The sequence below is a fragment of the Herpailurus yagouaroundi genome, unplaced genomic scaffold (assembly GCF_014898765.1).
Source record: "Herpailurus yagouaroundi ecotype Mexico unplaced genomic scaffold, PumYag 196, whole genome shotgun sequence".
Lineage (NCBI taxonomy): Eukaryota > Metazoa > Chordata > Mammalia > Carnivora > Felidae > Herpailurus > Herpailurus yagouaroundi.
Window position 1 is genome coordinate 16,531,080 of NW_024412427.1, and position 68,436 is coordinate 16,599,515.

Below are 68,436 nucleotides of genomic sequence, written 5' to 3' on the forward strand. Positions count from 1 at the left end.
CCTGCACAAGCTTGAATAAGCTGCCCGTACCCTGGCTCCAGTCTGCTCCCTCCAGGCCGAGAGAGCACACGTGACACACACACACACACACACACAGACTCACACGTGACACACACGCGTGAGGCAGGGGGCAGACACCCAGGCTCTGTCCGGTGGCTTCTTACCTTTATGTAGTTGATGAACTCTGTCAGGAAGCTGTGGGACTAGAGGGGCAGAGAAATCAGGGTGAATGTCCCCCCTGCAGGGGCCACAGGGGTCTACTCCCACCCACCAGCCTGTGTGAGCAGAGCCTCCCAGAGCGAGGGGTGGGAGGCACCACCTCTCCTGAGGACGAGGCCTCTGGCCGCTAGAGGCTGCTCGGCCTGATGCCCACCCACTTCTCACTGCCTGACAAGGGCGGCAGGCGAGGAGCAATGGGGCATCTGGGATGGGGTGGTGGGCTTGGTGGGCATGGGGAGGGGCTTCCCAGGGGCAGTGTGGACCCACCTGTTCCTCAGTCATGGTCTCACCCACACCTTCCTCCTCCACCACGAAGGCCTCCTTCAGTTTCAGGTACTCCTCATGTTCCCGCTGGGCCTGCTCCTCCCGGGCCTTCCTCTCTTCCTCCTCCTGTGGACAAGAGTCAGGTACTGTGGGGCAGATGCCCACCCCATCCCTATTCTGGGCTCTGCTGCCCCCACAGTGCACCAGGGCACACAGTCCAGCCCTCTCTCAGTTCCTTCAAGACTCTGCTCTCTCAACCTCAAGCTGAGCTGCAGGCAGAGGCCCCTCTTCTCACCAATTTCATTACCTCCCAGACACATGCTGCTCAGCCCCCTCTCCTTGAAAATCCTTCCGTGACCCCACCCCACAGTACCTTGCAATCACCCCCCCTCCTTCTCTTCCTGTCATGTCTGAACTTTGTGGACAAACGCCCAGGCTCCATTTCCTCATCACCCTTTCACCCCTCCTGCCTACTCCAGTCTGACTTCTCCACCGAAACAAGTGCTACAGTCCCACCCCTGCCCTCCATCCCACCAAATCCAAGGGACAACCATCAGCCTCACAGCCTCTTAGTGGTGCCGGGAAGCAAGCTTCCCTTGCTTGGCTTGCAGACCCCACCCTCTCCAGGACTTCCTCCTGCTCCTTGCTCAGCCCTGTCTCCCCCCCCACCCCCCCCACTTCCTCGGGTCACCTTGCCATGCCCACAGCATCAACAACCATCTCCTCGCCAGTGACTGCCACAGTTGTACCCCTGCCCAGATCTTTCCTCCCACATGACACATCCACTGGGCCATCTCACAGGCACTTCAAATTGCATATGTCCCAGAAAGACCCTGTGATCTACTCCCCACACGTCCGGTCCTCCTCCTGGGTCCCTGGCTCAGTGAGTCACACAGCCATCTGGCCACCTGGTCAGAAATAAAGTCCTATCTACCACTTCTGCCTTCAACTTCTGGAAAACTTCTCAGTCCATCCGTGTTGCTCAATCACCACCACCACCTAGTGCCATAGCCTCCCCCCAAGTCATCCAATTTTCCACAGCTCTCAAAAAGATCTTTTTAAAACACATAGCTAAAGCTGGGGCAAAGAACATATAAAATGAACCTGGTGCATCTTGTGGTGCCAGAAAGAAAGTACTCAGGAAACCAAACAATGAAGTTACGTCAAAGGTACATGGGAGCCAATTGCGAGAGCTCCCAATGGTCTATATAATAAGATAAGTAAGACAGTATTGGACTCTAACACAACTTACAAAATAAATATCCTCTAGTCTGTGTAGATATAAACAAACAATTATATAAATAAAAAAGAAAAAGTATAGCTCTGGAACAAAAAAATTCCCAATACTTTGTGTAGATACTCTCCTCTGAAAGAGGTGGAGAATAACTCTACCCACCCCTTAAGCGTGGGCTGTGCACAGTGACTTGTTTCCAAAGAAGTACAGCAAGGAAGGAGTTAACATTCCAGTGCAGAAATCTGGCAAATACAACCTGAGCCAAGCAATCAAGGTTAACATCAGTAAAGACAAGTTGACAACATGTATCTTTGATACAATGAGAATGGCACTTCACCTGTGACCTTCCTCCCAGAAATCCATAAGCCCAGTCCAATTATGAGAAAAAAACCCATCAGCTGAAAGCAAACTGAGGAATGTTCTATAACACTTGCCTGATATTTCTCAAAACTATCAATGTCATCAAAAGCAAGGAAAACCTGAGAAAATGTCACAACCCAGAGAAGCCTAAGGAGACATGGTAACTAAATGTAATGTGGTATCCTGGATGCAACCCTGGAAAAGGAAAAGGAAAAGGAAAAGGAAAAGGAAAAGGAAAAGGAAAAGGAAAAGGAAAAGGAAAAGGAAACTGGAGGAAAATTAATGAAATCAGAATATGTATGGGGTTTAGTTAAAACAACGTATACTGGGGCGCCTGGGTGGCTCAGCTGGTTAAGCATCCAACTTTGGCTCAGGTCATGATCTCATGGTTCATGAGTTGAAGTCCCAAATCAAGCTCTCTGCTGTCAGCGCAGAGCCCACTTCAGATCTTCTGTTCCCCTCTTTCCTTGCCTCTCCCCCACTCGCATGCGCTCTCTTGCTCTCCCTCAAAAATAAACATCAACAAACAATGTGTCAGTACTGACTGTGAGAAATATACCACATTAAGATAAGATGCTAATAACGGAAACTAGGTGCAGGAAAGGAGAATCCTTTCCTAAAGGTAGTTTAGGGTCCATTACACAACATCAATACTCAAAAAGGTAAAAAAACCCTTTCCACTAATGCCTCCTCTCTGCCGTGGTCTGGCCCATCTGCTATGGCACCCACAGCCAGGCTTTCTGCCACCCAGGGTCCCTGGACAATAGGACCAGTCAGAGGCCAAGGGCCAGCTTCCCCCAGCTGGGAAGCCCTAGCTCTCACTCTATATACACACCACAGCTTTGTGATGTTCCTTTTCTCAAGCACTTGTTCTCAGAAAGGGAGCCACTGGCAAACAAATGCTCATTAACCACCTTTACTGCAGAGGTCCCCATTCTCTGGGCATCGATCTTCTCCATGGCAGGCCCTAAACAGGACCTGGATCAGGCAGGATCCACCAACTCTTACAATGACCTCTAACAATTTCAAGGCCCTTAGGGTCCAGACCCCACCCCCTCTCTGACCCCTCTCCTTCTTGCTTACCTTGTTCCAGCCACTCTAGCCATCTCAATTTTCTTTAAATGCTCACTTTCCTTTAAATGGTATGCTCAATAAGCCAAATGAACAAAAATCCCCATCTCAGGGGCACCTGGGTGGCTCAGTCAGTTGAGCGTCCAACTTCGGTTCAGGTCATGATCTCGCTGTCCGTGAGTTTGAGCCCCGCATTGGGCTCTGTGCTGACAGCTCAGAGTCTGGAGCCTGTTTCAGATTCTGTGTCTCCCGTGCTCACTTTGGCAGCACATATACTAAGATTCTGTGTCTCCCTCTCTCTCTTCCCCTCCCCCACCCATGCTCTGTCTCTCTCTCTGTCAAAAATAAATAAACATTAAAAAAAAAATCCCCATCTCAGGCTCTGCTTTTCAGCAGCAGCTTTATATAGATTGTGTTTAGAGTCCAGGGCCAAATAAACCAGGGCCTGCTCCTGAACCCAGTCCATGGCCCATCTTCTAGGTCAGGTGTGGGGAGCTGCACAGGAAGCAAGGCTGCCTGGTCAGGGCTCAGAAGTTGGGGGGGGGGGGTCTGCCTCACCTTTTGTTCCTCCTCCAGGCGAAGGCGCTCCTCCTCTTTCTTCCATTCTGCCTCACGCTGGGACTCAAGGCGTTTCCGCTCCTCACGTTCAGCCTCCTCTGCCTGGAGAGAGGCCTTTGTAGGGGGCATATTCCCACTCCCAACTAGAGTTTGCCCACCTCACAAACAGGCCAGCGAAGGTAATGACTGGGCCGGACCCAGACCCAAGCTGCAGGAGACAGAGCCAGGCAAGCAGCATGCAAAGAGCCCAAGGTAAGGTTCTGACATGGGGGACAAGAAAGGCAGGACCCTTTCCCATTTCCCAGAGCTGCACCCCATCCCTCCTGCTTGCCTCACGCTGGGCTTTTCGCGCCTGTTTCTCCTCTAACTTCCGTAGTTTCTTGGCTCCAATTTTTCCTGACAGGTGACTTTCCACTGGCTTCTCGATACCTTCTTCCTCTTGGGCTGAGAACAGTCAAAGAAAGACATTTCAGCTCCTGGAGAGGACCAATGAGGATGAGTCCATCCTACTCCTTGTTCCTCTCCACATTGTGGGGGGAGGGGGGATGGGATCCCCTTCCTCCCACCTGTAAATGTCACTAGCCTAGTTCTGCCCTCCAAAGACATCTGTCATGAACATAGAAATTCACACTCTGAGTGCATGTATGCCAGAAAGTGTGTGTAGAGTGTGTGTTGAGGATAGCAGATAAGGTGGGGTAAGGGTGAGAGAATGATGGGGCAAAGGAACAGATGATAACTTTAGATGCTGCATAGCCACAAAAAGGGAGGCGCTGGGTTCCAATATCTGAGTGTCTGAAAATCCCAGTCAGGCATATCTGGGCTTGCAGAGTTCTCTGGTTTGTTTCTGAGCCAAACCTCCAGGGAAGGATGGCCCCATGGGGAAATGTATCCCCACCTCATATCTGAAATTGTCTTCACTGTGGTCAGGAACGGCTGAGGGTTCTGGGCTCAACGCCTGGCCAAAAAAGATAGCTCCAACCCCAAGACTACCTAAAGTTAAGGCCAGCTAAAGGTTAGCTGTTGATGCTGGGGCAGCAGGAACGTCTGATCCCAAGTCTGAGACAAGGGGGATGGTACCACAGAGTGAGTCTTTTTTGAGTCAAAAGGGGCTAATTCCCAGAAGTACAAGGGCAAAAGCCCCAGATGCCTCTTCCTCAGGCTCACACCAGATTTCAGCACTGGAGAAGAGATATTTTTTCCCACAATGCCAGGGGCTCTGTTGGTCTCCCAGGGATATGGACGCTTCTGTCAACAAATTTCTCCAACCTCAAACATAGGTGATCTCACTTCAGGAACTACAGAAGCTCTTGGCTAAGCACTCTGGCCCTAGAATGAGGCTCTCAGAAAATGAGTGTGCCGAAACTACTAAGGTGTTGGGATATGAGAAGTAGACTAAGGAACTTTCTGGGTCAATCTGAAGATCTCTGCCCTCTTGCTTAGACACTGAAAACCAAGATAAAGGAAGAGGGGGCTGGCCTAATAGAATAGGGGTCAGGGTCCAGAACTGCTGGTTTCTGGGACCAAAGGATGGGTCTCAAGTATTCCCTACTCCAACTTTATCTTGTGGCTCCCAGACATCATATCTCCTATACTCTAGCTTCACACTCCACTCTTCCATCCAGCTTTGGAGGTCCCCTTATGCCCTTAAACAGCCCCTTTCCCCTCCAGGCTGGGCCCCTCTCACCTGGGATGATGGCCTCCTCCTCATTCTCATCCACCTCTGCCCAGGCAATACGCTGAGCTCGACGCTGGGCCTGCAGGCGGCTGCCCAGGTCCCTCCGGCGCCGGGGCCTGCCCCCTGCTCTCTGCTCCTCGGGGTCCAGGGGCTGAGGCTGAGCCACTGAGCCTGCTACTACAGGCTGCTCCTCATTGTGCAACGACTCCTGGCCAGCTGTAGGGAAGAGAGGAACCACAACACTGTCTAGCAACCCAATCCACCTGAAAGCAGGGGAGAACCCCGGATGTCTCACCCTCCACTTAACGTTCTCCAGGCTCCTGCTGCCCAAAGCACAAAGCCCCAGTTTTCTCAGATATTAAGGCCTTTATAACCCAGACCCACACCTTGGTCCTATGCAGCAAGATCATCCATTCCCTCTTGCCTTTGTCAATACCTTTCCATCCGGTCTGTCAGGATACTGCCACCCTGCAAGACAGAGATGAAGCCCCACCTCCTCCAGGAAGCTCACCCTGACCTCTCCAGACTTCATGTGAATGCCCACTGCAGGACTGCATTTATTGCTTGCCTCAACACCACCTGCCATAGTTTTTTTTTTTTTTTTAATTTTTTTTTTTCAACGTTTATTTATTTTTGGGACAGAGAGAGACAGAGCATGAACGGGGGAGGGGCAGAGAGAGAGAGGGAGACACAGAATCGGAAACAGGCTCCAGGCTCTGAGCCATCAGCCCAGAGCCTGACGCGGGGCTCGAACTCACGGACCGCGAGATCGTGACCTGGCTGAAGTCGGACGCTTAACCGACTGCGCCACCCAGGCGCCCCGCCTGCCATAGTTTTATAAGGCATGCCAACCAGGAGCACACCTGCTCCCGGGGGCTGTGTGTTTCCTTCCAGGAAGACTTCTTGGCTATCTGCTTTACCTCAGCTTTCTCTCTCCTGCCCTTGGAGCATGTAGGTGCTCTGAAGTAACTTGTGGGCCCAGGGAGGGGAAGAGACTATATATACACAAATCCACATAACGACAGGAAATGGGAAATGACGAGAGGAAGAGAATGATAGGAGTATCTGAACTGTACCCTGGCAGATGACATGGCCTCATGGTCGGGGTACAGAACAGGGAAGGTGCTCTCTTTGAAGGGGAAGGACAGAGGCTCAGGTAGTTACAGCTCGTAGGTAAGCACAAAACACTCAAGTGCCCCCTTCTTGGCATCCACTCTGGAGCCGGCCTGGGTGGGACCGGAAACCCCTGCGGCCTCTCCGTTGGGTGCCCCAATGAGGGAAGGCAGTGTGTCCGCCAGGGCCTGGCCCCTCTGGGTCTGGAGTGTCGGAAGGCGAGGAGAGGAATTGAGAGAAGCTGCCTCTGAGGCTAGGAGAGAGGTGTAGAGCGCTGCCATCCACTCGGCGAATAGGGTTAGAGCACTACGTCTCCGCCCGCTCCCCGACGCGCAGGAATGCGCATGCGTGCAGCTGGCCTGAAGCGCGACGAGCGCCAGCCAGCGCGGAGCAACTCGTCGGTCCAGGCAAGCAAGGCCAGGGCATGCGCAGAAGCCGCGGTGCGATGGCCTACAAAGGCTCAGGCCAGAGAACGCGTCCCCACCTGTCCTGGAGCGGCGGTATCTCTTACCTGCTGTTGCCCGGCCCCTGCTGCGAGTCAGGAAAAAGATAAGGCCGACAAGCAGAGCCGCTGCCACGAGGTACACCACGGGGCCCACCATGACGAAAGCTTTCAGGCTGAACAAGCTCGTCCACCCTGAGGCCCGGATCCCCGGGCCCCGCCCAACGTCCACATGGCCCCTCCTATCCCCCTCTAGACCCCGCCCACCAGCCGGGTCTCCGCCCAGGCCGCACACTTCGTATGGAGGCCTCATTATTTTACCCTAAGGAATTTGGGAAGCATAAAAATACCCATTCCTTCAGGTGGAAATTATTGCAAACGGTTTTGTGCAGTGCGACATTTACATATGTTTTAAAAGCACTGAGCAATACCACACAGTGTTTATGAAAACATACATATGTGGAAAAAGTACAATAAGATGCTTAGCAATGATACACACCAACTTCAGGATAGAGGTTACCTTTGAGGGAAAGCCATGGATCGGATTAAGGGCAGAGATTTGCCTATTATCTGTGACATATAATTTCATTAAAAGGGAAGAGGGGAGGAGCAGAGACTAAATCTCCTATTTAGTGATATATTTTGGTACCCAGACCTGCAGTTTTATACCTATTTTAACATTAGCTTTATTATTTTAAATTAGCTTTATTAGACTAATATGAAAATTAGTGACCCAGTTTTCCATAGCGAGCACTCAAAATTTAAATACCCAGAGGAGATTTAAATTTCCATTTAATTCTTAAGAATTATTTAAAGGGCTGCCTGGGTGGTTCAGTTGGTTGAGCACCTGACTCTTGATTTTGGCTCAGATCATGCATGATCCCAGGGTTGTGGGATCAAGCCCCTTGTTGGGGTCTGCGCTGAGAGTGAAGCCTGTTTAAAATTCTCTCTCTCCCCTGCTTGTGCTCTCTCCCTCCCTCTCTAAAATAAAATTAAAAATTAAAAAAAAAAAGACTTAAGAACTAGGAAAAAATTATACTTCAATAAAGTTGTTTGAAAAAAAACGGGGGGACAGGATGTGAACTCAAGAATTTTTTTTTTAATTTTTTTTTCAACATTTATTTATTTTTGGGACAGAGAGAGACAGAGCATGAACGGGGGAGGGGCAGAGAGAGAGGGAGACACAGAATCGGAAACAGGCTCCAGGCTCTGAGCCATCAGCCCAGAGCCCGACGCGGGGCTCGAACTCACGGACCGAGAGATCGTGACCTGGCTGAAGTCGGACGCTCAACCGACTGCGCCACCCAGGCGCCCCTTAATGTTTATTTATTTATTTTGGGAGAGCGTGCAAGAGTGGGCAAAGGGGCAGAGAGAGGAGAGAGAGAATACCAAGCTGACCGTGCAGACCCCCACATGGGGCTTGATCCCACAAACTGTGAAGTCATGTCCTGACCCAAAACCAAGAGTCAGATGTTTAACCAATTGAGCCAACCAGGCACTCTTCAAGATTTTTTAACAAGCAAATAGCAACTGCTGGGAATTTGCTGTAACAGTAATATGAAGTTTTTGTGTGTGTAATAACACAAAGATCAAAGGACCAATGGTATGAAGTGTAAGATTTGAAAAAAGATGGTACCATGTTAAAGTTTTAACATCTGTTAAGTTGGAATATTGGGAACTTCAGCATCTATTTTATTATTTTCCGTAACTTTGGAAATTCATAATTCACATTTTTAAATTTTAAGCAAGCAAACAGGCCAGGATAGGTGAAATAAAAATAGCAAATGTTTAAAATTGTTAAAGTTGGGTAATGGGGCTTTTTTCCATATTTTGCTAAGTTTGCAATTTTTGCATAAGTTGAAATTTCCCATTTAAAAAGTTTTATTGAAAATTAAAAATTATGGCAGCGCCTGGATGGCTCAGCTGGTTGAACACCCAACTCTTGAGTTCAGCTCAGGTCTTGATCCCAGGGTCCGTGGAATGGAGCCCCACTTCAGGCTCCACACCAAGCAGGAAGCCTGCTTGAGATTCCTTCTGTCTTCCTTTGCCCCTCTCCTCCTTGCTCACTCGCTCTCTCAAAAACAAAACAAACTAACAACAACAACAAAACACTAAAAAATACACAGGGCATGTAGCTGGCTCAATTGATCTCAGGGTCATAGGTTTGAGCCCCACATTGGATGCAGCGATTAATAAAATACATAAACTTCCTCTAAAACCTAAAAATTAAAACTTCATACATTTTTGTGTGTAATTTGCACATGCACAGAAAGTTTCTGGAAGGGCAAAGCAACAGTCAATAGAGAGAACTCTTCCTCGCTGCCTCAAACAGATATAATTTTCACAGCTTTCATTTAGTTCTCAGGTTCTCAGAATCCTGGAGCCCAAGCATGTCATTAAGATTTGTGGAGGGGGTGGAAGACAGCAGGGAGAACGGGGAGACAGCTGCCGCCGCCGGGGTCTAGGTATGAACAAAATAGGGCCGGGTTCATGACAGTAGCAGTGGGGGTAGAGAGGAGGGGACTGACTGAAGAACTATTTCAGAGGTAGAATTGACAGGACCTCATGAGCTCCTTTGAGAGCAAGAATCATCCTTCTTTGCTTAACGGGATTTCCCTCACAACGGAAGGGTGTGTGATTCCAAAGAGATTTCCCGTTATATTCCTTACTAAATTTTAGGAGGTAAAAATTCACATAGTTGAACTCAAGCATAGTTCGTTTAATGAACTACTGCAATCCCCTTTCGCTCTCTTCTATGAACTTGACTGTCTCTTTATACCTTCGCTTATCAGTTAAATCAGTACATTTCTTTTTCGTTTTGTTGTTGACTAGGAGGATCTCTGTCATTGCAACCAAGAGTCCTGACTAGATTACATATACACAAACTTTTGCATGAATTACAGGTATTCATGTATCTCCTCTCTCCCCACAAGCTCTTATACTCCTAGGCCTTCAGCTTTAGAGTGAGGTGTAGCTAGAGCGAATACCCACTCACAATATTCCCTGCTTAATAACCCTTTATGGGCTCCAACGGTTTGCTGGGTGACTGTCCACACCTCTCCAACCTCAGTGATGATTCCCCTAGCACCCAGTGCTCCCAAGGTCCTTCCACTGACCATATTGCATGGTATTTGTTTGTGTGGTACAGGACACACGTCCCAGGCGGAGAGCTTCTTGCCTGAGGCTGTAGCTGAAGCTTTCCACAACCAGGAGCTCAGCTTTGCTCCCTGGGGAAAGCTCCCCTGGGGATTCCCGATGACGTCATGAAGAAGGAAGACAGATGACACAAAGGAAGGGCCACTCACTCCCTGAATCTAACCCACTATGTTCAGACGAACTCCAAGGACCCTCGTACATTGCCTAAACAGGAAACTTCAGACCCCCTTCCCCCCCACCACCACAGGGCACAGTAATGCCTTTTGGCCTCTGCAACATTCCTGCTATGGTAACGTCATTGAGCAAAGGTTTTTAGAGAACATGGGAATTTTTCGATATTCCCTGACAAATTTGAGGGTCTAAAAAAAAAAAAAAAAAAAAAGGGATTATCAGAGGACAAGAACATTAAGCAAAATAACTCATCCAGGCACTGACAGACCTCTGACTTCTGATGCTCTGTCAGGAGTTTCCTCACCAGTAAAGAACCACCCTGAATCTGCCCTTGCTGAGTCCCTGGAGGAAGGAGACAGGTGATTTGTTCACTGGGGATGTCGGCATTGGGCCAAGGCCTCTGGTACAGGTGGGTCTGCTGGGGGCACTCCCTACTCTTTGTACTGTCAGGGAGAAAGAACTTCCTCTGTCCTACAGTCCTCCTAGAAGGATTTAGAATCAAATTGACATGAGAGATTAAGAGGAGAAAACCACATTAAAAAAATTTTTTTTAGTGTTTTTGAGAGATAAAGAGAGACAGAGACAGAGCGTGAACAGGGGAGGAGCAGACAGGGAGACACAGAATCAGAAGCAGGCTCCAAGCACAGAGCCTGATGCGGGGCTTAAACTCACAAACCGCAAGATTGTGACCTGGGACGAAGTCGGACGTTCAACTGGCTGAGCCACCCAGGCGCCCTGAGAAAAATCACATTTAAAAGGCATGTGTATAGGGAATCCACATAGACAAGACATCCCAAGACAATGAAATTGCTGCCTCCAATAAGACAAAGGGGCAATGTGAGGCTCACTAGGAGGAGAAGGGGTAGGGGACTGAGGATACAAAGGGAAGAAAACTGATTAGCAAGGTGAAAAGAGATATTTGGAAAAAACAAGGTTGCTCTATTATGCAGATAAATGCCTTCATAAAGGGAGGGGGGTCTCTGTTAATTAATACTTCTCTTCCTGTTGCAGGCTCTCCTTTCCAATGTAAATTTAGGCAGTTGGGGGGGGGGGTGGGGAGATAGCGTTTCCTGCATCGATTGCATTTTCATTACTTTTAACTCGGAATAATCTTTGTGCCACATTGGCACATTTTGGGGCATCTCATCCTGTACCCCTTCACTGTTTTCAGGATGCAAAGAACTGGCTGAGGCAGTGGGCATGGAGAAGGCATGATGGATCTGAGAGGCTGTAGAGATGAGGGAATGAGGGAGTCAAAACACGGAGGTCTCAAGCCTGGGAGACAGGTGAAAAGACCAGGTTTGTTTTAGCCTATGCCAAATTTAAATTCAAAGGCAAGTAGCGGGATCTAAAAAAATGAAAACAGGGGCGCCTGGGTGGCTCAGTCAGTTGACCCTCAACTTCAGCTCAGGTCATGATCTCAGGGTAAGTTCAAGCCCCACATCCGACTCGCTGCTGTCAGTGCAAAGCCCACTTGGGATCCTCCGTCTCCCTCTCTTTCTCTGCCCTTCCCCCGCTGACGCTCTCTCAAAAATAAATATTTAAAACAAACAAACTCATAGTTAACGAGAACAGACTGGTAGTTGGGTGACTGGAGAATGGGTGAAGGGGGTTGACAGGTACAAACTTCCAGTTGTAAAATAAATAATCCTGGAGATGTACAGCATGGTAGCACGTTGACTACGTCCTGCATATTTCAAAGTTAGTGAGAGTCAATCCAAAAAGTTCTCATCACAAGAAAAAATACATAAGGTGATCGATGTTAACCAGACTTACGGAGGTGAACGCTTCCAAATGTATACAAAGATCAAGCCATTAGTTGTACACCTGAAACTGATACAGTATTATATGTTAATTATATCTTAATTTAAAACAAGTTTTGGTTTTGTTTTTGTTTTTAACCCACGGTCAGACTTGGCGGGAAAGGAGAGACGGGAGTGGGGCTGAAGATGAGGTCAGGATAAAGACCCAGGTTTGCAGCCCTTGCCCAGAAGGAAACAGCTCTCAGAGGCAGATTTGGAGGCGCCCGCGGAGAACGCGAACCGCCCAGAGCACAAGACTGCAGCTCATTACCGTGAAGGTTCTTAGCCTCCCTCGGTGCCCCCTTCCCAGAGTGGGGAGAAAGCAGGGTAGGGGGCAGTGGTTGCAATGGTCTCTCCTAGTCCTCGAAAAGAGCGCCCCTTGGCGGGAGGGCCTGGTCTCGACCGCCAGTCTCTGGAAGACCTAGCAATTCCGGCGCAGACGGGCCGCGCCATTTTCCCCCCTTGTAGCGCCCGGCGCCCCAGGCTGCTCAACCAGATAAGAGGCGCTCTGCTCCCGGAATCTGAGCAAGGAAGCCGAGCCCCCAGCGCGGACTTCTCGCCCCAAAGGCAGCTAGGCTGCCGCTCACAGAGGACGCGCTTCCCGGGAGCCTAAAGCTGCCTTGTCCGGGACGCTAAGCCGGAAGCCGTGCCGCCCGCTTCCGCGCGCCAGCCGGAAGTGCCTGCCACTCGAGGCAAAGGGGCTTCCTGTGGGTCATGCGTGCGGTTCGGCATGGCGGCCCCCTTAGCCGGGAAGAAGATCGTGTTTGTCACGGGGAACGCCAAGAAGCTGGAGGAGGTGCCGGGAGGGCGCGGGAGGCCGACCAGTAGGCGGCTGGGGGGTAGCGTGTGGCAGGGCCCGCTGAGGATAGGGCGGAGAGAAGCGGTCTCCAGGTGGAGGGGGCACGGAGAGGCGGACCCGGGCGTGTGGAACGGGCTGGGCCTCGTGGAGTGAAACAGCCTTGTGCGCGGAGTGGGGCGGCCGGTGGTTGGCCTTGATAGAATGATGGCGTTGACAGATCCGGGCTTGTGAGCTCGGGGTTGCGGGAGCCAAAGGAGTGCCGGGTCCATAGTACCTGTCCCAGTGGTCACCTATTAAGCTAGACCCCAAACCGTGCCTCTTGACACCCCTCTGGAGCTGATCCAGGCCGCCCTGCGGACCCAGGAGTGCCAGACAACGCGTGGGGCAGGCATCCAAACTGAGCCGTCCACGCCCCACCACGGTTCAGAAATGTGGTCCTCAGCGTTTCCAAGCCTGTTTCCTTCTCTGTGAAATGGGGATGATTTGAGAGGTCTGTTTCACAAACCAGTTGGGTGGAGGAGTGAGAGAGGCAATGGATCCAGAGTTCCTGCCTCTGGGAATTTGTGGCTAGCTGTGAGGATTCTGCGGGTGGACGGATAGCCTTTGGCAGCAAGTAATAGGGACACCAGAAGTTTATATAAACCACCAGGTGACTTTTCCTAGTAATACAATGTTACAATGTGATGTCTCACAAGACTTGAGCCTCTCAAGGGCCTATCTAGTCCTTGTAGTTCTCTCTGGATGCTCATCCCTTTCCTGCTGGTGTTTTTCTGCTTCCTTCCCTCCTGCTGGAGGGGGCAGTGAGGCTTCTGCCATACATTAGCTCTGATTAGCTTTGCTTTGGTCAAGGGTTTCCCCCTGCTCAGTCAGCCATGGCCAAGGAGGTGAGTCATGGTGCAAAATCGGTGACATCCGCTAGATATGTCTGAGGCAGACGAGTGGGATGCCGTCATTAGGGGCCCCTTCATTTGTCTGCAGTATAGAGAATGATAGCACTTCTGTACCAGTACAGGGTGTCCTACTCAGGAGCCAGAGCCCTGTGCTAATGAAAAGTTTGGGATCTTGAGGCCAGACCAAACAGACAAGTAGTGACACGCGGAACAGAGCACCATCACAAAGGAAATTCTGTTGTACAATTCTCAAAATATAAATATTTGTAGGGGCGCCTGGGTGGTGCAGTTGGTTAAGTGTCTACCTTTTGAGCTTGGCTCAGGTCATGATCTCACAGTTGGTGAGTTCGAGCCCTGCATCAGGCTGTGTGCTGATGGCATGGAACCTGCTTGGGATTCTGTCTCTCCCTCTCTCTGCCGCTCCCCAGCTTGTGCGCTCTCTCTCTCAAAACAAATAAATAAACTTAAAAAAAAAAAAAAGGAAAGAAAGTTCAAAATATAAATGTTTGTGATCTAGTTAACATATACTTTATTAACGCATTAAAGGATTCAATCTAGCAATGTGTAATTACCATACTTTTATTTTATTCATTTATTATTTTTTTAATGTTTATTTATTTTTGAGATAGAGAGTGACAGAGCACGAACGGGGTGGTGGGGGGGTAGAGAGAAGGAGACACAGAATCCAAAGCAGGGTCCAGGCTCTGAGCTGTCAGCACAGAGCCCAACTCGGGGCTCAAACTCACTTAATCGTGAGATCATGACCTGCACTGAAGTTGGAGGCTTAACCGATAGAGCCACCCAGGCGCCCCTGTTACCATAATTTTAAAAGAGTATTGTAAATATTGTGAGATTCTGCTATAGCTATAATGGAATATGACAACATGTGTGATTTTATTTTTTATTTTTAGAGAGAGAGTGAGCAGAAGAGAGGGCAGAGGGAGAGAATCCTAAGCAGGCTTCGCACTTACTATGGAGCCTGATGCAGGGCTCAATCCCACAACCCTGGGATCATGACCTGAGCTGAAACGGATGCTCAACCCCACATGTGTGATTTTAATAGATTTAAAGGTCACAGGAACTGCTGATGCTGTTTTGGTTTTCTATATTCACAATTGGAAAAGATGCTAAATTTCAACTAGGGAGTAGTGAAAATAAAAAGGTATTTTTTCCCATCCAGGTTTACAGGCTTCTTGAATTCTGGGTAACCCCTGATCGAGAACTGGAATAGGAGGCTAGGTAGAGTTGCAGGGAGCAGGGAGAAGGGGAGAGGGTATTCCGGGTAGCTGGTTAACATGAACAGAGAGACCTGAAGTAGGAGGGGTAGGAGGCTGAGCAGATGGGGAAGCTGACCTGCTGGAGTGGGGCCCTGAAGTCTAGAGTGAGGCTCATGGGCCTAATTTGGTAAGCCTGAGGGGACTGGCCCGAGAATTACCTGAAGAGAAAAGTAGACGACAGCTTGTGTAGTATGGGGAAATTGTTAACAAATGGTGATAAATGTTCTTTCATTTTGGAACAGGTCATTCAGATTCTGGGAGATAAGTTTCCATGCACTTTGGTGGCACAGAAAATTGACCGTATGTCTCTGTTTTGTTTTATTTTTGAAAACTCGTTCCATTTCTCTGTCTCCCTGTTACCTGACTCTCTGTGTGTCTGTTTCTCCAATAAGTGCCAGAGTACCAGGGAGAGCCTGATGAGATTTCCATACAGAAGTGTCAGGAGGCAGCTCGCCAGGTGCTTGTTCCTCGCGTGTCCCATACTTGTTCCTCTTGTCCTGGGGGCTCCTGGGGGCTGTGCCTGCTGGGCTCAGGCAGAGAATAATAGGGTGGGCACAGTTGGTCAAAACTTCAAGGACCTGCCCAGGCCAGCTAGAGTGGGGCCAATTAATGTTTCTTTCTTCTCAACATTGACTGCATAGTATCTCCCAGACCACCACACACACACACACACACACACACACACACACACTTCTCTCTCTGATTTTCAGATACATACACTCCAATCCCTACATTGTCCCCACACATATCTATCTACCGCTGCACTCACACATCTCTGTGGAATTGAGAAAGAGCACTTTATGAAGAGCCTGAGTGTGAATCTCAGCTTTCAGCTCTCCTGTTGCTGTGCCTGGAATAAGCTTTACAACCTGCCAGGTTTTTGGTGTTCCTATCTCTAAAGTGAAGATAAGAGATTACCCAAGGGCTGTTTCCTGTAGCTGTTTCCTGCTGCTACAGATCACAACTAGCTGTGTGTCTGGCCCCAGCCAGGGTGGCCTAGGAATTCAGGCTAGGGACAGGGCCCACTCCTGGTCACAGGTCTCAGGGCTCCATTTCCATGTGCTGCAGGTGCAGGGGCCCGTACTGGTGGAGGACACCTGTCTGTGCTTCAACGCCCTTGGGGGCCTCCCTGGCCCCTACATGTGAGTGCTCCCCTTGCAGGCGCCTGGCCACAAAACCACCTGAACTTTGAAATGATTGGTTACCTAATACTGTGGGTCATTCACTGTCTTGGTGTCAGCACCAATATTTCACATTGTCCTGAGAAGGGATTAGGGATGGGGGAGAGGCATGCCTTTCTTTCTTTTGTAAAGTGTGAGAATGTGATTGTGTAAGTGGAGATGGGCAAGAGGAACCCACCCGCTGGAGAGGTACATTCGTGGCAGATCAATTTCAGGAAAAAGGAAATAAAGAAGTTGAGATCTGAAAATGGATTTCCTTAAAACTATCCAGCGCTCTGGACACCCTCAGGTGGTCCTTGTGTATCTCTAGGATACAAATACCCCGATTTGAATACCCTTGGCCGGGGTTGGAGGACATATGCACAGAAGTGCTTTTGCTGGGTTTTGGATCTGTATATGTTGAGCTTTTGGATCGCCAGTATGTCTGCCAGGGCAGCTGTACCTTACGTGTATTGCACCATACCCTCACCAGCGCTTAGGGCTTCAGTGTTTTGCAGTGTGGGGGATGTGAAGTGTTAGCCACATTTGGTTTTAGTTTGCATTTTTCTAATTACCAGTGAGGTTGAGGTCTTCATAGGTTTATTGATCTGTGCATTGCCTGTATGCCTCCATCCTTTTTCCTATTACTCCTCTTCATTTTGAATGACGGCATTTTCTGTCCTGTCATATGGCCGTCCCAGGGCTCTACTCCCTGAGGAGTGCAGCCCAGAGAAGATGGTAGGAAGCTCCAGCTGCTCCTGTTGTCTGATTCACCTTCGTTTCTCTTGCAGAAAGTGGTTTCTGGAGAAGTTAAAGCCTGAAGGTATTAATCTCCTTTATTATCTCTTCTTTTATCTATTGGGAATTGAGAATCTGGAGGTGGTCCAGTGGAGGAATCCCAACTAGTAATCAGGAATCTCAGGTTCTAGCCCCCACCATGGAGCCTGTGTTCATCTGTTTCACTATCTATAAGAGCAGCTGCCACTCTCCCTACACACACCCAGCTCCAGGGAGCTCTGAGAAGATGGGAGTGGGAGTGGGAGTGGGGGTGCTGTGAGTTTTGGAGACAAAGGCGCTGCAGTTTATTCTGGCTGAGAGGGCTGGCCCTATTGACTGCTGGCCTGTCCTTGCCTTAGCGAGGGCCTGGGCTGGGGGCTGGGGGACTGGCCGCCCCTTGCATACCCTGTCACGTTGTGGGCCAAAATGTCCCCTCCTTAGGTGCTTTAAAAACACTTTATATTATGGAGCATTTCAAACATATACAGTAGTAGAATAGAATAATGAGCTCCATGTGCCCGTCACCCAATTTCCAGGGTTATAAGCACGGAACCTATCTGATGACATGTATAAGCTCCCCACATTTGGTGGCTCCCCCATCCAGGGATTCAGGGATGGGGAGTAAGGCTGGGAGCTGAGCTGCATAGCCATCACTGTATTCCCCCCACCCCCCCCACAGGTCTCCACCAGCTCCTGGCTGGGTTTGAGGACAAGTCAGCCTATGCGCTCTGCACGTTTGCACTCAGCACCGGGGACCCCAGCGAGCCAGTGCGCCTGTTCAGGGGCCGGACCTCGGTGCGTACGAATAATAGTTCCCCTATGTGCCACCAGAGGGTGCTGTGGCTTGAGCCAATGGCCCAGGGTCTAATGCAGGAGGGTGGTGGGAAGGGCCCTCCTGGCCAGTTAGTTCTCAGAGCTTTGCCCAGGCATGCCCCTGGGCATGACAACCAGAAGTGCTGTCAATCCCCAAATCTATTTGACCTCTGAGACTGTTGTTTCTGGGATACACACAGTGGCTCATGGCTGTTGAGGCCTGGTATACCTAGAGCTCTGCACTGTGTGCCCTTCTAGGAAGCAGATATGGAACTGAAGGTGTCAACTCCCAGAGCTACATGGACAACCCCAGTTGCTTCCAGCTCAAGTCTTTTTATCCAACTGCTGAGGCTATAGCTTCCCTTGAGCATCTCACAGCCTTTCCAACTTTTCATGTTCCTGTGCAATCTTCTTCCCCTAGCTCATTCCTTCCTTGACTGCCCTTGAACACACCCATGCCTGCCTAGCACACCCTTGGGTTCGGAAACACACCCCTGTGCTTCTCACAGGATCCAGACCACCTTCTGGGCTGGCCTGCTCCCCTGACAGTGCGGCTGTTCCATCCTTGTGTCGGGAGGATGCATTCTGGCACATCACTCCTCTGCCAGTCCCTTCTCATGATAAAATCCAGAGTCTCCTGTGGCCCGCAGAGCCATACCCCAGAGGCTCCTCTGGGGGTTGCCCACAGACATCTCATCATGCCCTGCTGGTTATATATATATACATATATATATATATATATATATATATATATATATATATGTATATATATATATTTTAATTTTAGAGAGAGTGTGTGCAGGGGAGAAGGGGCAGAGGGAGAGAGAGAATGTGTGCCCTGTTGTACAACAGATCTCTAGAACTTTTTCATCCTGCAAAATTGAAACTATACCCATTGAGCAAAAAGTCCCCTTTTCCCCTCCCCACTAAACCCTGGCAACTGGTATTCCACTTTTGTTTCTAAGAGTTTGGCAACTTCAGGCCCCTCCTATAAGTGGAATCCTACGTACATTATTTGTCTTTTTTGTGGCTGGCTTATTTCTTAGTATAATGTCCGTCATGGATCATTTGTGTTGTAGCATGTGACAGAATTCCTCCTTTTTATTGAGGCTGAATAATATCCATTGTATGTATATTCACATTTGTTTTGTCCATTTATCCATCGATGGGCGTTTCAATTGCCTCCACATTCGGCTATTGTGAATAATGCTGCTATGAACATGGGTGTGCAGATACCTCTTGATCTTGTGCTCAGTTCTTTTGGCTGAACAGAGCCAGGATTGCTGGATCATAATTGCTGGGAAAAATTAGTCGTAGTTCTCTGCTACTTTCACAGAAATGTTCTCTAGAAAATCAGAAATATGAATGACTGCAGGCCCTGCTGATGGGGCTTGCTCCCTGGGGTCCCCGTTCCCTATTTCCTCTTGTCTCCGCAGCTCTGGCTGCTTCACGCACTTTGTTGTCGGCCAGCCTCTGCTTTCGCTGAGGTGGCTTTGTTTCTTCTGGTTTTGTTCTCACTCGAGCTTTCTAAACCCAGTCACGTTGTCTTTTCTGCAACGCCCGTGCCAAGCCCTTCCCCATCTTGGGTCCTGACACCGGCTGTGACTACCACCTGGAGTGTTCTTGCCCAGCACTGTATGTGGCTAAAGTGTCTCCTCATGGAGTTCCTCATCTGGGTTACTCCATGCTGTTGTTCTTGAGCCCAGCTTCCTGTCTGTTCCCTCAAAGGCACTTTGCATTTGGTAATCGTTAATCTGTTGACTGGTGGAAAGCCTGTTTTGCGAAAGAGACCCATTCTATGAGGGTAAGGCTGGGCCTGCTATGACCCCAGTGCTGAGAACACTGCCTGCCCCACCGTTCGTGGTGTGGGTGAGGTTCAGAGTGGTCAGCTGTGGGCCTTGGTCACATAGCTCCCCGCTAGCGGTAGCAGAATTTGCCTTTGGTCTGAACAGTTTGGCAGTTATGGCTACTGGCTCATCCTCATCCTCTACTGCTTCCCTTGTATTTATTTATTTTTTTTTAAGTTTATTTACTTTGAGAGAGAGAGAGAAAGACCAAGAGAGCAAGTAGAGGAGGAGGAGAGGGAGAGGGAGAGGGAGAGGGAGGATCTGAAGCTGTAAGCACAGAGCCTTACGCAAGGCTCAAACTCCTGAACTGTGAAATCACAACTCCAGCAGAAACCTAGATGGATGCTTCACTGACTGAGCCACACAGGCACACTTCCCTTGTATTTTTAAGATTATTATTATTGTTACTATTTTTAAGTTTTTAAATTTATTTTGAGAGAGACAGAGCACGAGCAGGGAAGGGGCAGAAAGAGAGGGAGAGAATCTCCAACAGGCTTCACGCTTTCAGCGTAGAGCCCAGTGCGGGGCTCGAGCTCACAAACCGTGAGATTGTGATCTGAGCCGAGATCAAGAACCCGAAATCAAGAGCTTAACTGACTGAGCCACCCAGGAGCCCCTTATTATTTTTTAACTTTTATGGCAACATGACAGCTCATGATGCTGAGTTAAATTGTTCTTTGTTAACATTATTCTGTTGGAATTTGCCTATTACAGCCAGTATTTACTGAACTCATTTGTGTATTGGACACTGTGCTAAGTGATTTCTGTTTCTTCATTTAATTATTAGGGCCTCCTTTGTACTTTGAGAAATGCAGCAGTTTATTTCACTTAGCATAATAAAAATGAGCGCCTGGGTGGCTCAGTTGGTCAAGCATCCAATTCCTGATTTCAGCTCAGGTCATGATTTCACTATTGTGAGATCGAGCCCCACGTGAAGGGACAGTGCAGAACCTGCTTGGGATTCTCTCTCTCCCTCTCTCTACCTCTCCCCTGCTCGTGCTCGCTCTCTCTCTCTCTCTCTCTCTCTCTCACTAAAAATAAAACATTTGTTTAAAAAAATTGAGTAGCAGGCAGAGGGCTTCTTTGCATAGTTTGGCACCTTATAACTTCTATTAAGAGAAAATGTTTTCTGTCAGTTTTTTCCAAGTTGACTTTCTTCTTTATTGAGGTCACAGTTTGTGAAAGCTAGGGAGGGCAGGTGACCCCAGGGGTATCATTGTATCTGTGGGCTCAAGTTTGTCATTCTTCCGTGTGTCTCTGTGTGTGTGTGTGTGTGTGTGTGTGTGTGTGTGTGTGAGAGAGAGAGAGAGAGAGAAGGGAGAGCTGCCCCACTGCATATTATTTGTGTATTCAGCAAACATTTGCAGGTACCATGGACCCCTTGAAACCGTATCTTTTGAGTAAATGGGGCTTAACCAAACTGAACTCACACTGGCTACTACCCTTCTAGTGCATCTCCTCTATGGCCAGTGACATACCTGTCCCTCCCTTTCGTCTGGCAGGGCCGGATTGTGGTGCCCCGAGGCTGCCGGGACTTCGGCTGGGATCCTTGTTTTCAGCCTGATGGATACGAGCAGACGTAAGGAGCTCCATTTTCTCCCAGGGATGTGGGGTCAGGATAGCCACAGTCTGGGTTGGATCAGCGCCCCGCCTCAGTGCAGGCACGCAGGCACGGGCGGGGCCGGGCCACGGGCTGCCGTTCCAGCTGAAGGCAGCTCCGCTGGGGTGGACTCAAGGAATCCGAGTGGGCCAGTCTCCAGCGTAGGGGCAGCCGGGCGGAGCTGGGAGTCCTGGGCGCCCGGGCTCCAGCTCGCCATGGAGCAGCTGCCGGACTGCAGTGCTTTCCCCTTTCCGCCCTGACATTTCTGTGGGATGATTCGACTTCCCTATCTGGTTTGGAAAAGCGTTAATATTTATAGCCTCTGGTGGGCACCTCATGAAACCCCCACGGTGCCAAGCATTCTCAGTGTGTCACGGAAACCCCACCCCCTTTATTTACACTGGACATGTTGGCCATTATTGGAATCAAGTGTTCCAGGCTAGAGGGGCCCTTAGGGAGTGTGGCCTGGGGCCTCACAATAGCCAAACAGGGCTGAGGACAACATGAAGCCCCACTGTCCCAAGAATGCAAGGGACAGAAATGCTCTATGTCCGCTCTGTTCAATCCAACACGTGGTTAGGGTGGCTGAGGTACTGAAATTATTTTTACTCCATTGTGGTAGATTTCAATTCAAATGGCCGCTTGTGGCTAGTGGCCACATAGCGGACAGCACGGCTCTAAAGTACCCAAGTGGGGTGTGGGATTCTCTAGAGTCCTGATGTGGAGGAGTGGCCACTGGTCGGCTGTCCCGTGCCACCCCCGCAGTACATGAGAGGAGACTGTCGTATTTGCTCTGTCAGGCCCCACTGCTTCCTGTCAACAGATGACAAAGCTGATCAAATATGTAGCTTATCCCCCAGTCCCTGGCTTCCCTTAATGACTTTTGGACAGTAGAGCAAATCTAACATCTTTCCGCACTCATTAATATGGGTTTCCAGCTACAGGGGAATTTAAAATTCTCTCCAGTTTTTTAAAAAATTAACCCTGGCTGTCAGGAGCTGGTGGCCCCGCCACCCTTTCCTGGTGACTCCTTGAGCTTGGGGCTCCGAGGCAGGTGAGGGATGCACACCCCCTGAATCCGGGCTCCTCTGAACTGCTGCTGTTGCCCCTTAGGTACGCAGAGATGCCCAAAGCTGAGAAGAACACCATCTCCCATCGCTTCCGGGCCCTGCTTGAGCTGCAGAAATACTTTGGCAGCCTGAGTCCTCCGGTAGCCGGTGACAGTCGCTCTGGTGGGGGATCTGGGGAAACCTAGCCCGAAACCTCCCCCATCAGGCACCCCTCCAAGTACTTCCTTCAGGGTTCCCACTTGCTAGGGGTGTTGAGACCACCTCACCAGCCCTGCTTGGAGGAGCAGCTGGCTCTGCTTGGAGAAACTTTGGGCAGGGACACCATTTTCTTGCCCTCGGGGATTCAGTGGTCCCTCCTGCAGCCCCTGGCTTAGGATCCTAAAAGGACCTTGGATGTTATCCTGGCTACATCAGGATGGAGATTTCGGGAAGAACCACGCAAATAGCCCTAGATGTGTAAAAAATGCAACAAGTAAGAGTACTGGAAGACACTTGTCTCCAAAATAAACGATACGTCCATTTTGAAACCTGCCCTGGGCAGTTGTCTGTCTCCCGAGTCCCTTTTGGCAGGAGCAGGAAACCTCTCAGGTTGGGGTGATGGTGGGACAAGGGTGGCAGCTGAGGGTGCTGGAGTAGCGCATCTTTCCTTTCGTTCTTGAAGTCTCTGATCACAAGCTGATCTTTTCTTGGCCAGATCCACACCGCCCACCCACCCATTGTGGGATGCCACCACCCAGCTGGCCTCCATGGTGTTTGCTGGGTTGGGGGCAGGCAATGCAGAATGTTGAGTGCTGTCGCAGTATTTCACTATGGCATTAGAGCAGCCAAAGTGTTGGTTTATGATTATAATGCCAAGTTCATTTGTATGGCAGGGGAACAGGGTGGAATCTTGATCCCAGTGGGATGACATGACATGGTTCAGCCTGGGGCCTCCAAGCTTTTCGGGAAGCTTGTCTCAGCTGCCCCAGGCCCTCGCTGTGACCCAGTGAAGCCATTTTCTGGACGGGACTTTAAGGGGCTGGGGTGGCTCCCTTTCCTTCCCTGCAGGTTTCTCTGATAAGGAGGAGGTGCCCACCCTGAGGATATTCAGAAAAGCCTGTTGTGTGCAATGGGGGAGGGGAGAACATAATGCTGGGAGTCCCTCCCGGGCTTATTTCTGTGCTCACAGGCAGCTCTGGAGAATGTCACTTCCAGTCACTGTTCCTCAGTCCTGGCAGCATGGCCCAGGGCCTGAGTTTAACTGTTGTTTCCTCCCTGAAACTGCATCATTGTGTGTGGGTGAGGACAGAACAGCATTCCTTTGCTCCCCACTTGCCTGTGAGGCTCAGCTGGCTTATCTCCCCAGGAAGTGCCAGGGCCAGACCCAGCCTTCTCTAGTTGTCTCCTTGGTAGTGAGTGACGTCTGACTGGGCTCAGGCATGGGGTACTGGGGACCTGTCTGCTCCTGGCCTGGTGATTCTGGATAAGGCCCTACCTGCAGGGGACACCTAGGCCCCTGGGGAGGGGGCCCCAAAGGATCATGAGCCACATGCATGGAGTGGGGACCTGGGGCTTAGGGCAGGGCAGCCCTCTGTGCTTGCTACTCAACTCTTAAAGTGATGTCCTGGGTCCACAGGACACTGTCCCCCTTTGTTAACCTTGAGCTACCCATCCCCGCACACAGCGCCGTGAGTGTTCGGACCCACGCCACCTGCCCAGGAGCAGTCGCGCAGTTGGAAGACGGGTCTTGATTGTGCCTGGTCCCCATTCCTCCAGTCAGCGAGCCAGGGGATACACCTCTCCCGCTCTGCCGTCCATCCAGCCAGGGCAGGGTCATTGTTGCCAGTTATAAGTGGAAGATACCATCTCACCGTCGGGTTGCATTTCTCAGGTACCCAAGGGCATTCTCGCCGCCTGTTACCGTTTGGGTGCCCCCCACCGTAGGTTTTCCTCTTTTCTATTGGGGGTTGGGAGTCATGGTCTTTTTTTGTTGGTTTGCAGAAATTCTTAGCATATCTAGTTATTAGAGGTAGCAGATGTCTCCCTTGGTCTGTGGTGTATTTGTCAAGCCAAAGTCCTGTAAGGTGTGTGATGGGGTCCGTGAGCCAGGTGCTCTACCACTGCCGGTGCCCCCGATATGGCCAGAGTCTCAGATCTGTATTCCCTGCTCCCGCCACGGACTCTGGCCAACCACCAAATGACCAGACCAGAAACACGGCACCTTCTCCCCTCCGGCAAACCAATCCCTGCATCCTGCCATTTGGATTCTTCCCACTTCAGTTCATCCCCACTCTCAGGGCCCTGGTGCAAAGTGCAGCCCCTGCCCCCCCGCCCCTGTACCCATACCCCCCAACGTATAAAATCTGTACCCACTCAGCAGAGGGGACACGTTGCAACTGCAGCTCTGACCTACGTGCGCCTGTTTTTCAATCTGTTGGGCTGCTCTGCAGCTGCCTCTGGGAACCCAGGCTCATGGCCATCAGCCCTGCTCTCTCCACCAGCCATGGCCCTTCACTGGCCCCGAAGGGCCCTCCTCAGGGCCCTCGCACATGCTGTTCCCAGAATACTTCCCCTGCAGTTTCCTGGCAACACAGCAACACCGAGGCCTGGATCTTTCCGCATTTCCCTGTTGGACCAGCATCCACTGTGCGGGGTCGGAGGGGACAGTCCACAGACGGCGCTCCACAAACACCGGTCCTTTTCATTCCACCTCCCCTTCACATTTTTTTATTCTCAGGTGGCCTTCTGAGGCCGGGGCAGGGTGGGACAACAGAGATGGAAGCGTAGAAACGGGAGCTTTATTCTCTAATGTGCACACAGCAAATTCCTTATACAATCAAGGAAATGGTTTCTCTTTCAGACATCTGACTCTTTTATCAAAAGAAAATCCGGCTTTAGTTCCACTCTGGGCAGAAGTTGTCCTGAGCAGTGTTACTGACCCAAGCGAAAGGCTAATGGGGACAGGGATGGGCACACGCCACGGAACCCCCCCCCACCCCCCACCTTGATGCCCAGATGTCCTAGTCCTGTTGGGACAGCTGGGTGGGAGTGCAGCACACAGGAACACCCCAAAAGACACCCGTACCTCTCCCCACATGGCTACAGTCAGCCTGGGAAGAGCCAAAGGGACAGGTGAATGGGACACGGCCAGGGCCTCAGTGTTCAGCATCCATGACGTCCAGGTACTTGGCTTCAATGATTCGGGGCAGCAGGTTGTAGCTGCGGGGACAGCGAACAGACCGCAAGATGAGCACTGGGTCAGAGAGGAGAAGGCGGAGGCTACTCCCCGCAACCCCCCACGGGGCCAGGCTGGGCCCCTCTGGCCCACCGCCCACCCTAACCCATTGTCTCCCACCCAGTGGGGTCTCTGCTGCCTCTGCCCGCCGTCCCGTACCGGATGGGGATCATGACGATCATGATGAGGGGGAAGATCATCTTCATGTAGGGCAGGTTGCTCATGCCAAAGGCACAGAGCAGCAGCAGCTGCATGACCTGCAGGCCCGTGAAGTAGTGGATCTTCCGCTGGGGCACCCTCCGGATGTAGTGGGTGGGCGGGTACGAGGTCTGCGGGGCGGCAGGGGACAGGTGTGGGCCGGTCTGGAACTGGACCTCCCTCCCCCACCCCTCATTCTCCAGGCCGGACACTCACCTGGTCCTTGAGCAGCAGGGCCACGCGCTCAAAGAGCTGGTTGCCGTCTATGGAGGTGAGCGCGATGTAGAGGAAGAGGCCGTAGAGCACCGGCTTGGGGATCCACTGCAGGGGGAAGGGCAGCAGCAGGAGGGAGAAGCCCACCAGGATGCTGGCACCCAGCGTAGTCAGCCGTGTCTCCTTCACATTCACGATCCTGTGCGGTCCCAGAGCGCCAGATCACCTCCGGCCCTGGTGTGCGGGGCATGCCGCCCCCCCACCCCCGCCTCAGGTCACACGTGGGGCCCTGGGCTCTTTCACTTCTGGGGCCCTAGTCTCCTGAGCCGTATCCCTTCCTAGGTCACAGGTGGCCCAGGGTTACCCCCACCTCAGGGTCCACATGACTTGCCTCCGGCCTCCAGGGACCACTCTCACACTCACGTCTCGTAAATGTGCCCGTTCTCCACACGCTCCTCCACCATGGCCAATGCCCGCACGTGCAGTGGGGAGTGGGGGTAGGCGGCATGGATCCAGGGCAGCCCAAACAGAGACAGCCCACTGTTGATGATGGCGATGAGCAGGAGGTCCCAGTGGTAGGCGGTGCCCTTCACCAGCCTGCAGCGGACAGGGGCACGTGTGGCGGGACACCCGTGGCCCCTCGGAGGGCCGGGCACGCACTCGCCCCTCCCCACCCAGCCCCGCAAACCTGTTCTCTGGGGCATTAGCCAAGGCAGCCACCAGGTTCTGCTCAATGAAGAAGAGCAAGGAGAGCAGGAAGCCCAGGCCCATGGCACTGGTGACGGCGCCCAGGGACAGGGAGTGCATCTCGGCTACCTCAAACAGGCTCTTGCTGGGGTTGTAGCGGAACTGGCTCACTGCAGCAGGGTACAGGCCCCTGCTCAAGCCTGCAGCCCCGAGGAGCAAGCCCACCCCACCGCGGCCCCTGCCTGAGCCCAACTCACTTTTAATTTCCCGGAAGCCGTAGGAGCAGATGAGAGAGAAGGTGAGCACCGAGATGGGCAAGGCACAGTCTGACAGGATCTCCCTCATGTAGGGGTGCAGGTAGGGGCTGGGGACGCAGGCGGGTGTATGAGCGCGGCCTGGGGGCCGGTGCCTCCTTCCCCTCACCCCGAGGCCCCCCTCACCTCTTCTTGAACTGGTAGAGGGTGTAGCTCAGCCACAGCGTGCCCAGCATGATCAGGAGGCTCAGTACAGCAGTCTCCCGGCCTGGGTGCTCAGTACCAGGGCCGCTTACGGAGGTCAACTCCAGGGGGCTCGCCAGGAGGCTGGTGTTGAGCGCGGTGTGGAGGCTGGTGTTGAGGCTGGTGCCGAGGCCCAGCAGGCTCACCATAGAAGTGTTGTCTTCATGGTGGTTCCCAAAGTTGTCAATGTAGTACTTCTGGAAGACTATACAGGCCAGCAGGCCTCAGCCATCAGGGCTCTGGGAGACTGAGGCCCAGCTTCCTCCTGGATGTGGGGCGGAGGGGGCCCTGAGGGGAGAAAAGGCTTCTGGGGGCAGGGGGGAAGGGAGGGGACTGCCTTTCTCTGTCAGCCAGGACCCCCTTGACCTGCCTGTCCACCCCCCACCCCCATCTCTGACAGTGGCTCACGCATGGCCCGGCGCCTCTGATCCTGCCTGAGGCAGCCCGGTCACCCTCCATTACATGGGGCTGCTGGTCTCTGCTAGTCACAGGTCCCCAGAGCACCCTGGACTGTGGCAGTAGCCTCAGCTTGGAGGCTGCTTGGCCGCCCTGGTCACAGCCCACAGTCCCCCTGCTCAACTGAGCTCCCCCTGCAGCAGGTAGCCACCAGCTAGACACTCACTTTTAACCATGCCCTTGACAGCATCCAGCATGAACGTGATGGAAATGAACAGGGCAATGATCTCTTCTGTTGACCTGCCAGGGGGTGATAATGCCTCAGCAAATGGGGGTGAGTTGTCAGGGGGCCACAGGGTAGGCTTCCCTGAGCCTCTGCACAGCCCCCCATCCTCCTGCCATGGAGACCAGGGTCGCATGCTTCTCTCCTGGGGCAGTGATATGGTGGGGGCACCCCATCCACTGCAGAACTACAGGACCTCAGAGGCCAGCATGGAGGCTGACCAAGCTCCCCGGCCTTCGTCGCCCTCCTGCTTGAGGGTCCCAGCAGCTCGGGGAAGGCTCTGTCACCTCTTAAAGAGACTCATGAGCAGGCTGAGGTTGAAGAGGGAATAAAGCGCGAGAAAGAAACTGTTCCACAGGCCCGTCCACGCGTAGAAGGTGTTGAAGTCCAGATCGTAGTCGTCACAGATGCCAGAAATTACTGCAGGCAGCAGGGCAGGGGTGGGAGGTCAGGGCCAGGCTGGGGCCAGGGACCGTGGGAACCACCTCCCCGGAAGGGCCACTGCACCTTGGATGTAGAGGGCCAGGGGCGCAGTGGTCAGCAGTACCACCAGCGGCTGCCCAGAGAAGAGTGCGTACAAGAGGCCTCCAATGCTCTGCCCTGCTATGGTTTTCTGCACATCTGAGAAGTGGGGGAAGGGGAGGTCGGGCAGGTGCCGCAGTGCTTGGCCCCCCCGCCACACCCTCACCGGCCTCCAGCCCCTCACCGATGGCCCCGTTGGTGTTCTCATCGTTGAGGGACCCAAAAGCGATGGTAGGCAGGAGGCAGGCAAAGTAGAGGAACAGGGTGGTGGTGATGTATTTGCCCACAGCCTTATTTTTGCCGATAATGCCTGGGAATGGGACAGCACAGAAAGTGTGTTGGGGATGCAAGACAGGCACATGTGTCGTCCTGGGACCTAAGCCGTAGGCTGAGCTTTCGGGGGGACGACAGGGCCACCTACCGTCAGTGAAGTCCAGTGGGTACACAGGGAATCTGCGGGCAATGTCCTCCCGGATGCCCTTCCCCATAGGGAGAAAGTCCTTGTGCTTCGGGGGCTGGGCAAGAGGACAGATGTCCGTCAGCCCTGAGGCCCATGGCCCACGCCACAGGCCACTCGCCCACGCCCTCCTCTCCCCTGTACCTGTGGGGATTTGTGTATGCTGATGGAGTTCATGTAACCCTTTGTCCCGATGGATGAACGCTGCCTCTCCATGGTGAGCAGCTGTCTCTGATGCACCAGAGCCTCCTTGAATTCTTCCTCCGTGCGGGTGTTCAAGAGCTTCTGGCGGAAGGTGATGTCCAAGAACATGGTGGCGAATGTGCGCCCCACCTCAGCTGCAGTCTTGGTGCTTTTCTGGGGGCAGAGGACAGGAGAATCACATCTGCAGCTCGAGAGTGGGGGGCACCCTGCCCTGCCCATCACTGACAGTCCGAAGCATGTGGCAAGTGCCCCCCACTGTGAGCTGGCAGCAAGTTTTGTCCCCCAAAGGTCAAGTGTTAGTGGACTCTACCATGATTCCCACCAGGTCAGCAGATCACTAGAACCACAGGCAGTCTCAGAACTTCCTTAAAAAACTCATGAGTGGGGCGCCTGGGCGGCTCGGTCGGTTAAGCGTCCGACTTCGGCTCAGGTCATGATCTCGAGGTTTGTGAGTTCGAGCCCCGTGTCGGTTTCTGTGCTGACAGCTCAAAGCCTGGAGCCTGCTTCGGATTCTGTGTCTCCCTCTCTCTCTACCTCTCCCCCTCTCAGGCTCTGTCTCTCTCTCTCCTTCAAAAATAAATAAAAACATTAAAAAAAAACAACTCATGAGTTATGGGGCGCCTGGGCGGCTCGGTCGGTTAAGCGTCCGACTTTGGCTCAGGGTATGATCTCACGGCTTGTGAGTTTGAGCCCCGCGTCGGGCTCTGTGCTGACAGCTCAGAGCCTGGAGCCTGCTTCGGACTCTGTGTCTCCCTCTCTCTCTCTCTCTACCTCTCCCCCGCTCATGCTCTGTCTCTCAAAAATAAATAAACATTAAAAAAATTAAAAACAAAAACCTCATGAGTTCTTATAAACTGAGGTAGTGGTATTGTCCCATGGAACATAAACTTGTATAATCATGGATGATGAAATCACAGCGATGGAGAAGAACGTTCACCCAGCTCCGTTTCACTAGTGGTATTCGTACAGTCTGCAGGTATGTATGTATGTATGTATGTATGTATGTATGTAGGCTCGATGCCCAGCGCAGAGCCCAATGTGTAGCTTGAACTCCCAACCTTGAGATCGACACCTGAGCTGACATCAAGAGTTGGACACTTAACCAACTGAGCCACCCAGGTGCCTCTGGTTTATTTGATTTTCAGAGGGGCTCCAGGCCTGTCAAGCCTTCCCCTTTCCTGACTAAAGTCAACTTTGTCCATGAACTTAGGGTCCAGCCTCTACCATGGCAACCTGTCCCCTGAGAGCAGTATCTGCCCCTTCAGGCTGCCCCAAAGCAGTAGTCCCAGGGCCAGCCAGCCCACACTCTGCTCCCTTTAGCTTAAGAACAGTCTCGTTCTCCCGAGGAGCCAGGCGTTGGGCTGGTTGGCCTGTCACAAGGCACCAGTCTAGCTGCTCAGCCCTGGGGATACTGTCTCTTCCACTGCTCTGGCCACCTGGCCAGCTGTTGCCCTCTCTGACCCATGAGCTGGCCACTTCCCTAAATTCTTTTCCCCTCTCACCAGCAAAGTAGCATTCGGGGAGGCTCACAGCACGTCTGTGAAATTGCTGGGGGGCACCCACTTTTCCTACAGAAAGCCTACAGAGGAGGGCCATGCCAAGCTTGAGTCTGTACCAGAGGCAAGGGCAGAATCATCAAGAAGCTAGAGGAAGTTGAAGCATGAAGGCCCTTCTCAGTCCTGGGCAGCAGCCTTAGCCGTTTTCTATTTATGATTTGGAAATCTTTTTCCTTGAGGGACTCCTGGGTGGCTCAGTTAAGCGTCTGACTCTTGATTTCGGCTCGGGTCATGATGTTGAGATTACTGAAATCGAGCCCCACGTTGGGCTCCATGCCCACAGCGTGGAGCCTGCTTGGGATTCTCTCTCTCTTCACCCCTCCCCTGTGCACGCTCTCTCTCTCTCTCTCAAAATAAATAAATAAACATTAAAAAAAATCATTTTCCTTGAAAAAAGACTCCTCGAACTATATCAGCCTCAGCTCCCACAAAAGCAAGGTGCCCCTGACCAGGGGGGTGTGTGGCCCAGGCAGAAGCGGGGATCCTTGGCCAGCAAATCACAAAAGCGACCAACTGAAAGAAGGACTGGGGTGGGGGGAGGCCAATGACAAGCTCCCGTATTTGAGGGATACGAATTTTAAGAAGTATCTCTTTTCAGTCAAGAAGGAAATACAACTTCCCGGGCAACGTCTGGGGGAAATTAGGGCTTGACGAGGACCCAGCAAGGACGCTTCAGAGAAACTCAGTAGGGCAGATGTGACGGACAATGTGAGCCCCGGACTGTGGGATTCTCCGGCACATGGAAGAGATGCCTCCAAGAAGACGGCCAGGTAACCTGGAGCCTTCCTTCCCAGGAGCCACCGCGAGACCCCCTACTCACCATCTTGGGCGGGGCCAGCACCAGGATGACGAATCGCACCTCACACGAGTTCTCTCCCCAGTTCTGTGGGCGAACCAGCCGGCTGATGCACACGTGCCGCTTCTGCAGGGCCTTGGAGGTACAGCTGCCGGGGTGGGGAGGGCACGCAGCACACAGTTGGTTGTCACCTTGGGAGCCGGGCTCCCGGAACCCCTAACTCTGACCCCCCCAGTGACCTCTCTTAGGGAGAGAAAGAGACCAAACGGGACAGAGTGCCCACACCCTCTGCCCTCAGACCCGGGGGGGGTCAGGCTGAGCCGCGGGGAGGCCGGCTGTGGTGTCCTGGCAACTCACATGATGCAGATCCAGGACTGCTGGTATTGCACCCCTGTGGCCGTGGCAGTGACCCCTTGGATGGTGTCTGACAGCAGGTGGGCTGAGGCCGGAGTGAAAGGGGTAAGGGGGTCTGTCAGCCCGCCTCCCTGACCGCCCCTGCCCAGTCGGGCAGCTGGGCCTCACCTTTACCCTCCATGGGAGCCCCGGCATCCGTGAAGAGCATGGCCATGAACAGGCGCAAATTGCAGTCGGGCTCGGTGTTGTGGGGGTCATGGGCTAAGCGGGACAGCATGGCCCGCAGCACATCATCCAGCGAGGTAGCCGTCTCGTTCAGGATGATGCTGGCCCGTGCCAGGAAGCCGTCGAGGTCCCGGTGTGCACGTACCTCTTCCTCAAAGTTCTTTAACTTCAGGTACTGTGGGGACCCCCACGCACAGAACCACGGAGGCCCGTGAGTGCGATCTGCCGTCGCCCCCTGGGCCCTCTCCTCTGTGCTGGTCCCCTGGCTGCCCCTGCCCACTGAGACCAATACCCCTTCCAAGAGGGACAGCCCGGCATGGCGGGCCCCCGCAGCCAGACCGAGGGCCGGTGTGAGACCCCTGTTGAGTGTGACGGGGAGCAGCCACATCCCCCCGCCCCACCCCCCCCCCTTCGATCAGTGGCCCAGGACCAAGTGTCCCCTGTCCTGCAGACGGGCCACTCACCTTGCGGGAGGTGTGTAGGAGCCCGCAGCCGCCCGGCGACTCACTCTCGGCTAGAGGAAAGAGGGAGGGCTCAGGGGGCCGCCCCGCTTCCTCGGGACTCTTGGCGGAGCGCGGCCGTGTCTGCCCGGTCCCCGGTGCCCTGCCCTCCCCCAGCCTGGCCCTGCTACGACCCCCATACCAGCCTGGGCGGGCTGCACCTCCAGGTTGACGTTGACAAAAAAACGGATGCTCTCGCCAGACACAATGGAGGAGGTGACCGTGTCGAAGGCCTCATCCCCCAGGTTCTCCTCACGGGTTTCCGAGGCATCGTCCATGTCACACTTGAGGTAGCCTAGAGGCCCAACCACCACCAAGAGAGACCCCCCCCCCCCCCGAGAGGACCCGGCCGTCAGTGCTACACACACCAGAGGGAGGGACTCCGGGCCCGAGGAGCAGGGGCCCCTAGGCTGTCCCACTTGGTGCACTCTCCGTGAACGCTGAGGGAGGCCTCCTGTAGGCCCGGGAGGCAGACTATCTAGTCCCCGCCCAGCCCCAATCAAAGTATGGCAGCCAGCTGGCGGCCCGACCCAACTGCTCTCTCCAACATTCTTCAGCTGCGGGGAACCAGGGCCCTGCACTGCTCTGACCCACGTGCATCCTTCAGCTAGAGAAAAGTATGGTCATTTCGCAAACTCTGGGCCAGGCACCTGGTGCAATGATGCAGGCAAGACTGGCCCCTGCCCTCCCAGAACCCCCAGATTACAGGACCTAGACCTGTCTGGCTCTCTAGGGGGGACCCAAGGGAAGCCGGAACTGCTGCAGCAGCCAGCCCCCTCCCCACCTTACTGGCCCAGGGTTTTAGGGCGCTTCTTTCGGGGAGGGCATGTGGGTCAAAGCATCAAGGCTGAGAGACCCGGTCCAGACACCAGACAAGGCCCAGGAAGCAGGGGAGCCAGAGATACAGTCAGGGACTGACAGAGAAGGGGACCCCCCCCCAGGAAAGACCCAATGGAGGGCAACAGGGGTGTCATGGCACCTTGGGACTCCCAGTGCAGAGCCTGGTCTTAGTGCCTACAACTGCTCACAGCCCACACCCGCTTCCTGGTGACAGGCGAGTGTTCCACTCTTGCTCCTCAAGACCTCTGGGATGACAGTTGGGGCCAGCTCTGCTACCCCTGCCCTGACCCCTGGTCCCTCAGGCCCGGTCCTACCCCCCACTTCTGATCTCACTCCTGAGGCCAGTTGGCCAACGCCCCAGGCATGCCGGCGCCTGTCCTACGAGCAGAGGGCTCCCCTCCCCAGAGGGCCTTCTTCAAGGCTCAGAGGAAGCCTCCTCTTTTGGCAAGTCCTCCTAGGTCCCTGCCGGCACCCCTTCCTGACTGCCCTGTTCCCCTGTGGTTCACCACGTGCGAGTGCTCCAGAAAAGGGGCTCTTGTAGCCCAGACCCCGCCAATGCCTGACAAACACCTGTGCTGGGACGGGGAAGGGTCAGCAGCACGCCTACACCTGCCAGGCAGTGACTCACCCTGACTCACTTCCACTCTAGCCCATCGGTTTCCTCTGCACATCCCAGGCCCCGTTCCCCGCAGTGTCCTGTGCTCAGCCTGGGCCCTTTTGGGCAGGAGGTGCTAGGCCTTCCCTAGGAGGGCCCCCTAGCTCTAGGTCTACACTGTACTCAGAGCCCAGAGTCGAAAAATGTCCTTCCCTCCTTTGTTATGGAGTTATGGAGGGTCCCTGCCTGAGGGACCAGGGGTCAGGGCAGGGGTAGCAGAGCTGGCCCCAACGTCCATGAAAACCTCCTTCCTCCCCAGTCCTGGACCTGTTTTGCTTAGACTACCTGGCGCCCCAGCCCCAACCTGCCCTAATCTCCCTTCTGGCACCCCCATCAGCACCCATTATTTCTGGGCACTGCACCATCATGCTGTCCCCTTCTCCCCTACTCTGGGTTCTACCTAGGACCTGCCCAGCTGATACTACTCAGTCCCTGAGACACTCCTAGGAGGCCAGGTCCCCACCTATAAGCTGAACCACACACCTAACCTGCCTACCAACAGCCTGGCACATGCAATCACCATGCCCTGGGGACCCTGGGTAAGAGCATATCATCACTCCACCCTATCCAAGCACTGTCCCACTGAACAACCCTCTGATGGCCAGGCCAGCCCCCCAGGTCTGGGCACAGGAGAGCCCAGAGACGTGGAGAGCGGGAGAGCTGGTCTGAAGGAAGCAGCAAAGCTGAAGCCCAAAAAGGTTAGGTTACATTTCGTTAGAGGGACAATGGCAGCCCTTGCCTCACAGGGCTGGGCGGGGACTGAGGGATGTGGGCAGATACAACATGGCCTAACCAGAGCATTCCAACAGTGAACCAAGGGCGCTCATCTACACAGCCTAAGAGGGGGAACCGCCTGCCTTCCCAGATCCACGAGACCACCAGAGAGCCCGTCAGTGTCCGAGGCAGTGTTAGCTGCCCCCTCCACCTTACCACGATCTCCCAAAGGAGAGGATCTAAAAGCATCTAGCACCAACAGAGGGCCACAGATGGGTGATCAATGCCATGGGTGCCCCAGTGGAGGAATTAGGTCTCTTGTGACTTTTGACCAAGGAGCTCTCTTTGTTCACCCCCCCCCCCCCCCCCACACACACACAGATGTACTCACCTACTACATCCTCAACGAATCCATTCTGGGACATTTCGGAAGAGGACTCTGCAAGGGAAACCCAAGAATTGTTACCAGCTACACGAACGAGCCCTGGACAGTGTCCCGTGTCCAACTGCTCCCCTCCCCACACCAACTCTGCTGACTCCTTACCCCTTCCCAGGTACCCAACCCAAGCCAACCTGGGGACAAAAAGTGTAGGGGGTAGTACTAGGCAGGAGCCCCTTAAGAGAAAGCCAAGCCTGTTATTCTTCAGCCAATCTGCTAGGGTCTGCCCAGGTGGGAAAGGGGAAATGTTCTCAGCATGTTTCCTCTAGGAGTTTAACAGTACCCTCGCAGGATTCGCTGCTTTTGCTACTCAGCACAGGCCGCCGGGACTGTTGGGAGGGGGCCCGTCCCTCCACCCTCCTTGTAGTAGCCGGCCTCCCTGGCCTCCCGCTTGCGCTGTTTCGCGGCCAAGCCCAGCACCTGGGCGGGGGCCTTCCTGGCGGCACATCGCGGCGCCTCCTACTCTTTCTTCGCACCCAGGGGCCATCAACACCCATCACACGTGCAGTCGCCCCCAACCGCACACGCCTGGGGTCACCGGGGGGCGACATGGCAACGGCCTCCTCCCCTCTGTGCCCCCCACGGCCCGGCCCTCCTGGGAGGCGGAGCCGTTGGTCCTCCAAGGAGAAGGCGCGGGGCAGGGGGTTGCGCGGGGGAAGGGGGCTCTGTGCGCGCTCACCGCACAGGGCCCCGGATGGTCCCGGCTGTTTGTGCCGCTCTGTGCGAGGAAGGAAGCGACAGGAGGGGCCGCGTGCATGAGAGGAAAGCGTTTCCAGACTCGGAGACCCTGGGGGCCGGGGGGGGGGGGGGCGGGGGCAGGATGCGGACGGACGCGCGGGACGGGAGCCGGGTCTGCATCCAGAAGGGAGGGGCGGGGGCAGTAAAGCTAGCATCCGAGGCCGCAGGGATGGCCAGAGGACGAGGGTGACGAGGGTTTGGAAGGGTGGGGGTGGTGCACACCTTACTCCCATACCGGGAGCCACAAGTGCAGGTAAATAGTCCTACAAGCCCCCGGCTGGCCCTCAGGTATCAGAGCCGCGACGTAAAGAGTGCTGTGGTCTCACAGGGGACAGTCGGAGGCCCCGGGATCCCCCAGAATGGGCAGGCTTCTCCGCAGCGCAGGGGCGAGAAGGTGTCCCTGGCAGAACGTAACCAGAGGTGGCAGCGTGCCCGCTGGGAAGAGGCCGGCGCTCGGGGTGCTAGGGACTCCACAGTTCCGTCCCAACCGCTTCCACGCCCCCACCCCTCCACTGGTTCAAAGACTAAGAATTTCAAGCCTGCAATAGAGCATTAAATCAAGCGCGCAGTGTCCACGAGGCCCCCTGGGCCTCCCTCCACCACCCGCGTAATCCCCCGGGCTCGGGCTCGGGCTCCCACTCCCCCTCGGGCCGAACTCACACCTGACCCCCCCCCCCAGGGCTAGGAAGCCTCCACGACCCCCTCGCCCACCGTGGCCCGGGGCCTGTGCAAGCCGGCGGCATCCGCGTTCTCCCCGGTGCTCCGACGGCTCCGCGTCCCTTCCTAGCAGCCCTTCGCGGCGGAGACCGAACGGCCCTCCCGCCGCGCCCCTGCCGCGCCCGCCGGCTCCGCCGGCTCAGGCACCCACCGCATGGCTGGAGATGGAACAGGCGCCGGGTGGCCGCGGCCATGGCCCGGCGGTAGGCCGCCGGACGGCTGCACACACGCGCGCACGCCCGGACTCCTCACCCGGGATCTCCGGGACCCCGAATTTGGCATTTCGGGCGGGCCAGCGGCGGGAGCCGGCGACACACCCCCGCGCCGCGTCTGGGTCCTAATGCCGCCCCACGCCCCGCCCTGGTGCCGCCCTGGGCGGGGTCCCGTCCGCCCGCCCCGCGCCCTCACCCGCGCTCCTGCCAGTCCCCAGCAGGCTGTTCCCGGGAGCCCGGGGCAACTCAGCCAGAACGTGTAGATCGGGCTTCCTCGAGCCCGCGTGCCCTCCCAGGCGTTGCCGGATTAGGAGCTGGGCGGGGCTGGGAAGTTTCTGGGAAGAAGCTCGACGGGCCCAGGGACCCAAGGTGTTGTGCCTCTGTGGCGGGTCGTGGGAGGGCTTCTCCACAGTCGGCTTTATGCACGCTGCCGGCCCCCGCCCCACCCTCGGCAGGGGGCCTCGTCGGGGCCCAGCCCGCCAGCTGCCCCGCCCCCTCCATTCATCCCGGTCGCTCGAGCGGTAAACCCTCCTTCTCCTCCTCCAGGAAGCGCACCCTGACTAACTAGAAGGGCCGGCGCGCGTTCCCTGGGCTACGCCCTAGTCCTCAAGGGCCAGCGGCGCTCCCGGTTCGGCGGCGTCGGATTTACTTTCTGCGCGCCTCACGGTTCCTCTTCTGGCCTCGTCGCATCCCCAGCGGTCTCTTGGGTCAAGGTCTTGACTCGTGGCTTCTATTCTTCCATTATTCGAGGTGGCCCTGCCGTCCGGTTTTCCTTCCCGAACAGGAGGGAGCCCGACCTGGGGACGTACATCCGCCAGCGCCTGGTCTTCTGAAAGTCGAGTGTGTGTGAGTGTGTGTGTGCGCGCGCGCGAGCGCGTGCGTTTGTGTAGGGAGGCGGTGTTGCGCGCGGGCAGGCCCGCGTGCGCTGCCACAGGTTAGGCAAATCCAGCCCGTACGATGAATCCCTGGCTTGATCCTCGGTGGCTTCTCAGCAAACGATTCTACAGCCCTTGCGCCCCACTTTGACTCAGGAACTCTCCCCACCACAGTGTTTACCCCATCTCTTCACACTGCGGCTGCCAACCCGAGGACTAGCAGCGACGCCCCCCCCCCCCCCCGCCCCAACCCCCGCCCAGCCTCCCGCTGGAAATGAGTCCTCAGCCACGGTCCCCCAGGCGTGGAAGAGAGGGGGCCGGGCAAGCAGAGTGTGAGCCCACCTCTGCGGAGGGGTTGCTTTGAAGCCCCCAATGGCTCCTGGTGCATTGGGGGAGCCCATGTCACAGACCGGGTAAGCCGGGCGGCCGGTTTCCCCTCCCAACAAGAAAGTGTGCATTGGGAGGGAAGCCATGGGGGCATTCCTCTGCACATGAATGGCCCCGGAGTCGGGAAGGCTCTGAGCACCCTGCTCCTTACTACCAGAGGAGACGCGGAAATCTACCAGACTCAGGACTGGCTGGGGGCTGGCTGCATGTTTTCTGTGGGGCTGAGCAGGGCCTGGGAGGATAGACACAGGGTATTCCTGGGGAACCCCTGCACTCCACCCATGGGATCTTCTTTAGCTAGACCCTCAGCCTATTTTACCGACTTCCAGAGTCCTACAGGTGGAGAATGGAGGTTGAGGAGGAGCTCAAGGACAGATAGGCTGACTGCCCAGAGAATAAGGCTGGATGGGGTGGGTGGGTGCCAGGGTTGGACCCCTGAAAAGCCACCCATTTTGGCCCCTGTCTGGGAATGCTTAGGCTTCTGCATCTGTCTCCCTGTGTCAGCAACAGGTCCCAAACACCCAGACCTTCCAACCCACCTTCCAGGAAGCCACCCTGGATTGGAGGGGCAACCTCCTCCTGGATCTGGGACCTCACCACTTGGCTCACTGAGGAAGCAGGAGCCCACAGCCAAGGCCTCCCTCAGGGGTGGATGGACCTGACTCTCAGAGAAACTGCCACTGAGCCCTTCCCTGCTTCCTGCCCTCTGCCCCTGCAGGTTCTGTTCCTCTGGTTGCTCTGGAGAGAGGCCCCAGACCCCCCAGCACTCCCCCCCATACCCCAGCATGAGAAGCTGTTTACTTTAACCCTCCCCCCCATCACCTGCCCTCTGTGCATCAGAGGCTGAGGGCAAACACAGGTGCCGCAGGTCTCCCAGCCTGTGCCCCGTCGGGTCCTTACACAGGCGGGCAGCTAGGGATCCAAACATGGGCATACACATTTCCTCTGATTCTCTCCCTTGGGGTCTCAGACTTTACTGGGCTGTGGATGTGAACACTCGGTTCCACAAGGCACTTAATGGCTTTCCAAAGGCTTTCAACTCCATTTCCCCCATAAGCCTATAAGGCCTATAGATTTTAGAATCTGGAGAAGTAACTCTATAGTATCTCATTTAAAAACACAAAATAGGGGTGCCTGTTTGTCTCAGTCGGTGGAGCACGCAACTCTTGATCTTGAGGTTTTGAGTTTGAGTCCTAAGTTGGGTGGACAGATTACTTAAACATAAAATCTTTAAAAAATAAAAACACAAAATAAAAACAAAGCCACTCCCTTGAACTCCCTCCTCCAGGTACCATCCAATCTCCAGAGGGATCTCTGCTGCTCTGTCTCCACACCCTCTCCCTACTTCTCTTCAACCCCGTGATACGTCTGTCTTTTGTCCTCACCCCTGCACTCAAACCGCCTCAGCTCCCCTGCCTGTCCCCCGCCCCCAGCAGTGCCCAGCATCATCCATCCCTCCTTTTTCCTCCTCGTCCTCCTCCTCTGACCCAGTTCTCAGCGTGGGCCTGCCTGGATCTTTGGATCTCTCCCTGGGGCTCTCTACCAGCCACAGATTTCATGACTCCTGTCATTGTGTTCCTGACTTCAACAGGTCACAACTTACCTACCCCTTCCCCCCAACCTGGATGGCTGATAGGCAATTCTGAGGAAATCCAGGCTAAACGGAACTTCCAAGTCCACCATCCACCTGGCTGCTCTGGACCTGGGAGTCGCCCCAGTGCATCCACACCCAATCCATGCGCAAATTTTGTTGGGTTTACCTTCAGAACGGAGCACAGTTCTGCCCACTTTTACCTCCAGCCTGGTCCATCCTCTAGCCTTCTCACTTGCCCCCACCCCCATCCATTCTCCACCAACAGTGGCTTCTCGTGGTTTTTTGAAAAACAAACGAATAAATAAATACGGCAATCTCCTGCTGTGGCCTAGGGAGGTAGGGGTGTGGGGTAGAGGGTGCTATACAACCTGGCCCCTATTCCCCACCTCATCCTGTGCCTCCTGCTCCCGGGAGAGTGCTGCTCCAGCCACAGTGGCTGCCAGCTGTTCCTCCAATACCAGCCTCCACCCGAGGCCCTGATAGTCTGGGTGCCAGGAAGGTGTGTCTGCTGCCTTGAACTGCTCATTCCATCCTTCAGCTCTCAGGGCGCCCTTCCCTGCTCACACGGCCTCTAGCAGTTCCCGTCTTTTCCTCACAGACCCCCATGCCCCCTAACTGCAGCATGGCCTTAGCTCCCTAAGAGCAAGTCTGGGTGTCTTTCACCAGCACAGCACCCAGGGTAGTAGGGTTCAATAAAGCTGACATGACTGATGTCTCCACATATAGTTTCCAGAGGCTTACGAGCCGGGGAAGCCCTCCATCCTCCACTCCCACTCTGGTTTTCCAGCTGCACCTAATGGGGACACAGCCGGATACCCCTGATTTCCCCAGACTCCCTTCCTCTCGCCCCAAACTCCTCAGTCGGCACCGAGTCCTTTAATTTCAGCTTCTGGTCTGCCCTGTCCCATCCCTCTGCCTTCCCCTTCCTTGGACTCCTGGCAAGTGTGGCTTCGCACACCTTGCAGTTGTCAGGCTTCCCTCGAGACACCTGGGGCTTTACAAGCCTTTTGGGGCTCCTGCTGCTTTGACCAGCCTTCCCAGCCCCTCACAGCCCTTCTCTGGTTACAGCTGTACAGTCCCTCATGGTCCTGGGAGGAGAGATGCTGTTCCCACATTATCCCTCTGGTGATGCTGGTGGCCTGGGGGAGGGAACAAGGCCTCCACTGACCCTCCTCTCCTGGGGTGGGTGTGAGGAAGAGCTTCTGGTGCCCAAGGAGCACAGCATTGAGCCCTCTCCCAGTTCTATTTACCCGTGCTGAAAGATCTAGGCTCCTCTGAGGGGAGGCAGGAGGGCAAGAAGCCCTGTGGAGGGCCAACAAGGACCTGCTCCCCTCAGGGGAACATTTCTTTGTGCCCTCCTCCCCTCCCGTCAACTCACAGTCAGAATCTAGAGATTGAAATGGAGTTTTTTTTTTAGCTAGAAAATTCCATGAAGGTTTGGTTATCAAATCATCTTTCCTCTTCCTGTTGTCCTTATTTTGCTATTATTTGTACATTCATCCAGGCATGAAACTTCTGAGTAAATATGTAAAGTTTCTTAAAAATCTGAAGCCCATGTGAGGAAAAAAAATTAAACTTCTTTAAGGGTATGGTAAAAGCAGGAGTAATTGTAGGATAAAATGGATATTTACTCACATTTTATTTGATTAGCATTTTAAAAAAACAGATTCATAGTCATTTATTAGTGTGACATAAAATTTATTGACACTGATTTTTTTTTCTTTTTTTTTTTTTTTTTTTTTTTAACCAAAGACTGGAAAGAGCAGGAATAATTTGTGGATGAATTTATTTTTCTCCAAATTTTTGGATAATGAAACAACAAAGTTTTTGGAATTGTTTCACATTAGGTTTTTTTCCACTTTGGTTTTTTTCCACTTCTACCTGGAGGTCACCCCTTTGCTCTTGTCTAATTAGTCATTTTGCCTTGTCAATTGTTCCTTCAAAATCATTCTCCAGTTAGTCCTCTTCTCATCTCCAGCAATATGGAGCAGCTGTCCACCCCTACATTACAGTCTACACCATCTCTCTTATTTAGGGGGGAAAAAAGATTCTCAAAACAGGCTCCCACAGAATACTGGTGTCCCTGAGTCCCAGAATACCGGCGCGCTGAGGCACTAGAGAGCCAAAAAATGGTGGCCTTTTCTCTCAGTCTGCAGGGCAAAATGGTCCTACTGCATAGGATGTTTTCAATTAAAAACATGTTTTTCCCTTGGTTAAAAGTCACTATCACCACAACAGAACAACTTTGTGCTTGCTATCTCTTGTAACAGAAAAGATTATCATAAAGCAAAATTTGAAAAATCAACTATAGATCTGATTTTAACAGAAAAGCTCAGAAACGGCCTAGACCATGGTGGTCTAAGGGAGCAAGCCCTATTCTGGGGGACTGAGATCCCCAGTGGGCCTGATATGGGGGGCCTTTGGAAGTGCACAGTGACCCTTGGCCAAGCCAGTCAGAATATTCCTGATCGTTGTGACTGGTTTGGGGATGGGAATGTGACCCCAGACTTTGGTGCTGCTTCTGGAGAAGGAGGCTGGGTCTTCCCTTTGGGGTGCTGGGGCTGCTGGTGGCGTAAAGGAAGCTTACCACCCGGGGAGAGGAAGGCCACCAATTGCGGAGAGAGGGCTCTGATGACATCTGAGTGCCTAGGTCCAACTTGAAGCTGGTACCACCCTAGACTCTTCTTACAGCAACCAAGCCATTCCCTTTCCATCACGGGCTACAAGCGGGGCATATAGTCAGGTTTCCCTGGGGCATCACTTTCCTAGATTGTATGATAGAAACGAATACCTGGTTATTTCTCTGTGCTTCTGAGAGAGCTCTGTGATGTTCAGCAGCCCTATCTGAAACCCTCTACTCCAAGTCCCTTTCCCACCTATGGGCCAGAATTCTCTAATTCTGAGGCTTCTGCTCTGTCAAGCCTGCTCTCAGCTTTCAGTAGACCGACTGCCCTACTGTGCACTCCAGGTGGGGACAGGCCCCCTTCCTGGCCCTAGGTTTCCTGGCCTCTAAGACCGTCTGGCTCTCAAAGATCATCCCACCCAGAAGCCCTTTGATATATCCTGTCTCCCCCATCTCCCTGACAACTGTGGAGGGTAATCTCCAAATCCTGATGGTTTCCTGGGAATTGAAAGCACAGGAGCTCCGTCACGTGGCCCTGCAGGAGGGGGTGGCATGAGACTCTGGGGGCAGGGGTTGTGAGGAAGGTGATACTACTGCTGCCCCCTCATCCCCAATTCTTTGGGCCCCTCACATGCAGTTTGGCTTTGGTTTGTACCTAATTGAGCACACAGAACCTCCAAACCCAAGACCATCTTCTCCACCATCTGAGGGGGGCTGCCTCCTCCCCCTTGGGTCAGCTCTCCATCTTCCCAGCAGAGCACTTCCCTTGTCCGGAGGCTCCTTCCTTGAGAGGGGGACAGAAGGCAGCGTCTCCATGGAAGCATGGCACCTCAGCAACGAGCTCCTGCCCTGAAATGACAGCAGCCCTACGCCAGCCAGGCCCGCCCCCAGCCCCAAACCCTGCCACACGTGGAAAGGGGCACTGGTGACTGTTCCACCAGAGATGTGAGCCTTTGGGTGGCTTCTCCCTTGGAGTGTGCGGCTCCCAGGCCTGCTCTGTGGGGCAGTGCCGGAGAGGCATCTCGGATGGACTGGGAGCCAGGGCATGGGCTCTGCTCCTTGGGCGTGTCTCGGTGGTTCCCATTTGTAAAGTAGGACCGAGGGCCACTCATGGAGTTTTGGTCACGGTTAGATGGCCAACAAGCTTTGTAAAGCACCCAGGCTGAGGCGGGGTGTAGGGTAGCGAACCCACACCCGAGCCCCGCCATCCGGGACGAGTGAGAGGTTACTGGTGGATGGGGCTTCTCCCGGGCCACATGAGGGTGAGGGTGGGGACAGGATGGCTTTTCTCTGGGGTCCTGGGGAACCCCTGTGTCCACAACTGGCTTCCTCGAGCCTCTCTCTGGGTCCTGGGAGTCCTGAGAGTGCCCATCCCCACACAGGGTGGTATCCTCATGAACCTAACTCTCTGTGGGCCCTCTGGGATCTGGGGATGGGAGTGTGCACCCCAAGGGCTCCTCCCCAGCTGCCCCCACAAAGCACTTCCCCAAGAGGCCCCAAGAGAATCCCCCGCCTTGTCCCAGGGGCCAGGCCTTCTCAACCTTGGGGCTGAGGCCACAGTGACAACTAACTGTGCCAGGTCTTGCTTGTTCAGTGAGTTTATTGGTCCTTAGCATGACGTCTCAGTTACCAAGGTAAATTCACATACACGACTGCAGGTAAAAACATGTAAAATAATATAAAAATAAATTGAAGGCTACTTTTATATATTTACTGAATTAAGTAGTGTAATAAATACTATAAGCAAAAAGCTTCAATCACACAATTCAGTTTCACTGAAGTTACAGTAGTGTCTGTAAATATGAGTTTTAAAATTTAAGTTACAAATATTAAAGCACTGGAAAACTAGTATAAAAGTGAATTTTGGCACGTAAGTGAGCTCTTCTGTCATTAGTATTCGACAACCTGGGACAATGAGGAAGCCTTTTCTCACCTACTTTTTGAGGTACAACTATCCAACGAGGCCAGCAACACGCTGGAATACTTAATAGTTTACAATCTTTGAGTTAACTTTTCCCTTTTGAGAAGCCCAAAGAGCAACCCAGAGCTTATTACTGTGCAAAAATTCTCCAAAATCCTAATAGAATTTAGGAGGGAACTTTTTCTTGTGACCTGCGGGGCCACGTGTCTTGGCCTCAGGTCAGAGAGCCCCCAGGGCTCGGACAGGGCCACCTGGACTCCTTGCCAGCAGCCCCTTCCTAGAGTGATCCCTTTTCTCCAATTTCTGCCTCCTTCCAATCAAAAAAAGGAAAAATCCCACATCAAAACGTAAAATAACCTATAACTTCAGCGACTTCAACATTATCACACTCACTCTGGGTGGTATAAAACTGAAGCTGCTAATAGGAAAGTTGGCAAAAAGCACGTAAGCCCCTGGAGGACTTCTGCCTGCCCCTAAGAAACCTACTACTTCTGATGTCCCCGCTGGGTTCCTGGCATCCACTCCTGAGGCCAAAATCTACAACACAGTGTCATGGCCCTTCCTCTGGAGAAAGCCTAAGACCCTGTCCCTCTGCCTGGAGCAATCAAGTGGACATTCAACTTCACAGTCGGAACCCAGAGTCGCCTGGCAGGTTCCAGAAGGGGCAGTGTGGGGGAGGAGGCATCCCCCTGCCCCAGTCCTCGAAGAGCTCACACAGCTAGTGTGCCTCTTTGCCAGGGCACAGCGAGTGTGCCGTGTGCCGCAAGGAATGCCCTTTCGCCAGTGTGCCCCTTCACACCCCCTAGCAGGCTGAGGAGTGTCAACAGAGGCCTCAGCCAGTTCTGCCTTTTTGGCTTTGGAACTTCTTAACGTTTTGACTTTTTTCAATCACAGTTTCATATTCAAGTTGAGGTAATCACAGTTTTCCCTCTAACAGCAGAGGGATTGGGACAGTGGGGCGAGTTGGTGAGAGAGCATTTCTGTGGACAATGGTCAGAAACCAAGACCACCACGTAGTACTACAGCCCCACGCAGTGGGAAGACCCGCTTTTATGGGCGGGCTCCGAGCCCTCTTTAAAAACTCTTTTGTGCAGCAGCCAGGAAATGGCTCGAGCTCCTCAATCCAGAGCTTTCATTTATAAATTCACAGCAACCCACCTGGAGTAAATGGCCTCTGGTTCCCCCACCCCACCCACCCACCCCACCTCTCCCTTTTCTAAGGCTGCTCAAGTTTGAGTTTTTAAAAAGAGCTCGGTAGAGCTAAAAGAAGCTACAGTAACTCATTGCTTATTTCATCAATTGCACTTAAGATCTATGTTATTGATTCTGAAGCAGAGGCAGGTCCATTGTGGACCCCAGCCTCCGGCCAACCAGAAGTGAGGTGCTCCCTGACTTGGGCTCCACATCTGGGCCCTTGTCACCACCAGCTTTGGGAGCTGGGACTGGAGCACACAGGCCTTTTCAGAAGGCTTTCTTCATGCAAGAGTTCTTATTCAGTGGTATTTGGAGTTTTGTTCATTTGGCTTCAGATTATTTTTTTTTCTAATACAAGTACATTTTACTGACAAGCCCTTAACACTTGCTTTGCTACTTGCATGGAGGCCTCTGAGTGATCAGGCACACAGACCACATGTGCTCCATCCTTTCTCTGTCTCTCCTGTGGGCCAGGGGCCTTTATCAAAAACCCCTATACATTACTGGAAACTTTGCTGGTTTCGTCTATGTGCTTCTTCCTAAGGCATGCAAAAAAAAAAAAAATGTGAAATTCAGAAAGCATTTACAATCTAGGCAGCTGAGGCGCTGAAGTCCTAAAAGACATCACCCAAACATCAGTGCCTGTGACCGCCCCCCTCCCACATACTAATTCTGGAAGTTAGGCATGGGATGCATTTGTAATACCCCTCTGCTTTGTGGTCCAGCTGAAAACAAAGCCACTGGAAGAAATTCTAAGTTGGATATTGGAACTCTTTGAAACTCCTGGTCCTCAGGAACCAAGCAAGTCCAGGGCCAGCAACAATGCTTGGGGACATAAGTTTCCTGAAGTTTGTGGCTGAAAACCAGGCCTTCCCTGGCATGGCCGAGGAGAGGGCCAGGTCTGAAGAGTGAGCCCCCTTCGGGGATGCCCCATAAATGATCATAGCTCTGGGGCTAAGACAAAGCAGTTGCATGCAGGATGCTCTCCTCAAAAGTGAGGCAAAGCGTCAGCAGGGAGGCTGAAGCAGCAGGTTTGCTCTTGCCCCCGAATGGGGCAAAGTAGAGGGATACCACGAGGGGAGCTGAGCACCGACCTCCAGGGAAACTGCTTGCGAATTCAAAAGCCACATGCTTCTGGAAAGCAACATGCCTTTCCCCTCAGTTTAGTCTGTAAGGGACATCCCCTTATCTTAGAACAGACTGTTGATCTCAGCCCAAGCTGCTGGCTCAGTGGGCTGAGCTTGAGCAGAGCTTGGGGTGCTCCCCCTAGGACTGGGCCCAGGGCCAACAGGGCCAGCTCCATCAATGCAAGTGGCCTAACCAGAAAGGCAGGCACTCCACTGGGGACAGGCTCTCCTGGGGCAGTGTGTGAGGCCTGTGGTGGCTTGGCCCCCAGGCACAGCCACAGTTTGGGCAGCCAGGGTTCCTTCTGCATCCCAACAGCTCCTCTGTGTGACCCAAATGCTTCTCCCCACTGTCACAGTGTCTCAGCAGCCCATAGGAGATACTGTTACCAAAGACCCAGAGGTTTTGCACTGCCAGCCCCACACACAGGGCAGGGCAGCCCTTATCGGCTCTTGCTCCATGAGTACCCCCCTCCCCCCCATTAGTGGTGCAGGTGATGCTCTTCAGCGCTGCATAGAGAATAAAGACAACATGCACTCAAGCCAGCACACAAAGGCCAAGGAGAACAAAGACAGCCCCTTCAGGGAGGGGCCTCTGGGAGAGCTGAGGTTAAGTAACCCCATTTCTAAACATCCACCTCCAGGGTGGACGTTCTGCAGGATGCACGGCACAGCCTTCCCCTAGGGCCTCTGCTCAAAGAGGTCGTGATACTCCTGCTGCTCCAGCTCCCGGTTATACTTCTCGATTTCCCGGTTGGCTTCTTCCACGTAGTCATTCATGAACTGGTCCATGACTGGCATTTCATTAAGGAAGAGAGCCCTGATACTGGAGGATAAGGGAGCCTGTCCCAGCTCAGAGGGATCTGTGGGCAGGTGAGGTGGGGGACACTGACATAATGAGCGTCCAGCTCACACAAAGGGTACATGACTCTTTTATATTGGCAGCAGCACAGCTACAGAGAAGGGACTGGGGTTGGCACAGTCCTAGAGCTGAGCCCTTCAGCTTTCATGAAGACTCCTGTCTGCCTTCTCACAGATTAACTACTGTAATCACGTCTAGTCTCCAACTTGTAAATTAGGACCCCTGATGATCACAGAAGTCAGGATGTCACCACAGTTACATTTAAACTACAACCCACAGTTGCATCAGCAATCACTGAATGAAGGCGAAATTAATTTTAATGATGTTAAAAGGCCACAATGAAAAGTCTGCCTCTGTGGCTTGCTGTGTGTTCCCAGAACCCAGCTCGCTCTAAGGGCTTGGCTGTGTTGGCTCTAACACACAGCCTCTTTACAATCAGGCTTTCACATGCCCCCAAAGTTACTGCCCCTGATTCTAAGGATACGTGGGTGAAAATCAGTCTTGTCACCAAAGAAGTTGACAAACTGGGTGCCATTGTAAAAGTAGCCTGCAGGCAGGGGGTCCAGGTGGCGTTTCACCTGTAGGAAACAAGAGTACTGTTAAAATTATTTGACCACTATGTATCATTTCTTATTCATTAGAAACAAATAAACATGCCTATTTCCCTAGCAAGAGAGCCTACTCTGCCCCAAGGAAGGCTAGACATGTCAGGGAATTAACACTTCCCCTCAGCAGTCCTCAAATAGTGACTGATGAAGGTTCCCCAGCTCTCAAGGAGGAACTCTAGGAGCCCCTCATGGGATTAAATTCCATTTGTCCTCAGTGGCACTGGTTTGATAACACAGTCTTTTTAGCTGTCTCCCCCCCCCCCCTTTTTTTTTTAAAGTTTTATTTACTTATTTTGAGAGAGAATGTGAGTAGGGGATGGGCAGAGAGAAAATCCCAAGCAGGCCCCAGATGGTCAGTGTGGATGGAGCCTGATGCAGGGCTCGAACTCACGAACCATGAGTTCATGACCTGAGCCAAAACCAAGAGTCAGATGCTTAACCAACTAAGCCACCCAGGCACCCCTAGCTGTCTCCCCTTCTTTCTCCCCCTTACTTTCCTACTGCTAGTGACTCCTAAGAAGCACTTCCAGAATAAGCTACCTGCACTCAAATCCATGTTCAAGGTCTGCTTCTGGGGGAACAAATACTATAAGGACTGCCTTCTGGGTGTGTTCTTCAGAAGCACCCAGGGTTGCCAAGAACAGGGGCTGGAAATGAACGGGCCTCTTCAAGTCCAAAGCAAGGGCTCCTGAGGTCCCAGATTCTCTCCCACCCACTCATTACAGGGAACAGCGACACAGCCTGTTATGGAGCCTGGATTCTGTGTCCCTTTTAGCCTTTATCCCCAAGCCCCTCCTCAGTGGAGGTGGGAACTGGGGCACAGGCTGGGGGTCAGCTTACAGGTTGGGGGGTTCATCAAAGAGCCTCTCGTGCTGGTCCCAGGATTCCGCCATCTGCCTATTAGTAGCTTCTGGATCTAGACAGTTTTTTCTGGGCCCTTGTTATTTTAACTGTGGTTTATCTAGCATGGAGGGATGGGAGGAGAAAAGGACTTCTGTGGCAGATTCAACGGTGTGACAAAACAGGGCTCCCTGTCATCCCTTCCTCCTACAGGCACTGCTTCTCAATCTCATGCCCAGGTCACATCAGAGGTCACCTGGTACCCTCTTCCTCTTTCAGGCTACAAGGCTGGATGGGCTGAGGTTTCTCTGTGCCCAGCTTCCCTCTGTGGTCTCAGAGAAGCACAACATCCAGCATGCCCTACAAATAGGCTCCTCACTCAGGGAGTCCGAAAGGATGGAGCTGTGCCAGCCCAGAAGGATACCCTTGGGCTCTTAGGGGACTCACATGGATGTTCCTGATCTCCTGCTGGGTCAGCATCCCCCTGGTCTTCAGGGCTTTCCTCTGAGGCTTCTGTGCAGAGATGAAGGAAGGAAGGGAGGGGTCAGGTCTCCAAAGAGCTGATAGAGTACATGGCGGGTGAGGGCTCTGGGAGCTAGTTATGGGACTAAGATCCCAGCAGCAGGGAAAGCACAAGCACGGTCATGGCCTGGACACAATATCCTGCCTGTGTGCTCAAGGAGACCACCCTCCCAACATAGAACCCTGTATGCCAGGGGAAGCAAGCAGCAGAGGAAACACCGGTGCTTTTTGCAAATAGGCACGTTCCTGTCTGTGCAGATCCTCAACTCTAAGCCCAACCAGTGACAGATATGCAGACAAAGGGACAACATGAAGTCCCCAAGTCAAGCACCAGTTTATAATGGAAAAACACAGCCCACAGGCAGCCATTCCTCAGTATAAAAGACAGGTTCCAACTAAGCATCTGCAAAGGAGCCAGAACCCAGCCAACTCTATTTCCAGGGTTCTAACTCAGGCCAAAACCCTGAGGCTGTGCTAAGAGGCCTAGTACCCAAAGCTTGCATCATATTAGAGGATTTTAACTGGGTTTCATCTGGGTTTTATTTTTCTTTGCAGTACTGGACTAAAGATGCTTGTGTGCCTCTACAGGCAAGCGTCCTCTTCCCTTGCACCTGTTTCCAGGGCCCTGGGCTCACTGCTATCAGTGCTTGAAGTCTTGGTTTGCAAATAGCTATAAGTGTATCTTTGTCGTTTCTCTTTTCTAGAAAGAGAACCAAATTTAAAAGGATTCTGGGCTTAGAACACAGGACAGCCCTTGATTTAGGTTCAGCTAAGAAAAGACATTTTGAGTTTGAGTTTAGACTGCCAGGCTGATCCAGGATCCACGTGGAACGGCCAGGTTTCACCCAGGACCTAGTTAAGCCACCTAATAACTGCAGTTTGCCTTGGCAGTAGAATTAGAAATGGCTGTAAGACCAGGTCTGCCTTGAGGCTGCCCTGGGTGGCTTCCTCCCAATCACAAAGCATCCCTGAAAGTGCTGGCTGAGCCTGTGAAGGGCGGACCGGGAGGGAGGTCATGAAGGGGCTTCTACCCCACAGCCAGGAGCAGCTCTGAGGTGTGCTGCTCACATCTGTGCCCGGTGTGTCTGGGCTTTGGAAACCACCTGCTTAGCTGACTGCCGCAGCCAGTCCTTGATGTTTTCTTCCTTCAGGGAGCAGCCAATGAACACGAGGTAGCTCTCCTGCTGCCCGTTGCTGTCCTGAGGTGTGCTTCGGGAATCGGGTGGTGGCGAGGGTCCTTCTAAAACTGGGACGATGCTCAAGGAATTGGCCAGAGTGTTGTGGCAGACCTCCATGGTCCTCTCAGAGTCTGCAGGGAGAACACATGTAGGCCCTGAGCCCCCAAAAGATAAAGCTACACTAAGATTGTAACATGCAGATGGTTGGGGACAGATTCCTGTGACACGCAGGAGGGAGAACTGATTGGTGGCAAGCTAGAAAGCATGAAATAAGAGAGGGAGGAGCAATGTCAGTTTCTGGCTTGGCTGATTTGGTAATCAGGTAGAAACCACTAACCCAGAAAGGGAATACAAGAGAGCCCTTTTGGTCTCAGCAGAGCCCTGAGAAGCCAAGGGAAGAGGGTGTGTCAACCAACACACAAGTGTGGCAGGAAGGTCACATGATAGGAACAGGAAAGATTGGGTTTATAGACCAAGAAGCTGGGGGCTAGTAGTGGTGACCCAAGAAAATGGCAAGGTTCCCCTAAAAAGCAGGATGAAAAAAGGGATCCAGAACACAGAGAGGTTAACCTTGAATAACAAAAAGGTCAAGAGAAGGTCTAAATAAAGAAGAAAACAAGGTGAGAGGAAAGGTGGAGGCATTATGACCTCTGAAGCAGGTCTGTTGGAGCCTGAGGGAAGTGGGCTTGAGTAAGGGGCCAAAGTTTCAGATTCAATAACATAAATTAGGCCAAAAGTATGGGTTCAGGACCTTGAGAGATTCTTTTATATAGGTGATGTCATCTAATTCTCCCATCCAAATCCAGATGGTCCCATGCTTACAACTCTCAGTGGCTCCTTACGGCAGACACTGACTGTTGCCTGTCCAGCCTCCCCCTTTCACCAATACCAATTCCCCATGGGTGATGGGTCCTGGAAGGCACAGCAACTCAATCCTGGCCAATAAGAGGAGAAGTCTGCTGAGACTGGCAGGAGATGCCTCAGTAAAAGCTGTGTGTATTGATAAAGCCACCCACAGGAAGAGCCTCTCTTATCAGCTGGATGTTGTGTCTGGGTGGGACACCTAGACCTGCAGCACTATCTGCAACAACGAGGGGTGGGGACCTGACACACTAAGACTGGAAGGACCCACGTTACCTGTGTCCTCCGTGGCCTTGCTATGCTGCTTGACCTCTCGACTTCTCATTATGTAGCTAACACCTGCTAGTTGAGTTGGTGTTTGCTGTTGTGACAGCTACAAACACCCTAACAGTCCCACTAGGTCCCTGCCACAGTGAACCTTTTTTGGTTCCTGAAATGTGCCTTTTTTGCTTGGTTCCAAAGCACATGCTATGCCTTTTCCCTGGAATATTCTCCCCTTTCTCAATGTTGAGTTGCCTAACCAACCACCTCCAGCCAGGAAGGACAGACTTCAGGTCATGAGGGCTCCAGAGGTCTATGGCTGATAAACAGAACTAGTGGACAGAAGGGAGAAGGAAGGCTAAAGGCTTGAAGACTTTGGCAGAAACGGATGTGGAGCTGGAGAGCTCGGCACTGGGGCAACTCCTGGTGACAGGTCTAGGAGGCCACAGATGGCTTGAAAGGGGTGTGTGAGTCTCTGGAACAAGGAAGTCAAAGAGCTGTGAGGAGAGGCTCTGGGCAGGACATCTGGGGGAAGAGAGAACACATCTTCCACTGTGGAGCAGCACCTGCAGCAAGGTGGGGGAACTAGAAGAGCTACTGGTGTCAGGCCCACATGGGAGGGTTTTCCAGAGTCTGAGAGGCATCTGTGCTCTGCAGAGCATCAGTAGAAACTATGAACCCACATCATGAGATGTAAGCATTCCATAGTGCAGGACTCCCAAATCCAACTCCCCAGTTACCTGAAAACTTCACTTTGCCCAGGATGTGGTAGATGTTTCCAGAGAAGGGACTTGGCTTGATGGAAGACTGAATTGCTGGTGGAAGAAGAGGACAGGGCTGTCACCCACCCTAGGGCAGAGGCCAAGTTCAGGGCACACAGCTGGGAGAGTTAGGGTCTGGGAAGGATCCCCACTTGAGGGACCAGGGCTTGTAAGTCCTCCCTCCACCACACCCTCCCCAGTGGCTCTGCCACTCTTCCCAGGGTCGGGGTACTCCCGGGTCCTCAAATCCCTCTGTTTTCAGACCCCAATAGTGAGGAGACATGACAACACATATAATACTAAAATGGTGCCAGGAAGCAGGGACAACTCTGGGTATTCTTTTATTAGGGTCTGGGACATGTCCTAACCAAGGCTTACCTTTACACTTGGCCACAAAGCGAGTCTTCTCCAAAGGACGACCAAACCATACGCAGATCTGAACCATTAGTGGAAAGACTGATCCAGCATCAAATTTACCTTCATACCTTAAAAGGTTTAAAAAATTGTAAGTACGAGTAATTGGGGCTTTGAATGTTATTATATGCTACTCTGGGATGAACTACTTTGAGTTCCTTCTTACTTATGTGCCATTTTATGTATAAAACACTTGTTTTAAATATGTGTATGTCTTTTTCATCTTGAGATTGGGAAGCATGTTGCCCCATTAGAGCAGGGAGGTCTCACCTCTGCAGACAAGCAGTTCCCTGAAGCCCAAGACCCCATCTACCTTTGAAGCCTACCGGTATGCCACCTGAGATTGGGGGTCCTCCCTGGCACTCCTGGAGCTCTTCCTCAGGGCCTTAACTGTACCCCACCCTTGTTGAGGGCAACTTAACAGACTGTACATTTGGATGTGTATACTCCCCAGAAGGAACTAAAGGGCTGGGGAATCTCTGCTCTATTTTCTCAGTTTTGAATTCAGCAGACATAATGCCAACCACAAACTCATTAAAAACATGCCATATTCAAGCATGCCTGGCTGACTCAGTCAGTGGAGCATGCGACTCTTGATCTCAGGGTTGTGAGTTCAAGCCCCACACTGGGTGTAGAGATTGCTTAAAAATTGAAAAAAAATCTTAAAAAAAACCCTAAAAGAACATGCCACATTCAGAGCACTTAAAAAGTTTAAGTTTTTGTTATGGAAAATTTAAAACACATGCAAAGACATTGCAATACACCCCCATTACCCAGCTTCCAAAGTTATGGAATTGTCATTCCTTCTGCTGAAGGAATTCCTTGAGATGGATCCCCATGATGGAATCAATGCAGTAAAGGGTGTAACCATCTCCTGGGTTATAATTTATACCACTCCCAGTAGCACATGAGTGTCTCAGTTTCACAGGGCCCCCAGCAATGATTCTTACAGATATTTTTGGTTAAATGTAATAGATGTCAATCAAAACAACAGTGAGGCATCATTTTACATTTCTGAATATTACTAAAATGGAATTCTGTTACCACGGCTGCCACTAATACTTGCTCTAAAGTGAACTGTCCACATCTACGTGGACTAGGTTACTTTTCAATATCAAAATAAACTTCTCAAATATGATATTAACTCTTTGCCACATATGATGCAAACATCTTCTTCCAATCTATTATATTTTATTAGTTTCTTTTGCTCTAAAATAGCACTACAGGGGCACCTGGGTGGCTCAGTCGGTTAAGCATCCAACTTTGCCTCAGGTCATGATCTCATGGTTCATGAGTTTGAGCCCTGCACTGGGCTCTCTGCTGTCAGCTCAGAGTCCACTCTGGGTCCTCTGTCCACCCCCGCCTCTCTGCCCCTTCCCGACTCATGCTATCTCTCTCTCTCAAAAATAAACATTAAAAATTTTTTAAATAAAATAGCACTACAGGTTTGAATTTTATATCATATATATTGTTGAAAGTTATCTTACTCTTTGTGCTTTCTTTAAAGTAAGGCAGTGGCATAACATTTTTGTAATACTGACATATTCTTTTTGCCCTCTCCCCATCCAAACAAGTCATGGGAGACCATGGGCCTCTCTGGCTTCTTTATTCAGAGCCCAAATCCATAGTGAAATTGGGAGGGGCTAAGGGAAGAGAACAGGTATCCTCCCAGACTAGAAATAAGCCTAGGAGAGATGTGGGCAGGGTCAATGAGCACAGAGAGGGTTGTGGTAGGGGATGTTGAGAATCTGTACAGCACAGAGCTGAGCATATCCTAGAGCTAAAGCCTACTCCCTCTGAGGTGGTGACCCTGACCCAATGAGGAAGGGGGAAAATATACAGATGTGCAGGAGTCTGATGGCTGCCATCTTGTTAAAAGACTAAATTACCCGATTCCTAGGAAGGGACTCAGAAGGGGAAGGTGCTGAAGGGTGATTTCTGAGGCCCCCTCCATCATTGATTCTCTGCAAGGGCTGATCAAGGGAAGGCTTCAGGCTAAAGGTTCACAGAGAGACTTTTTTTTTTAAACTTTTTAAATATGATTGTTTATTTTTGAGAGAGAGAGAGGCGTAGAGAGGGAGACACAGAATCTGAAGCAGGCTCCATGCTGTTAGCACAGAGCCTGATGTGGGGCTCAAACTCCCAAACCATGAGATCATGACCTGAGCTGAAGTCGGATGCTTAACTGACTGAGCTACCCAGGTGCCCCCACAGAGCATTCTAATGAATCCTTTACACCTGGCTTTTTCCTGGATCACTGTCTGCAGGAAAGTCTGTACCTGGAGCTAGGTTCATGTGAACAATTCCCAGAATGAGTCACCATGGATTAGAGAATGGGTGCTTCCCTAGGCACTACGTGGAAAAAGCAGGAATTTCAGCACCAGGCCCAGAGGTGTGGCAGGAAAAGGGTGAGTAGCTGTAGTCACTGGAGAGGAGGGTTTCACCTCAGATGCTCAGATGCTCCATCTGTTTCTTTTTAGCTAGGATGGAATTGTCTTGTTCAGGCATAAGGAATGATCTACTTACCCACTGTTTAAGCAAGTATGTAGCTCAAATCAGAGATTCCTTCTAAGAATATGCCTAACAGCCTTCAATTTCACACATTGGATTTTTTAAAGTTTATTTATTTTGAGAGAGAGAGAGAGAGAGAGAAAGGGAGAGAAAGGGAGAGAGAGGGAGAGCAAGAGTGAGAGCGTGCAAGCAGGGGAGGGGCAGAGAGAAAGGGAGAGAATCCCAAGCCGGCCCCGTGCTGGCTGTCAGCACAGAGTCCGACACGGGGCTCGAACCCACGAACTGAGATAATGATTTGAGCAGAAACCAAGGGTCAGATCCTCAACTGACTGAGCCACCCAGGTGCTCCTGGACTTGTTATTTTAACAGCACAGCACAATCATTTTTCTGCTGGTCTAAAAAGATACTGGTGACACAAGGGGTGGTGTGGAGAATGCAGAGAGGTGTCTGGGGGAAGTGAGTAAGGATAACAAAGATAATCCAAATTAACACGAGAGAATACTTTTGGCCAAGCTTTAGTAATTGTCTTCCCCTGAACCATCACCAGGGCAGAACCCAGTTAACCGTTCTATACAGGGACAAGCACAGCATGATGGTTGCATGTACCGGCTCTGGAGCCGCACACCCTGGGTGTGAAAGCCACAGCCCTTTCGCTTACTGGCTGTATGAATGTGAACACGCCTTTAACTCCTTGCTGCATCACTTACCTTATCCTTAAAATGTGGAAAGTAATACAGCCTACCTCACAGGCTTGGCTTGAGGATTCGTGCGATAACAGGTAGAGCTCTTAGGGTAGCACTGTCCAACAGAACTTTCTGTGACAATGCAAATATTCTGGATCTGCACAGCCCAACGTGGTAGCTGCTGGCCACAGGTAGCTACCGAGCACTTGAAATGTGGCTTGTATGACTGAGAGACTGAATTTTACATTTTATTTAATTTTTATTAATTTACATTTTACTAAATAGCCAAATGTGGCTGGTGGCTACTGTCCTGGAAAGCTTAGAACAATGTGTAGTACACAGTGAGTGCTCAAGTGATGTTGGCCCTGGTGTCACTACAGCGCCCTTGGCACTCTCTTTCCTTCTCCCCTCAGAGGAGAGGTTCATAGGCTGAGAGGCTGCCAAGAGAGAATAAACATCCCTTGGGCCACAACAGCAGGGAACCTACCTGTCAGGTGGGATCCCTCAGAGGACTGTATTCTTAGGAATGACTCTCTCGTGGTAAGGTTGTCACTCCTTGGTTCTGTGCCAGCCACCTCACCCTCACTAGAGGCTAGAGGAGACAAAGGACACCGTGTGCTTGGTGCCCACAGAGCCACTCCCTAAGTCTCAACATCCAGCAAGGCCCCCAAGTTGGAGCCCAACATGTGTGGGGCACTGGGCTCCTGGCATGACCAGCAGCTGTTGGGACATGGCAGGCCATCCCAGCGGCCACTGTCACCCTGGCAGAACACTTGAAATTTCACTTTTTTTTTTTTTTTTCTGTAAATATATCATTGTGTTTACAAAGAAACCTTAGCTACTTTTCAATGATGATACTTGCCAGCCGGGGTACATTAAATATCGAGATCGCAGCATCTGAGGACTTGAAAAACTATTTTCTGAGAGAATCAGCTCAATGTCTTCATTCCTTTGAAAACATACAGAAAAACCCACGTTAATTAGGATGATCAATCTTAATCTGCCCATTTTGCTTCCTCCCCTTTGTCTCCACAGACACAGAAGCACATATGCATACATTTATTTCTGTTACTTCACACCTAAGTCCTTCAGTATACCTCTCCCAAGAACAAGCACATTCTCTTCCAGAAGCACAATACTATTATCACATCCAAGGAATACAATACTGTGGACCAGCAGTACTAGTATCACCTGCAAGCTCACGAGAAACAAAATCCCAGGTCCCACTCCAGACCCGCTGAATCAGAACTCTCATTTTAAGAAGATCCCTAAGAGATCTATATGCAGATTAAAGTTGGAGAAGTACTGATCTAATCCATTTTCAAATTTTCCCTTTTTTGCAGGAGAGGTCTGGGACCCAGGATCTACACCAATCAAAGATTGCTCACTGAATTTACAATCTTTATTTTCCTTTGATCTTGGGGCCCCTGGGTGGCTCAGTCGGTTAGGCGTCTGACTTCGTCTTGATCTCGCAGTCAGTGCGTTCGAGCGCCGCATCAGACTCTGTGCTGACAGCTCAGAGCCTGGAGCCTCCTTCAGATTCTGTGTGTCTGCCTCTCTCTCTGTCCCTCCCTGCTTGCACTCTGTCTCTCTCTCAAAAATAAACATTAAAAAATTTTTTTATTTTCCTTTAATCTGGAATAATTCTTCTAACTTTGCTGTTGTTGTTTCTCATGGAGTAGACATTTTTGAAGAGTACCTGCCGGCTGTCTTGTGTCCCACAATCTGGATTTACCTGGTTGTTTCCTTATGATTAGAATCCGTTAAATATTTTTGGTCATATTAATACCTAGGTGATGTTGTGTCCTTCCCAGAGCATCACATGAAGGAAGCATGTGATGTCAATCTGTGCAAATAATGGCCTTGCTAAGTTTAATCATTTAGTTAACGTCAGGTCTACTACATCTCTCACTGTGAAGGTACTTTCCCCTCACTGTAAGCAGTAAGTAGTCCATGGAGTGATACTTTGAGAACAGTTAATATCCTTTTCATCAACAATCTGTCACCCACCCGTTCTTAGTATTCAATGATGATTCTTGCCTAAATCAAGTGCTATAGTAACTGTTATAAAATGGTGACTTGCTAGTTCTAAAAATCCTTATTAGTGTTAAAGGAGATTTACTATCCTGCCCCTCCCATTTTTTTAGTATCACCATGGACTCATTTTACTCCATGTGCTATACTCTGTTATTACAATTGTTTTCTCTTATGCTCCACGTGTCCCAGTGTGGCCAGTGAGAGCTTCTTGAGCTAGCTCCTGCATCCTTTTGGCACATCTCTACTAATCTCTGAGTGTCTCCTTGCTTTTTTTTTTTTTTTTTTAGCACAAAATGTACCAGGTTTACCTTGTACTTTCCCTGCCCTAGACCTATAATCAGCCAATTCTCTAAGGAGTGCTGATAACTTTAATTGGGAACTGGTATATGTAGAAACCAGGACCTAAAGGTAGGGGTATTTATTCTACTGTGGTATTAGTATTTCTGGTCCCTTTCAATGGGAAGAGCTAGAAAATATACATTTTTTAATTGAAATACTGAACTTATATTGAGTCCATTCACAGGGTTTCTCTTCCCTTTTCCCACTTCATATTTATTATCTTCCTTATCTAACAAGTGATGTTTGAAATCAGGGTTCCAATGTTTATGTTTATTTAAAAATTTTTGAAAAATGTTTATTTATTTTGGAGAGAGACCGAGTGCGAGCAGGGGAAGGGCAGAGAGATAGGGAGACACAGAATCTGAAGCAGGCTCCAGGCTCTGAGCTGTCAGCACAGAGCCTGATGTGGTGCTAGAACCCACAAACCATGAGATCATGACCTGAGCTGAAGTCGGGATGCTTAACTAGCTGAGTCACCCAGGCACCCCTCCAATGTTTATGTTTAAAAGTTATTTGAATTAATTGTTTTGTGTGTGGTCATTATTACTTTGATATACAAATGGATTCACTTTTTCATTTAGTTTTATCCCTCTTTGTCAATTTAATTTCTGAATATGTAAAATATTTACATTGTTCAAAGTCAAAATTATATAAAGTATGTACCTTTTAGTATATCTTTATTGAGCAAATAAATGTGCTTTATGACCAGATGTTTCCTCTTCACACATACACACACACACACACACAGAGTCATCAATTCTTTATTTTTAGTTTGTAATTTGGACCCAAGTCCATGAAGTAAAAAGCTCATTTCTCTACGTTCTCTATCCCATTTCTTTCACATCTTAATACAAGTAATATTGAGAGTCTTGACTTCATTCTTTAATGGATGAAAATGTGAATCCATCAAGACAAAATCTCTCAAAACAGTACAGGATACTGACACATGGGGTCGTCTTGTTGATTTTTGCGCAACACCAAAAGCACTTCTATAAATGCCCAGGTCTTAGATACAGTACAAAGACCCTGTGGGCCATAGCCAGAGTGTGGTGTCTGAGAAAGTGGCTGCTCCTATAGGGTGAAGTGAACTTGGTACGTTTACCTGGTGACAATCCCATTTTCTGCAAGAATGAAGGCTGCAGTAGGATTGGCAGCCCTGATGAGGGTCTGCAGCTGGACAAGGAGAGGGTGCCTCTGCTCCGTGGTGTGACTGGTGAATACCACATTACTCACCAGGCCTGGGGAATAAAACCAAGAACGGTTCAGGCTTCAGAGTCCTTACTGGGGCTGAGGGCTCACACAAATGTGGGCCCTTGCCTCCCTCCCTGATCATCCCTTCTAATAGGGGTCTTATGTAGATGCCCCTGACCCCCCAACACCTGTTCCCCTTTGTCATTGCACTTCTTGCGGTGAATGGCCTCAACCCTGGAACTGCCTTACTTCTTAACCTTCTCTATTTTCTCAATTCTGCTTTCCAGCTGACACCTGGAGCTTCTTTATCAAAGGGCCCATTCCACATCCCTTTTATCCTTAACCTCTTCAGGAAACTGTGCCACACACCTTCACCAGTTCAGACCACAGACATTTACCAAGCACTAACCATACATCAGGCACTAACTCTTAGATTCTCAAAGAGTGCCCAGCCAAGGAGTCACTTACATGCACCTAATTCCAAGATAAGTGCTAACACAGGCATTCACAGTCATACAATAAGAAGAGTGGCACATGTAATGAGGGATTGTGAAGTGGGTCACAATACCTCCCAAACTTCCATAAAAATACAGAAGGAAAATCTATGCTATAGAGAATCTGGAAATCAGGGAAGCTACCTTATCCCATCATACCAATGTAATTATAATACCTCTTCCATACTCATTCCTGTTTTGACATAGTTATGATCATAGCACACACACCATTTCTACTACAAGATCACTTGCATTTTTATTATTCAACCATTTTCATTCACTTAATATTACTGTGAAAATTTCAAACATATACAAAAATTTTAATTTGAAATGTTTATTTATTTATTTTTGAGTGAGAGAGCACGCGTACAAGCAAGGGAGGGGCAGAGAGACAGAAAGAGACACAGAATCTGAAGCAGGCTCCAGGCTCTGAGCTGTTAGCACAGAGCCTGATGCGGGGCTAGAACCCACAAACCGTGAGATCATGACCTGAGCTGAAGTCGGGACGCTTAACCAACTGAGCCACCCAGGTGCTTCAACATATACAAAAATTTTAGAAGTAGTATAATGGGGGCACCTAGGTGGCTCAGTCAGTTAAGTATCTGACTGTTGGTTTCGGTTCAGGTCATACTCTCATGGTTTATGGGATTGAGCCCTGCTTCAGGCTCTGTGCTGACAGCGTGGAGCCTGTTTGGGATTCTCTCTCTCTCTCTCTCTCTCTCTCTCTCTCTCTCTGCCCTTCCCCTATTCATGCTCTCTCTCATGATAAATATTAAAATATAATAGTATAATAATATAACGAACTCCCATGTGCCCATCATCTGGCTTTAAGAATTAACAACATATGGGGCGCCTGGGTGGCTCGGTTGGTTAAATGTCCGACTCTTGGTGTTAGTTCAGGTCACTATCTCATGGTTCGTGGGATGGAGTGCCAGTTAGGGCTCCAAGCTGACAGCACAAAGCCTGCTTGGGATTCTTTCTCTCCATCTCTCTCTGCCCCCTCCCCTCTGGCCTGTGTGTTCCATTTCTCTCTCTCAAAATAAATAAGTAAACTTAAAAAAGAAAAAAGAATTAACAACACTTGGCTAATTCTTCCATACCATATGCCAGCCTTTTCCTCTTTCCCCCTGGATGATTTTGAAGCCAATCTCAGACATCCTATTATTTTATCCAAAAATATTTTAGTATATATATCTCCATAAGATGACCCTTTAAAAAGTTAAAAATTAACAACAAATTCTTCAATATAAAAAATAATATAGTCCATGTTCAAACTTCTCTGCCTCATGAATGTTTTTCTAGTTAATTTTTTTGAGTCAGGAACCAAAGTCCACACACTGTATTTCACGGATATATCTCCTAATTCTCTTTCAATCTGTAGTGTCTCCTTATTTCCATGTAATGTTGCTTAACATACTAGTAGCTAGACCTCTTTTATAGATTCAATCTTTTTAAATATAAATTATTTTTTTTTTAATTTTTTTTCCCAACGTTTATTTATTTTTAGGACAGAAAGAGACAGAGCATGAACGGGGGAGGGGCAGAGAGAGAGGGAGACACAGAATCGGAAACAGGCTCCAGGCTCTGAGCCATCAGCCCAGGGCCTGACGCGGGGCTCGAACTCCCGGGCCGCAAGATTGTGACCTGGCTGAAGTCGGACGCTTAACCGACTGCGCCACCCAGGCGCCCCTTAAATATAAATTATTAAAAGAATTTCTTGTTCTTTTTCCAACGTAAGTTGAATGCTTAATTCATTATTTTAAAAAGTTATGTCTTGGGGCACCTGGGTGGCTTAGTTGGTTAAGTGTCTGATTTTTGATTTTGTCTCAGGTCTTAATTTCATGGTTCTTGAGATTGAGCCCCGAGTCAGGCTCTGTGTTGACAGTGTGGAGCCTGCTTGGGATTCTCTTTCCATCTCTCTTTCTGCCCCTCCTATGCTCTGCTCTCTCTCTCTCTCCCCGTCAAAATACATAAATAAACATTTAAAAAAGTTATTTCTTGTTTAGTAATGTCATAACTTAAGGGTACATGCTTTCTTTTGAATTATTTGGCATAGAAATACTCATAACAGGTTGTATAGATGGTATCCTTTATCATGAAAAACTGCCTTTGAAACTTTTCAGCTTTTTGGTTTGAATTTAACTTTGCTGTTAGTGTCACCTCTTTCCTTTTTGTCTATATTTGTCTGTTATGTTTTTTCCCATTCTTTTATCATCATCCTTATTTAGATTTGTATGCTTCTCTTGTATACAGCATCACAGAATTAGGTTTTGTTTTTTGGTTTAATCTGAGATACTTTTCCTTTTAACATGTGTTTATCCCATTTACATTTACTGACACTTTGGTTCTTTCACCTTGGTTATACTGGATCCGTTTAAAAGTGTTTTTTTTTTTTTTTTTAATCTTTAGCAGTATTATCTCTGCATTCCTTATTTTTTGTTTTCTTCTGATAAGTGGTGGGCTTATAGTCTGTTTTTAGCTCTCACAATGGCTATCCTTACAGCTTTAAAGATTTTTTTGAAGTTTATTTATTTGTTTTGAGAGCGATAGAAAGCAAGGGAGGGGCACATAGAGAGGGAGGGGGAGAGGGGGAGAGAGGGAGAGGCGGGGGGGAGGGGAGAGAGAGAGAGAGAGAGAGAGAGAGAGAGAGAGAGAAAGAGAGAGAGAGAGAGAGAAAATATCCCAAGCAAGCTCCATGCTGTCAGCAAAGAGCCTGACTTGGGGCTTGAACTCATGAACCAGGAGATCATGACCTGAGTTGAAATTGAGAGTCAGACGCTTAACTGACTGAGACACTTTTTAATAGATCTAAATCACTGTTTCTTATAATGTCCCTTTTAGACAATGTCTACTGGCTTTTCTACGTGACTGATGTGGAAGCTGGTAAGTGTTCTTCCCATTTCCACCGTCACTTTCTGGTTGGTTATATTATTTAGTTTCTCCAGTGAATGTTCTTATATCTTTAAAACTATATACTAAGAATTTAACTCTTTATAACTTGATTTTACTGCTCTAAACTTTATTGATCTCCCACTTTGGAAGATACAGACAGAGTTATTTCCTGCTGCCTTGTAATTCTTTGTTAAATATAATTTCATTTTATAAATCTTCAAGATTTTCAACATTTATATTCTACTTTTTTTTGAAAACTTTTATTTATTTTGAGAGACAGAGAGCAAGTGGGGGAGGGGCAGAGAGAGAGGGGGAGAGAGAGAGAATCCCAAGCAGGCTCTGCACTGTCAACGCAGAGCCCAGTGCAGGGCTTGATCTCACAAACTGTGAGATCGTGACCTGATCTGAAACCAAGACTTGGACGCTTAACCAACTGAGCCATCCAGGCGCCCCTATATTCTGTTTTGTAATAGAATTTTCATGGGTATTATCATTAACTCCATATCTAAGGATTAATTCTCATCATCAATCTTGTTTTTTTTTAAGTTTATTTATTTTATTTTGAGAGAAAGAGAGCACGAGCAGGGGAAGGGCAGAGAGAGAGAATCCCAAGCAGGCTCTGCACTGTCAGCACAGAGCCCGACATGGGGCTCGATCTCACAAACCGTGAGATCAGGAGCTGAGCTGAGATCAAGAGTCAGATGCCTAACCTTGAATGAGCCACCTAGGCACTCCGAGACTAGCTCTGATAAATGATTAGTTCATAAGCAATTATTTCTAAATTACAGAGACGTCAACTTTCCTATGTAACCTTGTAATTGTAGGATCCTGAATAATGAACACTCAGTATAGAGGACTCTGTACTGATTTAGTTCAGCTGGGTGTTTAGTTCAAAAAAATTAGCTATATTTAGTTTCCGAGGGCAAAACTCAAACAAGGTAAAGAAGGGTTTACAGATAAAATAAATTCCCTTCCTCCCCAGCCACCTAGTTCTCTTCCCTGAAGGCAATCACCATTATCAGATTCTCAGCTCTTCTTCCAGGATGTGCTAAGTATGCACAAGTAAATGTGTGTATGCTTTTCTCCCCCCACAAACAGTGGCATGTTATATGGTTCTGCACCTTGTTTTTTTAAGTTTTTTAACCTTTTAATTTTGGTAAAGCTTACTTCTTCATTAAAATTTTCCCTAGTATCTTACCATTTCAATCCTTCCCTCATTCCACTCTGCTCCTCCTCTTCTCTAAACTATAAAAGTTCCTTCCTATAAATAACACAGGTGGTGTTTAAAATACAAGACTCATATTCTTATTTATCTTCTTCATATACGTAAAAAGACAGCATGATGTAAAGATTCAAGCATGGGTTTTAGAGCCAGGCAGACCTTGAGTTTGAATGTAGGGTTCCACTAATTGCTAATGAGTGACATCAGGGGCAAACTCCTCTCTCTGAGCCAAATTTCCTCCTCTGTTAGATGGGAACAATAACACATACCTGCAGGTTATCAGTAAATAGTTTTCACAGGGCCTGCAGATAGAAAGAACTCATTAAATGCAACTTATGGCCACCACCACTACCACCATCCTCATTACCAGCGCAGCAACAGCTTAAAATGGGACCTCTATGTGTACACTGAGGGGCTTGGACTAATCCATTTCTCAGACCAACAGGGTGGCTGTGGCAGGTGGGCCTCAGCCATAGCAACCAACAGGAAGGTAAATGAGTGGCCATCACTAGATCAAAGGCAACTTCCAGGATCCTTGGCCCCTGCCTCTAGTCTGTGGCAGAAGTAAATTATACTTCCTTCCTCTCACTACTCATACTAATGAGAAAAGTGTTCCAAAATTGCTAAAGACTGAATCTAACCTCACAAATTGTCTGGATGCATTCCATTCATGACTAGGGAGCAGGGATTAGGAACTTCATGCCAATGGTCACATGTTAACATGGGGAAAAGGGCACACACAAAGCACAAAGGTTATGTATCATGCCCGGGACCACAGATGCCAGGACTTACAGCTGACCTGCCAAACACAGAACCTTCTTCCTAAGTGCTTATGTATAGTTTAGGGATCTATCAGTTCCTTGATTCTAAGATGCAGGTCCTACTCTTCTCACGTATCTGTTTAGTGCTCAGCTATTAAGTTGACCTTACGCCTCTGCACAGTGCTTGAGGGACCTCTAAGGATTCAAGGGTGAGTTTCCTCAATGGCTTTCCTTAAAATCTAAGTGGTGAGGGCAGCTCTGCCTCCTCCTCTGGTCTCTTGGTGAAATGCTTCCTGGTTCCCCAAATGTGGGCCATGCAGGCACCAGAATCCTCCTCTAGGCCTGGTGAGTGCCAAGTAGCTCCTGGATCCATCATCCACTCTCAAGCCTGGCTACTGTTTGTCTAGTGCAGTCTACCACTTTCTTCATTAGGTCACTGCTTACTTTGTGCACTTCCAGGCTGTTTTTACTACAATTCATTTTAATTACTATCTTTCAAAAGAGTTATCTTTCAAAACCAGAAAATCTGATCTTATCACTTCCCTACTTAAAATATTTCAATGCATTCCAGGGACTGCAAACTTCTTGGCCTGCCTGACCTATCTGCCATGCTGTGCTTCCTCAGTGGCCTGGGTATGCTCTGGTCACCATCAGGCCTTTACTCTTATTGTTCCTTCCGCCTGGAACCATCTGTTCTTTCCTCTTTGTTGGCCCAACTCCTCTTTCAGGCTATAGACAATGTGAATAGCATCTCTTCCAGAAGGCTTCCCTAATCCCCAAGGACTGGGTTGGAGCAGGAGCCAGATACAGATTTGTTGAATAAATGAATGAATGAATCAAGTATAATAAAAGTACATGCAACCTGATCTCCAGGGCAGCTGCCTAAGCAGTTAAGTTGTGGGTACCCATGTGTCAGAGTTTTCCTCATTTATAAGTCTGAGCAAATCCCATTCATCAGACAACCATCTGAAAGCTTTCTAAGACTTACTGATCGATCGATTGATCTATCTATCTATCTATCTATCTATCTATCTATCTATCTATGGTTTTGGTAGAAAATTCATAAAGTACAAAAGGGTACTCAAACCAAGCTTCTTCCTCCCTCCTCCTCTGGCACCCTGAGCCCAGAGGCTCATGGCATGCCAGGCCCAGAATGGGGCATAGTGGGGAAGCAAACTGGGTTCTAGAGGGCTCAGCACATTCCGGAGATGACAGACATGGGAGCTGGATCTTGCAAGAGGCCCATGAGATTTCCAGCAGAAGACAAGAATAGCTGTGGTGGATCTTGCAGGGAGGGGCCAGCAAAGGCTGAGTGAAGACCTATAAAGGCCCTAGATTCTGTTTGGTATCTTCTTGGGCAAAAGAAACTGGAGAGTTGGGACTAGTGTAAATGTGCCAACCCAAGTGGCATGTGCCAGGGTCACAAACACAGGCCGGGCCTGTTCAGAAAAAGGCCAGAAAAGACCTCTGACAGATACCTTGCCCAAAGTTCTGTCTGCCTCATGAGTGTCATGTAGATAAACCTTGTGGCGTTGGGATTTTAGGTCAGGAATTGGACACAGAAAAGGGGCTTTGCTTTATAGGGAAACAAGCAAAAGGATTATCCTCCGCATTCCTTAGGCCAGCTATGCAAACTACCACCTGCCAAGAGGAAATGCCATCTGTGAGGGCAGGTACAGCAGTTATCTGGAGCACAGGGTGAAGAGGCCACTGTGGGCGGTTTCATCTTGCTTGGGCCAGGAGCTTCCTTCTGTTCTGTATCAAGGAGTGGATACCCACATTTGGCCAAGGTATTACCAGTCTGGGCTGTGAGTGAGCGGGCAGCCTGATATGACCACTCCCCAGAATGGAGAAACCCCTCTGAGGTCTGACTGCACTGGTCTGAGCTAAAAGCTTCCAATGGCCCAGAAAAAAAGTTTACTTCTTTTATCTATCTGTAGATACTTCCAAAAGTGGTAGTAAAATGTCTTTGCTTTGCTTTCAAATCAGCATTATAATGAATCTTGTTTGCTGTTTAAGCATTGAGATTATTTCCTAATTCTTGGATTTCTGTAACACCCATTATCTTGGGGCTGCAATATAGTCCTTTTCTTGCTGTAAAACAATCCTTTGTTGTAAAAGCAATCAAACAGGGAACCTGACTCATGCTCAGGAGCAAAGGGAGGCAATATGCTCCCTCAGGACATGAAGTGTTTGTCTACTGGTGGCAGATCCTACCGCCAAGCTAGCCACCAAATCTCTGAGGATAAAAGCAATACTTGCCTTTTATTTCCTCCCTCCCTGGACAGCCCATGCCCATGGTGAGCCAGGTCAGATCAGTTCATAGGGTCCCTTAGGCCCATATATAAGAGGAAGATAATTACTAAGACACTGTTACTCTACAAGCCCTTCCAAGTTTAGAAAAACAGCATATATGGCCTCAAGGTCATCTGCCCACATGTGGTCACATCCCTATCTTTACACATGCACAGAACTTGACACAAGTTGCCTTTGGACTCTGAGTGAGGAAACAGTGTTAAAATGTGTCTACCAAGTGCCAGAGAGAATCCAGTCTGTCTCGGCCTAAAAGGACTTTCCTCCTACAATAGTGGCCCAGGTTCATGGACATTGAAGACACAGCTCCTCCCCAAGGCTCATCTGTGCTTTGTGTGCAAAAAAAGCAGAGGGGCACTGAGGGAGAAAGTACCAACGAGTCAAGGTGCATCAGGGTGGCAGTAATCGTGTGGTGGACAGGGGATAATGATAGCCCACACCCTTGGCTTTGGCCATAAGTTACAAACATGTATCTGAGGACCAGACAGTGATCCTTGGTTATCTCCTGGACCGATGTTTTTGCCTATACTTTCTATTCCCAGGACAGATACTGACAACCTTCCTGATCTTCCAACCTAGAAACTTAGAGGGGTTCATCCTAGATACTTCCTTCTCCAACTCATGCCCCATATCTAGTTTGTCACCAGATTCTACTGATCCAACCTCCATAAAATCTCTTTCATCTGCCTGGAGTGGATACTGTGGGAAGACCCAGCCACCTCTATTTCCCTCTGCTTCTGGGGTACAGTGCCTGGAAAGCAACAAGGGCCTCTAAAAGCTGGACTTGAGACGCCCTAGTACAGCAGCCCAATACACACATCCTTCCCTCCAGTGACCTGGCTCCTGCCCTGCACTGCACCCAGCTCAGCTGTTTCCCAAGACAATAGCTCTGGTATGCTTGGTTGTCTCCACTCCCTGTGGACTGGCAATGGGATCAGCAAGGCAAAACTGTGCTGGGGACACTGAGTTATTTCCTTCTATCTGATTTCTACTTGCTGGGCTGGCTCAGGAAGCTCAGACCCCAGGTCTTCTGACAACAATGAGCATTTTATCATCACTACAGGAAATTTAGAGTTTATTCTGGGTCTCCAGGCACCATAGTTAACATGACTAAAAAGTGCTGCTTCCAGGGTTGCCAAATGATAGGACAATGTGAAGTTGAGTGTAACCTACAGGATGGGTGGACTTTTCTAAATGTTATCAAGGAGGTGTGGAAAATTCCAGTGTATGCAGGAGGGGATTAAGGGAGAAGG

General features: G+C 50.8%; 4 protein-coding genes across 23 annotated transcripts in view; 1 reads left to right on the forward strand and 3 right to left on the reverse strand.

The window, feature by feature from the left end:
• DDRGK1 (DDRGK domain containing 1) overlaps positions 1 to 7,174 on the reverse strand; it is a 12,634-nt gene extending 5,460 nt beyond the window's left edge. Inside the window, exons 1-6 of the mRNA XM_040447559.1 lie at positions 7,006 to 7,174; positions 5,391 to 5,597; positions 4,038 to 4,150; positions 3,707 to 3,808; positions 487 to 609; positions 165 to 203 (exon numbers count right to left, since the gene is read on the reverse strand). Coding sequence (XP_040303493.1) covers positions 165 to 203; positions 487 to 609; positions 3,707 to 3,808; positions 4,038 to 4,150; positions 5,391 to 5,597; positions 7,006 to 7,096 — 675 coding nt within the window. The 5' untranslated portion in view covers positions 7,097 to 7,174. The remainder of the gene's footprint in view (positions 1 to 164; positions 204 to 486; positions 610 to 3,706; positions 3,809 to 4,037; positions 4,151 to 5,390; positions 5,598 to 7,005) is intronic.
• A 5,316-nt stretch (positions 7,175 to 12,490) lies between these two features.
• On the forward strand, positions 12,491 to 22,830 carry ITPA (inosine triphosphatase). 4 transcript variants are annotated; one of them, XM_040447560.1, is made up of 8 exons: positions 12,503 to 12,861; positions 15,274 to 15,331; positions 15,424 to 15,488; positions 16,100 to 16,173; positions 16,983 to 17,014; positions 17,648 to 17,763; positions 21,131 to 21,207; positions 22,342 to 22,830. In XM_040447560.1, the coding sequence occupies exons 1-8, from the start codon at positions 12,796 to 12,798 to the stop codon at positions 22,481 to 22,483; spliced, it is 630 nt and encodes a 209-aa protein (XP_040303494.1). In that variant the 5' UTR covers positions 12,503 to 12,795; the 3' UTR covers positions 22,484 to 22,830. The 4 variants fall into 4 exon arrangements, with proteins under 4 accessions (XP_040303495.1, XP_040303494.1, XP_040303496.1 ...); XM_040447562.1 differs by lacking the exon at positions 12,503 to 12,861 and adding an exon at positions 12,909 to 13,748; XM_040447561.1 differs by lacking the exon at positions 15,274 to 15,331 and having other exon boundaries at positions 12,491 to 12,861.
• A 2,223-nt stretch (positions 22,831 to 25,053) lies between these two features.
• SLC4A11 (solute carrier family 4 member 11) lies at positions 25,054 to 37,679 on the reverse strand. 17 transcript variants are annotated; one of them, XM_040447545.1, is made up of 20 exons: positions 37,365 to 37,679; positions 35,001 to 35,048; positions 32,543 to 32,695; positions 32,365 to 32,414; positions 31,844 to 32,075; positions 31,679 to 31,760; positions 31,346 to 31,469; positions 28,910 to 29,122; positions 28,730 to 28,823; positions 28,493 to 28,618; positions 28,294 to 28,407; positions 28,074 to 28,206; positions 27,730 to 27,803; positions 27,051 to 27,312; positions 26,868 to 26,974; positions 26,612 to 26,780; positions 26,347 to 26,520; positions 25,927 to 26,122; positions 25,672 to 25,841; positions 25,054 to 25,496 (listed from the first exon to the last, which is right to left on the reverse strand). In XM_040447545.1, exons 2-20 carry the CDS (start codon positions 35,032 to 35,034, stop codon positions 25,433 to 25,435), a joined length of 2,571 nt encoding a protein of 856 aa, XP_040303479.1. In that variant the 5' UTR covers positions 35,035 to 35,048; positions 37,365 to 37,679; the 3' UTR covers positions 25,054 to 25,432. The 17 variants fall into 17 exon arrangements, with proteins under 17 accessions (XP_040303479.1, XP_040303480.1, XP_040303477.1 ...); XM_040447546.1 differs by lacking the exon at positions 37,365 to 37,679 and adding an exon at positions 36,912 to 37,094; XM_040447543.1 differs by lacking the exon at positions 37,365 to 37,679 and adding an exon at positions 36,655 to 36,805.
• A 6,097-nt stretch (positions 37,680 to 43,776) lies between these two features.
• The window catches only part of DNAAF9 (dynein axonemal assembly factor 9), a 126,579-nt gene continuing 101,919 nt past the window's right edge, over positions 43,777 to 68,436 (reverse strand). Inside the window, exons 31-38 of the mRNA XM_040446812.1 lie at positions 59,413 to 59,548; positions 56,797 to 56,883; positions 52,705 to 52,811; positions 52,306 to 52,380; positions 50,369 to 50,574; positions 49,191 to 49,256; positions 47,780 to 47,873; positions 43,777 to 47,227 (exon numbers count right to left, since the gene is read on the reverse strand). Coding sequence (XP_040302746.1) covers positions 47,115 to 47,227; positions 47,780 to 47,873; positions 49,191 to 49,256; positions 50,369 to 50,574; positions 52,306 to 52,380; positions 52,705 to 52,811; positions 56,797 to 56,883; positions 59,413 to 59,548 — 884 coding nt within the window. The 3' untranslated portion in view covers positions 43,777 to 47,114. The remainder of the gene's footprint in view (positions 47,228 to 47,779; positions 47,874 to 49,190; positions 49,257 to 50,368; positions 50,575 to 52,305; positions 52,381 to 52,704; positions 52,812 to 56,796; positions 56,884 to 59,412; positions 59,549 to 68,436) is intronic.

Excerpts from the sequence above, each read along its gene's own strand:
- SLC4A11 (XM_040447540.1), bottom strand. The coding sequence starts at position 35,599 with ATGTCGCCCCCCGGTGACCCCAGGCGTGTGCGGTTGGGGGCGACTGCA. Across the intron at positions 29,123-31,345 it reads TGCTGGCCCCGCCCAAGATG|AAAAGCACCAAGACTGCAGC; the intron begins GTGAGTAGGGGG and ends CTCTGCCCCCAG. Across the intron at positions 28,824-28,909 it reads GCATACACAAATCCCCACAG|CCCCCGAAGCACAAGGACTT; the intron begins GTACAGGGGAGA and ends CCTCTTGCCCAG.
- ITPA (XM_040447560.1), top strand. The coding sequence starts at position 12,796 with ATGGCGGCCCCCTTAGCCGGGAAGAAGATCGTGTTTGTCACGGGGAAC. Across the intron at positions 15,489-16,099 it reads GTCAGGAGGCAGCTCGCCAG|GTGCAGGGGCCCGTACTGGT; the intron begins GTGCTTGTTCCT and ends CATGTGCTGCAG. Across the intron at positions 17,764-21,130 it reads TGTTCAGGGGCCGGACCTCG|GGCCGGATTGTGGTGCCCCG; the intron begins GTGCGTACGAAT and ends TTCGTCTGGCAG.